Source organism: Salvia miltiorrhiza, chromosome 2, assembly GCF_028751815.1.
Source record: "Salvia miltiorrhiza cultivar Shanhuang (shh) chromosome 2, IMPLAD_Smil_shh, whole genome shotgun sequence".
Lineage (NCBI taxonomy): Eukaryota > Viridiplantae > Streptophyta > Magnoliopsida > Lamiales > Lamiaceae > Salvia > Salvia miltiorrhiza.
In genome coordinates, this window is record NC_080388.1 from 60,839,261 (window position 1) to 60,911,349 (window position 72,089).

Genomic DNA, 72,089 nt, shown 5'->3' on the forward strand with positions numbered 1-72,089 from the left:
AAAAAAAAAAAAAATTGAGTAATTTTAATAAAGATTTTAAAATTCGTGTGCAAAATAAAATTTTGTTGAAAATTCAACAATTTATATGCAATTAACTCAAAAACATATGTGTGTACATTTGTGGGTGTGTGTATTTGTACACCCTTTTACAATAGTACTCCCTCCGTCCCAATAAGCTTGTCCCCTTTCTTTTGGGCACGAAGATTAATGAGAGTTGTATTAGTGGTTAAGTTGTATGACCCACATGTTTAATTATATTATTAATTGATTTAAGTATGGTTAACAAAGCAATAACTAATTCTTCAAAATTATGTTGCCGGCTCTCAACTCCGGCAAGCCGGCGCCGGCGCCGACGCCGACGCCTCCTTCCCTTACACACCATCATTCCAACAACCAACAGATAAATTTAACACACATCATTTCCCCCAAATTGAAGAAGTGTTTATAGAAATTCAAGAAATTAAAGAAACACACCATTTCTGTAAACCCCAACCCCCAAATTGCTAATCCTCATTTCTACAGGTGGCGGCGGCAGTGGCTCCGGCCGTTCAGCCGAAGAAGATGAAGCAGGAAAGGCGGCGACACGGCGGCGCGGGAAAGGGAGAACATGGCGCGCTGGCCGTGGAGGTGGGAGAAGGGTGAAGGCGGCGAATGGGTGGAGGCGAGAGAGCGAAGGAGCTCGAAAGGGTGGAGGTGGGAGAGCGCCGGATGTGGCGCTCAGATTCAGGTGGGAGGGCGGCAGGTGCATTGAGGCTCCTCTACGGTGCCGATTAGGGTTCCGTCGACCTCTCATGGGCTTTTCACCACAACGGTTTTACAGATCTCCCCTCCCTTGGCTTAGATCTGGGCACAGTGGCGCGATGGAGAAGATGAAGCATGAGGGGTGACGACGGCGCGACGGCACGGCGTGGGCCATGTCCGTGTGTGTCAGAGAGAGATAGAGAAGATAGAACAGAAGGCGTCGGCCGTGGTGTTGAGGCGGCGGCCGTAAGGATGGAGGAGAGGTGGCGGCCGTGAGTTTCCGGCAAAGAGAGAGAGTCCAGAGAGTGGGTAGGAGAGAGGGGTTTAGAGAGAGAGAGCTATGAAAGAGATGTGAGTGTGTTAATTAGGAGAGAGATAGAATGATAAACATTTTTTAATTATTACCATAAAAGGAAATGGGACAAGATTATTGGGACAACCCAAAAAGAAAAGTGGGACAAGATTATTGGGACGGAGGGAGTACATTATATATTGTTCCCACAAAAAGGTGATTATTAGAAAGAGCGCCAATCACCTTGTGTGGATTCAGGAAGAGCTAAATGTGACATTTTTTTATTTATTATCGGGCTTATTTTAAGAATGGCCCACAGCCTAAATTCTTAACGAGGTTTAGAGAAACTTGAGTTTGATTAAGAACATATAATTCATATATTTTTCTTTTTGACATTTTTTAATAAATCAAAGGAATAAAATTTGAAGCAAATTTAAAAAGTATGTGACCACATAGCAACAACGTAATACTTAAGTCTACCCAAAGTGCACCTTCTAAGTTCCAATAGCAGCTGAGCATTTTCATTGCCATGTCAACAAGATAATTTTTTATTTTACTATTTGTAAAAATGAGTAATTATTTTTTCAACAACCATCTCTTGGTCCATTCCAGGTTCTTGAACAAAACACACTTGAGATCAATATTTAGAAATAGTGCATAATTTTTTTGTTCCAAAATTTTTAGAGATCACAAAATTTGATGGTTAAATGAAGTGTGATTCTGCATGTCTTCCAATGCTACGTCAGATGAAGTATATTGTATTTCATTTTCATACAAATCTATGTAAGGAAATGAGGAATGGGTTTTTTTTTGGTTGTGAAATGATTAAATGAACACTAAGGAGTATTTTCCCCTCATCTTATAGACTCGTTCAATAAAACAAAACAAAGAAAATCATTCTGAACAAGTTTCATGGGCTCCAAACACTTCCATTATATATAAGAGGATAAGAAATTATATACTACATATATTTGATTTATGGCTAGGGACAATGTACTTACGAGCAAATGATTTACACATAAATAAATCATTATCAAAAAACATAACATTATATTGAAAAAATCGGAATATAAATAACTGTCCTTTTTAATAGTAAAAGATGACCTTGCAAACTAGGGACAATTCAAACATAGTTGCTTTTGAGTAATACTGAAAGACCACCTTGTAAACCGAGAGAAGTTGCAGATTAGCAACAAAGAAAAATGAAAGAAAAAACTGCCTCAAATGGTCGAAAGAATCCAAGAAAGAAATCCTCCCCCCCCCCCCCCCCCCCCCCCAAAAAAAAAAAGAAAGGTGAAAAGGTTAAAGAATGAGGAATTGATATTACCATAGATTTCAATCTTGCTAATCATTTCTTATTTTGGACATTACATGTGAAATTAATCAAGAATGATTTGAAAACACTCCAAACCAGTCATCAATCTTACTAATCATGTGGAATTAGTCAAGAATGATCTGAAAACACTACAACCTCGTCACTCTTCGATTGTCACACAAAGACTCCAAACCAGACATCAATTTTATGAATCATTTCTCATTTTGGATAATATTTTTACATGCGTTACACCGAAGACAACATACTTCACAAAAACATCATTCACAAGTGAAATACATTTATCGAACATCGTCAAAGACATGACAACATCATTAACGAAAACACACTTCGATCATCACATTTTGATCGTCATGAACAAAGACAACATACTTCACAAATGAAATACCTTTATCAACTATATAAAATATTTGTCATTTGTCGAGCATAAAACATAATAACTTATCATTTGTTTGTCGACCATAAAACATAGTAATAACTTATCCTCCGTCAACCCTACAACATCCGTGTAAGGTACAACATCTGTATAACTTTTTTTAACTACCCTTCGAACATACCACATTCACATTCTTCACCGGTTCGTTCTTTATCAAAGATACAACATCTTGGTGAAATACTTATCATTGGACGAACATACAACATTCTTCACAGGTAACCCTTGTCGACCATCATCGTCACATTAATGAAGACAACATTCTTCATACGTGAAATACCCTTGTCGACCATCGTAGATAATATCTCAAAAGTATATCATAACATCATTAGGTTCACACAGTCTCAAATTTCCCATCTAAAAAAAGACAGCATATTCGTATCGGCTCTTGAAGATGGTGGCCATTACAGCAAAACCAGTCCTACACGTTTCAGAAGGCAATAACAATTAAACGCAATATTAAACGTATAATCGTCCACGGGTTCACACCCTCAGACGCATTTCGTCCAAAGGGAACAGACTAGTGTTTCAATTTAACAATATAGCCCTTTGACAGTTTCGTGAAATCAATATCTGAATAGCATCATTCAATTCATCAAGACAGCTCAAATCTATTCTAGGGCAGCTTAAATGAAAAAGGTTTGTAATTACGACTAAAATTATGAAATTCGACAGAATTAAGCGAATGGTAAAAAAAAATTACCGAATTCAAGCGAAGATTTAGCCGCAGTTCGTCTTCCACGAATCAGATCAATTGCAGAAGCAGCTATTTTTATTCCCATCTTCATCGAAGGCGATGATTTGTTCAGAAAAGCAATGAAAGATTTATGAAGGTATCACTTTAGCGCATGGAACAGTGAAATAGAGGATTCCGGTTAACCTAGTTTCTTGTATGGGCAGAAGCCCAATTTAAAATGGGCTTAGGTAATGATTGAGTAAAAAAGCCCAATCCAGTGATCCCATTCTTCCTCAGCCGTCTTCCAAAACCCCCAAATTTGAAAACTGTGAGTTGACAATGGACCCTGAAGTAGTAATCGCCTCATCTCCGACCGACGCCGGCATCAGCTGCTGGGACCTCCGTACCGGAGCGGAGCACCTCCGCTACAGGTCTTGTGCCTCTCCGCTGCACGGCCTCACCTCCGTTGCCGGTCGCTTCCTCGCCTCTGCTCAAGTCCGAGACGCCAAGTCTTCTACTTCCGGCTCCATTCTCTACTGGTCGTGGAACAAGGTATTACTCGCTTTCAATATCTTATACTTTTGCAAGTAAGCAACTGCAGATTGTCTATAAACCGAACATCACTAGGAGTGAATCAGTTCCTCTTTTACGGAGTTCAAATGCAAATTTGAGGTTTTCTGCTTGGGGTTTATTCAAATAATGTTAGAGTTTGTGTTTTGAGAGGAATGAGCGACGTCGTTTTTGCAAATTGTTGCAGCCTCAGGTTGAAGTAAAGAGCTTCCCAGCAGAACCCATAAGGCCAATTGCGTGTAACAGCCAAGGAACTTATATTGCGGGAGGAGGCATTTCTGGCGATATCTACTTTTGGGAGGTGGATTGTGCGAAATAGTATTTTCTTAACTAGCTCCTTTGGTAATTTGCTCGAATGGCTCTAATGAATGAGAGTTTGTTTCGTAATTCTATATATATATTTGTAGGTTGCGAGTGGAAAATTGCTTAAGAAGTGGCATGCGCATTACAGGGCAGTTAGTTGTTTGGCTTTTAACGATGACCAATCCCTTTTGATATCAGGGGCCGAGGATGGATGTGTTCGTGTTTGGTCATTGTTCCTGTAGGTTTCTCTTTTGTATGTATGATTGTTGGTGCATGATTTGGTTGAGTCTCCACTTAGATGTTTGTTTCTACCTTGCTTCAGGATATTTGATGCAGCAAGGAGAGAAGAAACAAGGAATCTTTTCGAGTACAGTTTCCACGAGCATTCTTTGAGAGTCACCGATGTGAAAACTGGCTATGGTGGGTGTAATGCAATCGTCGTGTCTGCTTCTGAGGATCGTACATGCAAGGTTCTTAACACAATTTGATGACATAGCCTAACATTTATTACTTTGGTGTAAAAGATAATCTGAGGAGGAAAATTCTTGTCTTGGAAGAAGATATTTAGGAGTAAATTATAGTTCCTTTTTCACTTATAAGCTAACAATCTCGTCTCATTGAAATTTCACTCTTCTGAGTTAAAGTAAATTCCCCATACACAACTGGAATTGTTCATTTGTTATGCGAGTAAAGTCCAAAGAAATCTTCTTAACAGTCACCTGGTCTCGTTGCTTGATGTTTGATGTTTGCATATGATGGTGACCTAAATTTTATTGATTTTCAATCTGTCCTGCTTTTCGTAGGTGTGGAGCTTATCAAGAGGGAAACTATTAAGAAATATTGTCTTCCCTGCAGTAATAGATGCGATCTCCCTCGACCCTGGGGAGCATGTCTTTTATGCGGGTGGTAGAGATGGTAAGATATACATTGCTGCCCTAAATGCTCCGGTGACCCACAACAGCAACTATGGACCACACATACTTGGTTCACTATCTGAGCACAGGTTCGTTGGGTTCTTTTTGAAATCTCATCCTAGAAGGTTTTTACTCATTTATTTTTATTTTTATATCCTTTGAAAAGTATAGTTTACCTAGCCCTTTTATCAAGACTAGCCCTTTTATCAAGATACTACGTTGGCTTCACTCCAATTTTTCTTTATTGCTTTCACGTGAAGTAATGGTGGTTTGCAACAAATGGATGTTAGTTCAATGATAATAGCCTTGCACTTTTTGTATAAGTGTGAATCAAAATTAGTGAAACACTGAAACTATATTTTTCTGCTAATAAGGGTGCGGAGTTCAAGTTCTTGTTTATTTGTTACCATCACCTTTGGTGATATTTATAATAATGAGTTTTTCTCCATTCATAATAGTTAAACTTGTACGTTTCTGAAAGGATTAGTACGTTAGCAATGGCCTTTTGGATTTATCACGAACAAATGTTGGAACTTGATATTGTGCTAAAGTTTTGCATTGCTATTCTGCTTGATTTTGTTTTGTTGACCTTGTTTATGTATTTGATTTGATTTTCTAATTGTCTTGTACGGACACTTTTTATCTGCGAAACAGCAAAGCTGTAACCTGCTTGGCTTCTAGTGCTGATGGATTTCTATTAGTTTCTGGATCTGAGGATGGTATGATTAGGGTGTGGGATACAAGAACTCGAAACATCATTCGCGTCTTTAGGCACGCAAAAGGCATGTCGCAATATCAGACTCATTCTTTTATATTTAGCAAACGATCTTTGTTTTCTGTTTGTCAATTTTCTATTTTTTCCATTGCCATTTGTGGGAACAGTATATAATGTACTAAATTATCGTCTCTCGCCATTCTCACTCAGGCCCGGTTAACAATGTTATGGTCACCAGACAACCACAATTGCTTAATCCTCGAGAATCTGCCCCGGCTACTTCATTAAGAAAGAACGCAGTATCATTACCATGTCCTCTGGAAAAATTTGCCAATTCACCTGATGAGAACACCCATGTTAAAGTACTCATTGGAGGTCAAGCTGCTTCTCACGGAATCACAGACTCGTCCTACATCAGCGTTCAAGCAATGGAGGCTCAAATTAGAGAACTGCAGGTTCTTATTTTATTTACAAGTGTCTCAACATTTCCCCTACAGTTCATATCGTCGCGTGATTACTTGACTTGTGATCAGTTACTGCTTTAAAGTCTGAATTCTGTTTTAATCATGTTTCATTTCTAAATTTTGAAACGTGATATTATATATAGGTTGGTAAGTGCAATGGCAGAATTTTCCGGCAATTCTTAGTTTTTCTCTTGCTGCCTAATTTCGTTACTGTTGAAGCTTACATAACATGAAGCTTCTAATTTTCTTGTTGAACCCCTCCACAGCAAAAGGGATCGACTGCAGCTGCGGAAGTGGATGTGGAACGACTGAAAAATGACCAGCTACGATCTGTGCAAATGATCCAACATTGGAAGACGATGTACGATGACCTACATCAATTCTGTGTTGACGAACTTCTGGAAGATGTTCGTGCTGAAAGACCTCATCATCAGAACCTGTGAGACGATGATTCTGGTAAGCCGCTCTTGCCCAAAGTGTTAGAATCTTGCTACTGCTCGCTTCTTTGGTCTCATCTTTGAAGATTTTTAATATCTTAGCACAATTACAAAAAAAATGGTAATCCCCTACATGCTTGTTAGATTACAAGGTTTTCCAATGCTTTGAGAAATGGAAATTTTGTTTCACCTGTAGCTTATAGCTAAGATTTTACTTTACAGTTTTAATCTATATATATATGAAACACCAGTTTTTAACGGTAACTTTTTACCGCCAGATTTTCTCTCTCCTTCTATCAATCATTTTATCACACTTTCTCTCTCCTAACTCCCTCATCTCACACGTTTCTCTCACCATCTTTATTATATGATTTTTACCAAATTTTATCTCACTTCTCTTTTTTCTTTTGATTATTTTCTAGAAATCATCAAATTTGATTCGTGAAAAATATTCAATATGGATGTTAAATTAAAGATCGTGACAATATCTTTAATTTGATATAAAAATTATATTTAAAAAAATTGACATAAAAAAGTTATAATAGTTTGAAATCATAAAATTAATTTATTCCTCTCTCCTCTCTCCTATTTCCTCTCTCCACTCTCCACTCTTTTTTTTTTTAATATTGAAGTCACGTTAGTATTTTTTTAAATCATATTAGCTCATTTCAAAGCTCTTCAATTTAAAAGTATTGTTTTTAGAGTAGAATTTAAATTAATTTAATATAAATTTATAGCTGAATAATAAATTATATCATCTTAAAAATTATATTTCAGAAATGGTTTAAATTTATTAAATCTTTAATTATGTTTTATTGTTTTTATATTTATTTGTATTAACATATCTACTACTACTATTTTTAATTAAATATTATATTAGATTTCATTTACTATATATTAAACATCAAAATGACTCATTGAAAAATTATTAATTGGAGAATCAGTATTGATACTATTTAAAAATAAAAAAATAAATTGAACTGCTTAATTTTATAATAGCACGTCTATTTAAATTTAAAAAGATCATGTATATTATTTAAAAATGAATGACAATTATATCATGTTCAACCCCTGTTTTTCCACTAATCGATTGATAAAAAAAAATAAAAAAAATTGTTTGTAAAGCAACACAAATTAAAATTTAAATGCATATAAAGATAAATATTGTCATATTTATTCAAATTACTTGGCACATATAAACTTACGACTCATCAATAACACCATTATTGAAATAATAATCTATATATAATACTCCCTCCGTCCCAACGAAAGCGGTGCTCTTCTTTTCGCCACGGAATTTAAGGAGAATAAGAATGTAGTGTAAAACTGTGTAAAGGTGTATGGGGCCACATTGTTTGTAGTGTAAAATTATTACAAAAAAAAAAATGCACCACTTTCGTTGGGACGATTTAAAAAGGAATACGCACCGCTTTCATTGGGACGGAGGGAGTATAAAAGAGGAGTTTGTTTACCTCCAATTTTTCTCTCTCCTCATAAACTTTCCCTTCAAATTTTATATCTTTTTTTTAAATCTTTTTAAAAAATCATTAATTTCTATTATAAAAATAATGCAAATGGATGTTAAATTAAAGATTGTAAAAAGATCTTTAATTTGATATAAAAATTATAAAAAATAAAATTGAGATTATTAAGTTATGATTGATTAAAATATTAAAATTAATTTTTGTTCGCTCTCATTTATCTATAATGTTGAATATCGTACTCTATTTTTATTGTATTTTCGTTTATAGGTGACAAACATAAGCATATTTCATTTTTTTCCTTTTAAAAAAGTTTACATGATTTTTAAATATAATTATTTAAACTACAATAATTTTTAATGCAATTAAGGAGGAGGAAATTTGTATTAATTTTGATATGAATTTGTAAATAAAATATTAGTTATATATTTTAAAATTAGAATTTAAAATATTATATATATTAATTTAATTATGTGTACAAATTATTTATTTATTTATATAACAATTTAATAATATACGATTTGGACTTTTACGAGCCAAAATTATTATATTAAATGACGGCTATTAATTTAGTTATATTGATGCTTTAGTGTAATCGTAACCCGTGCATCGCACGGGAGAGCGTACTAGTTAATATGAAGATTTAAGGTCTCCTTGTTGCTGAGATGTGGCATCCTGATCCTGAAAGTTTTGATTTGTTAAAGGTTGTTTTTAATTCATTTATGATTGTTTACCTGACCCCAAAGATATTAGAAGCAAGCAAATTTATTTATACCTTTAGAGGTTATAAATTGGATAAGCTTATACTATATTATCAACAACCTTAGTTTTAACTATTAACTGGCGACATCTCATTATTATACTCGACAAAAAAAGGAGAATAACAAGTCAGTTTAATAATGTTGGGACTTTTAAGGAAAAAGTTTCGACATTCAATTATTTATTAGGGTTTGATACTAGATCTTTCAAAATTTTAATGTCTTGTAGTTTGATTTTTGGTATCTGGAAATACATGTGAACTGTTATCGGAGGCGGAATTTCTAACCCCAATATCCACATTTTTGTAAAAGACATTGTTTTAAGTAAAAAAAAAAAAAAGTTAAAGAAAATAAAAACTAATGACAGGGCCTCTCTCTCTCTCTCTCCCCAACACGAAACAAGAAAACAAATTAATGGAAATTTAATTTAATAGTTCTGTATATATAATCATTGACAGTTGGACACGAGTAGGAGATCAAGTTCCTCAACGTATAACGTTATCATGTTTGAAGAATATTTTCACCAATAATCAATAGATAAATATTATCAATATGTAGAAGATCAAGTTGCGTAACACCAAGATTCCAACATTTCATGCTACAACAAACCAACGGTCCTGTATTTAATTTCCGTTGAAATGTGGGAATACTGCCATTTTCCCCTACAAAAATCTTTTATACAACTTTTAAATAAAAATAAAAACAATTGAAGTTAAATGACTGATATAGCCTTCAGCAAGTAGGATGATAAAATGTTACCTTCATTTAATTTCCTTTTCGGTCGTTTTGATATCGACTAGACATACTTAAATCTTGTTCAAGGATTAAATAAAATGTGTAGATGCACTATTTGCGATCTACGATTTTACGAGTATTTTCCATCTTTCCATCAAATTAAAGTCCATATTTACAATGATGATATCATATGAAAATAATAAATTTAAAATAAGATCTGTGATAAAATATATAATAAGAATAATAAAGGTAACATGTAAAAATTGGCCGTTGAACTAAGATGGTTTTTGACTAAGCTTATTGTATAGAGCTTATAAGCTCTTGGAGCTTATAAGATGTGATTTATTAAGAACTTATAAGTTGTCAAAGTTCTTAGATAATTGAGCTCATAAGATAGAAAGAGAGAATTTTTAGTTACAGAGATAAAATCTTTGTTAGAGAAATAAATCAAAGAGATATGAAATTAGAATGGTATGAAAATAAAAAATTATAGTTGAGTTATTTTTATAAAATGAGTGTTACTTATATGAACTTGGGATAGAGAAATTTATTTTATTGGGAGATTATAAATTGTTAGAGTTTATTTTTATAGCTTATAAGTTGTTCAAGGGTTTATTTTGTCAAACACTTGAAGAAACTTATAAGCTCTTTAACATTTTATAAGCTAGTATTTTAAATAGCTTATAAGCTCAAATTCTCAAAACAGAAAAAGAAGCTCAGCTAAAGGCCCTCTAAATATTTAAAGGATTATTTTTTGTTTTCCTGTTTCTTCAGTTAGGGGGAGTAAATATTTAAAGGTTAGTTGACCGTAGTGTAAAAAACTAGAAGGCATGTAGCATTCACATGAAACGAAAGAGAGTTGTTGCTCTCATCATAATCTAATCCACCTCGAATAGTGTGCCACCCCCAACAATATTTATTCAACCTATATACACACACCCTATTTTTCAATTCTTTGGGAGGATAGGGACCCTTCACAATTTATGGTCCATTGTTGAAACTAGGATCTATTTTTTAAATATATTTTTTTTTTAAAGTTCAACTCCAAATATATATATATTCTCACATATTTGTCTCCATCTTGCAAATTGTACATATTCAAAGAATGTATTTAAGAATTCACCGGTGCATTTGCAATTCACATTTTCCTAGTGGTATTTTCTTCGTGAATAATTTCAAATTTCAACGATGCCGTAATCGGCATTGGTATGGTACAGTAATGCTATGATTATGTGATAAATTTAGCTCATTAAGTTACTACTACATTATTCAATTTCAATAAATTGGATTTGTGAAAATTTTAGCTCAATTGTGATTTTCAACGTCAAAATATATAGGTCGATGAATTGTCGTCGTTTTGTATTTTGAAATGGATACTTAATTTTAGCCTGATTACGTGACTTTATGATAGTTTTTAAATTTTTTATTTAATTAAACTAATACCGGCACAAAGTCATGTTATGAGGCTAAAATTGTTTATCCACCTTAAACATGAAACAACGTTATTTAATTTTGTCAACGTTGAAGGCTGCTCGTCATCTTCAGTTATCAATTGTATTTTCCGACACTAAATTACTTCCAGACCAAAACTTTCACATATATGATTTGTTGAACTTGCATATAATAATATATTAGACTAAAATTGTCATATAAACTTATATTATAAGAAATAGAAGAGCCGTGTCTCCTTGAAACATATTGTAAATATGATTTTATATTATAAATGGAATTGAGTGGGAAAAAAAACGTGAAATTTGTTAATTATAAGTTAATAATAAAATCGGTAAAGCTATTTGGACAAATTTTGTCCAGCCAAAAAGCTTATTTTGGTTGACTTCTTTTTCAATTAAATTTATAACTAAAAGCAATACATATAAAGTGACTATTTTGCCCTATATTTATTAACTCCATTAAAAAGCTTCCTTCACTTATTTCCTTATTGCACCGATTCATCCAAAAATTAAAAAGTTGGAATAAAGCATTTATATGTTTCATTGCTCCAACGTAATCAACTCCGAGTCTCCCAATGTTATATTGTATATCATTGGACCGTTTGTATTTTATTAGATAGTGTGTTTTATAAGGCATTTTTTCAATTAAATTATCTATCTATCTATATAAGCATTTTTATTCGACAATAACAATTTCTTTTTATAAAATAGTTAAGAAGAGAAATCTAGATACTTAATAAAATAATACTAGTATACTAATAATTTAGTATGCATAAAATTAATTTCAGGAAAGCCTAATAACAGTACAATTCAGAAATAAATTGTTGCATTTAGGATGTAATTTATTGTTAAACTATTAACGAAAAGCATATACTAAATTCAACATATCTTAATTAAGTATTATACTTTCTACGAGTTACTTTCATCATTCTTGATTTGGGGCACACCCCTATTATTTAATTGAGTTAGGCACACCCCTAAATGTAACAATTTATTTCTGAATTGTACTGTTATTAGGCTTTCCGGAAATTTTATGCATACTAAATTATTAGTATACTAGTATTATTTTATTAAGTATCTAGATTTCTCTTCTTAACTATTTTATAAAAAGAAACTGAAATTGTAAAAATGTCTTGTAAAACACACTATCTAATAAAATACAAACGGTCCAATGATATACAGTATACAATCTATATATAATCCTTGAGTCTTGACGAACTTTGTTTTCTTTTAGATATTAATGCATGTTCTTAATTTTTTGGGTTTTTGATGCAGGGGTTTACGTTGGTGACGGCTGTTTTGATGCACGTTGGTTTACGTTGGTGACGGCTGTACAAAAGATAAACTTTTTGATTCTTGAGATTTTAATTTCTTGGGTGATGAAACATGCTTTATTCCAACTTTCTAATTCTTAGATGAATCACTGCAAGTTTGCAACGAGGAAATGAGTGGAGAAGGTTTTTAATGGAGTTAATAAATGCAGGGTATAATTGTCACTTTATATACATTACTTTTTAGTTACAAATTTAATTGAAAAATGGGTCCACCAAAATAGGCATTTTGTTGGACAAATTTGTCCGATTAGCATCACTCTAATAAAATAAGCAAGAGAGGTAGATGGGCAACCGGCCCCCACCGGCTGGTGAGTGGCTCATTTACACAGTTTTCTGACTTGTAACATGTGCAGTGGGGTTTTCAGGCTTCCTTTAAATAAAGTAAATTTTAAGCCAAAGTTTCCACTCAAATCACTATATACCACTGCAACAGTTGGTAGATTAGATCTCTGCCCCAATTTCTCCTATTTCGCCACCCATCTTTTTTTAATTCTCAATATATCATATGATCTACGTATACAGTGACACAATTCATATTACTGCTCAAGAAAATAATAAAATTGATACACTCATAATATATTTTTCTCCTTCGTCTCATCAAACATTAATTGTTATGAACATCAAGGGGTCAGTTCATCAACTGATTATCACAATTAACAGGAGACAACAAGTATCAAATAGATCTCTAATATATTATATACACATATATTGAAAAAGAAAAAATGTCCATTATTTTTAAAAAATAATATTGGCTAGCATTTTTACTTGTAAAATAATCTATAATATCGTTCAAATTTATATTATCTAAAATCTCTTTTTCGATACATAGCATTATCAAATCATTCAATCTCTCTTGGGACATTGATGATCTCAAATATGTTTTCAACAATTTTAAGTTTTGTTGAATTTTTTTTGGAGAATTCCAAAATGATTTCCTACCTTCCGAATTTGCAAATTGCAATGCTATCTCCTTGGACAGTAAATGATTTAATGATATTTGACAATAATTTTTGTTGGATCCAAAACTAATAAACCAAATATTTTTTTAGCATACATTTAATGAGATATATTAAAAATTTTGGGTCATCAAATTTTGGGGCCCTGAGAGCCGTCGCCCGCCTTGAGGGCTTGTATATGCCATTTATAAATAAGTGTTTTCAATAGTCAAAACTCTTTTATCAAGAAATTGGACAATATTACTCATTTTTTTTTTTGAGGGGAGAAACACAAACTTGTATTAAGAAATGTCAGCAGCAGCTATATCACAAAGCCACACCGGGTAATTACAAGACCAACATTTAGAAACTTGTGATCTACCAGCAAACTTAGCAAGGGAATGTGCAGCTGCGTTTGCTTCACGAAAAACATGGTGAACATCAATCAGCAAATTCTGTCGAGCCACCTTCAAAATATCTTGAATATCTTCCGGTAAACATCGAGCTGACGCCTCTTCATCCATCATCGCTCTCGCCGCAAGCACCGAATCCGTGAATATCTCCACTGGCGCTATCTCCATTTCAGCGCATAAAATAATGCCATGAACAACGGCCATCACCTCCGCCATCATAGAGCTTGTCGTCGCCGAGGTTTTCTTCGCAGCTGCAACCAGAATTCTGCCTTCAAAATCACGCACTATAATTCCTGCTCCAAACTCCTTTTTTTCCAGATTAAACCGAGCATCAACATCCACTCTAAACCAACCTCTCCTCGGTTTCACCCATTCTCTCTTCCCAAGCTTCATTCCCAGCCAGCTATCAACACCTGCTATCGGCTTCGAAGCCTCAAAAGCTTCCAGCGCAGCCCGGCACTCTTCTACAGTAGGCATGAGGATATGCTCATCTGTCTTATGGCGCAAGCTACACACATAACCCCAGATTTTCCATAACACCATACACCATAAATTATATTCATCTTTCTCCACAACCTCCACCACAATTTCAGCAATATCAATCATCTTCATGCCTTTCGCCTTTTTCAAAACATCCCAGAAATGCGTCCCCTTCCATATACCTGATATTCTTGGACAATAGAGAAGCATATGGTCAGTAGTACCCCAATGACTGTAACACAGCTCGCAATTTCCTTCTGTTGGAACGTGATGTTGCCGTAAATTTGCCATCGCCGGAATGATATTATGAAGCGCCCTCCACACAAAAATCTTGACCTTTGGTGGAATCGTGGTGTTCCACACCAACCTTCCCCATTTCTTACGATCCTCCGTGCTACTATTTTCCGACTTCATGTAATAACCCATAGCCATCAAATATGCCGACTTCACAGTAAAATTACCATCTTGAGTATGTTTCCAATACCTCCTATCTTCCTCATGAATCGCCCCGATCGGAGTTTCCAGAATTCTTTCCACTTCATGGGGCCAAAACGCCTCAACAATCTTCTGCTCGTCCCAATCCCGCTGATCATTCAACAGCTCCACCACCCTCGCTCTTTCCCCCATCGATCCACGCCCCTCTAGCTTCCCATGCAGCCCCATAACCCAATTATCCTCAAAAATGCAGATGTTATGTCCATTGCCCATCTTCCATCCCATACCATCTTTTATGATCTCTCGGCTCCAAGCCATGGATCTCCACACATAAGAAGCACGAGCAGGGACTGATGCATTCAAAAGATCCCCATCTTGAAAATATTTTGCACGAAAAACCCTTGTAACCAGCGAATCCGGCCTCGTCAGCATACGCCACACTTGCTTCGCCACCAACGCCTTGTTAAAAACTTTAAAGTCCCGAAAGCCCATCCCTCCTTTGTCTTTGGGTAAACACAACTTATCCCATCTCTTCCAATGCAAATGCCTTTCATTCTCCTTATCACCCCACCAAAACGCCGCACAAATCCTATGCATGTCGTCACAAATCGAGTCCGGTAATCGAAAGCATTGCATTGCATAAATCGGCACTGCTTGCACCACCGACTTAATGAGAACTTCTTTTCCCCCTGCAGAAAAATCTCGTTGGCTCCACGTTTGTACTTTCTTCTCCATTCTATCTCTCAAATACCCAAATTGAAGTCTTTTTTGCCTTAGAGAGAAAGCTGGCAAGCCCAGGTATCTTTGAATCCCATCTCCTGCCTTTACTCCTAGCACCCTGCCAATCGCCACTTCACTCTCTTTTTTTGTGTTCGGACTGTAAGTGATGGATGATTTGTCCATATTAATAAGTTGTCCTGAGGCTCGCTGGTAATAACTCACAATGCGTTTCACCACCTCCGCTTGTTCTTTTTCCGCCTGAAAGAAAATAAGGCTGTCGTCGGCAAAGAAAAGATGATTAATGCTAAGCTCATTAGGGATGATTGGGACTCCACATAACATTTTTCGCTTCTCAAAACAGTTGAACAACGACGAGAACCCTTGGGCACATATAACGAAGAGGAACGGGGACAACGGGTCACCCTGCCGCAAACCCCGTGTAGGAGTAATCTTTCCATACACCGCTCTATTAAGAAGGAAAGAAAAAGAAACCGACCGAACACAGCTCATAATCAAAGAGCATAATCTGTCCGGAAATTTCATCTTTCTCAAAACCGACTCCAGATAATCCCATTCCACTCTATCATATGCTTTGCTCATATCCAGTTTAAGCGCCGCATATCCCTTTTTCCCACTCTTCCGACTCCGAATCCAATGCTGGCATTCAAAGCTGATTAACACATTATCCGTGATCAGTCTGCCTTTGAGAAAAGCACTCTGAGTCTCATCGATCAGTCTTCCCAGCACCAATCGCAAGCGGTTCACCAACACCTTAGACACAATTTTATACAACGTGTTACACAAGCTCAAGGGTCGAAACTCTGCCACCGTGCTTGGTTTCTCTACCTTCGGAATAAGAGTAATAAGCGTCTCATTCCATTCTTTCAAATCAACCTTCCCGTTCAGCGCATCCAACACCTCCCTCGTGACATAATTTCCGACTGTTGGCCAAAATTTTTGGAAAAACCGAGCATTGAAACCATCCGGACCAGGGGCTTTGGTTGGATGCATTTCAAAAACAGCTCTTTTAACTTCTTCAGCTTCATAAGGGCGATCCAAAGAATTCTGGTCCTCCTCCGAAAGTCTTTCCTCAATGTTACTAACAACAGCCTCAATGTCCTCTCGGTTAGGCCTATTTGTAGTGAACAACTTTTGAAAATAATTCTTAATAATCTGCGCTTTCTCCTGCTCATCCTCCACTACATCGCCAGCTTCATTCTTAAGGGCTTTGATACTGTTCTTTTTCCGCCTCTTAGACGCTTGTTTATGAAAAGCACCCGTGTTGCGATCGCCATTTGCCAACCAATTTACCCTCGCCCGTTGTTTCCAGTGATAGGCTTCAGCCTCCACTGCTTGTTCAATTTTCCTACTCAACTCCACCACCTCCTGCCCGCTCGTCTTTTCTCCAACACCCTTCATAAGCCGCTCTCTTTCCTTTCTCATCTCCATAATTCGTTTTCCAAGTTTATCAAACTTGGTCTTCGACCAAACTTGGAAGAACTCCGCACAGTGTCGTAGTCTTCTCGTAACGTCACCCACAGAAAGGAGGGACGACCACTGACATAAGAAATCCGGCACAAATTCCTTATCCATGAACCATTTGTCCTCAAAATGAAATCTTCCTTTTCCGTACTTAATTAACTGTCGTCCCTCAGGTTCCATCTGGCACAAAACAGGTCGATGGTCCGACCCAAAGAAGTCCAAAGCAGTAGTTGTGCAGTTAGGGAACTCAGAATTCCACCGCTCATTCCCAACAAACCTGTCCAGCCGCTCAAAAATTGGATCCGCAGCTCGATTGTTCATCCACGTGAAAGACTTATCTGGTCTCGCAATTTCTTGAAGCCTGCTGTAATATAAAGCATCCCGAAAATTATTCATCTGACAAGGAGCTCTACTTTTCCCTCCTTGTTTATCCGCCTCCGAAAGAATTTCATTGAAATCCCCTCCAACTAACCACGCCATCTCTTCAGTAGGCACATGATTACTCAGCCTCCGAAGCAAATCCCAAGAAAAACGTCTTTGACAAACTTCTGGGTTCCCGTAGAATCCCGTAAACCTCCAATTAAAATCCTCATGGGATACATAGCAGTCAATGTGACCCTGAGAGTAAGAGATAATGTTAACCGAGTAATTCTCCTTCCATAAAAGAAATAAACCTCCTTTCCGCCCTCTCGCGTCCACCACCAGCATCCCATCATAACCCAAAGTATTTTTCCACCATGTGCATTGGCTAGATACAAGTTTCGTTTCACACACAAAAACGATCCCCGGGGAATAACCGGCCACAAGCTGCCGGAACTCATGGAATGCGCGTGGATTTCCCAGACCACGCGCATTCCAAACTAGACAACTCATTGCTCCCGGCGGGGCTGCACTCCAGCAGCCACCGCCGATGTAAAATCTGCAATCTCGTTCACCACCTTGTTAACAGTCACTCGCCTCTTACTCTGCCTGCCTTCCTCATCCTCTCCCCCCACCCCCCCCTCATCTCTTCTCTTCCCTAGCACACCTCCCTTATCCTGCCTCTTCGTTGGAGATCCAATAATGTTGTCCAACAAGTTAGCTCGGGCCATTCTCTTCCACCCCTTCCCAGTCGGGTTTGTTTTCATTTTTTTAGGCGATGTCTTACGCAATTTCAGACTTTTACTGCCAATCTCAGAAAGAGAACTCTCCTTCTCTCGTGTCCCATTGTCCATCTCTCCCACATCATTCTTCTCCGTCTCCCTGCCCAATCCTCCCGTCTCTTTCCTCTCAACCCTTTCTGTTTTCTCCCTCAAACCCGAATCAACCTCATCTCTCTCCCCAGCCTCCCTCACCAACATTCTTGTATCATCTCCTATATCACTTTCACCCTCTTTTTCCTTCTCCCTTCCAGCCCCACCCTCCCCCTCCCTCTCATCAATCACCATATCTCCCCCTCCCTTCTCTAAAAGAGTATCCTGCCTACCTCTCTCTTTCGATCCACCAGCAGCATCAACCCTTTTGTTACCGTTTTCAACAACTTGCAATGCCAAACCCTCCTGTCTTTCCATCGAATTTGGAGACCCCCTAGGCGGTGGTCTAGGCCCCCTCGGATTTGGTTGAGCTGCTCTCGCTTTAGGATTATGAGTAACGCGGCGATAATCAACACCCCTTCCAGCCTTCAACCATGCACCAAAACCCGGGTTTGCCTTTTCTTTCTCGCTGCCATTACAGTCTTTCATGAGATGTCCAATTTTGCCACAAGCATAGCAAAACAAATCAGGCAGTTTTTCATACAGGACCAGCACCATAGTTTCACCCTCCACCCCTTCCGTCCTGATAGGAATTCCCTGAACAAGGGGTTCATCCAGCGCCCTTGTAATTCTAATCCTGGCGTACCTCCCCAGACAGAGCCCTCTAGATCCTTCATCAATCTCCAAAACCCTTCCTATTTTTTCCCCCATACGGCGTAAGATTTGCGGCTCCATGCACACGATAGGAAGATTATGAAGTTGAATCCACATCGAGATCTCATCAAATTCAGTATTCGCCGCCGTCCGCATTGACTCAACTTTCTTCACCAACATTAAATCATTAAACCAATGCCAAGGGCCCTCCGTGATGATACGATCTCTGTCCGTATCTAAGTCAAGAGCAATCACAAACAAGTTTATCCCAACAATCTCCACCTCACACGAACCTCGCAACTGAAAAATCTCTGGCAGTTTGTCTTTCAACGTGTCTCTATTCAGTTGCCGACGTCCGAATATCTTTCCCAGAACCAACTTATCTGCCCTTTTAACCCCTCTATCTGCTTCCGTAGTAGATATTGTTATGGAACTGGTCTTTCCTTCAGAAGCAATTTTTAAGGCTGCCACACGTTGCAATATTTCCTCGGGATCCATAGTGAATCTGAACAGGAAGAAAAAACGAACACAGACCACTGCACTCGCCTGCGAGCACAGAAAACTTCACTCGCCTGTGAAAGCGCAAGGAAAACTACCTTTTCTGACGAAAAGAAAACTTCTCTCTCGGAACCCTAGGCGGCTAGGGTTTCAGAGGAAAACTTGCACCTCCTAATTCTTAATTGCTGTTTTGGCATTGACAATATTACTCATTTTAAATTTTACACTTAATATCAATTGCTTTAAAGATCGAAATACTCTCCCGTCCCCAAATAAGTGTCCTATTTGCAAATGAATTTTGTTATCAAAATTCTATAATAAAAAAATGTCAAGATTTTTTTGTTTTACCCTTGTCATAAATATACAAGCTCTTTACTTTTTTTCTATTCAATAATTAGGGATAAAGAAAAAGTAAAATTGTTCACTTCCTTGAGATGTGTTTTGATGACTAAGGAGATTTATTTAGGGACAGAGCAAGTAGTAGAAATTGCATTGAGGACAAGGGTTAAATGATAAGTTTAACATAATTTTATTATGATAGTCTGAAATGAAACACTTATTTCAGGAATAAGATTCATCTCCAGTAGAACCCTTTATGAAGGATAGATCAACTTATGTCTTAGTATCTACCAAATAAATAATAGATTTTGTTAGGGGAATTAAATAATAATATTTTTTATCTATAGCAAGAATCTCTCCCCATCAAGTTGTTATATATACCTTCCCTCAGTCCCTCAATTAGTCTCTTCCAAACATAACATCACTATTTTCTTCATCTTTTTCCTCATTAAACCCACACTCCTTTTTTTGAGTTTCCCCATCATACCCCTCTCCTTTCCTCTTTCTCCCAAGACCCTCGGAGGATTCCCCTCTTCACAAGCCCATTTTCGTCAAATCAACAACATAAAACCATTGGCGGCGGCGGCCATGGACATCGGCTTCATGAAATCCGACCAAATTGAAATGATGCTGATGCAGATGGACAAGCTCCCAGATTTCAGCGCCGCCTTCGACGACGACGACAGCGACGACAATCCGAATATAACCGGGAACAACAACAACAACGTCGATGCTTTCGAGAATTTCAACGTTCAATCGCCGCCGGCGTGTGACGGCTTCCACGGCCAACAAGATCCGCCGGCGGCGAGCTCAATGGCGGCGATGAGGGAGATGATATTCCGGATTGCGGCGATGCAGCCGGTCCACATCGACCCGGAGTCGGTGAAGCGGCCGAAGAGGAAGAACGTGAGAATATCGACGGACCCGCAGAGCGTGGCGGCGCGCCACCGCCGGGAGAGGATAAGCGAGCGGATCAGGATCCTGCAGCGGCTCGTCCCCGGCGGGACCAAGATGGACACGGCGTCGATGCTCGACGAGGCCATCCACTACGTCAAGTTCTTGAAGAGCCAGGTGCAGTCGCTCGAGCGGGTCGCCGCCGCTCGCCCGGAACCGCCCGGGGTCGGCTTCCCGGTGCCCATGTCGAGCGGGAGCTATTTTCCGCCGCCGCCGCCCGCCGCCAAGGGATACCACAATGTTCGGTATTGATAGGAGAAACTAATAAATGGTTGATTATTAATTTGATGATGATGATGATCAAATTTGATTTAAGTGGTTAATTGGATAGTTATGGAGTTTGTGTAAAGAAAAAAAAAAAGAGTGGCTGTCTCATTACGATTGCTTAATCATGTCATGCATGCTTCTTCTCAATAGAATAATGCTACAATCTTCACATAATCTCTCTCTCTCTCTCTCTCACACACACACACAGTTGATGGTTCTTTACATGCTAAACCTAATAACTTAGATCATTATATATATGTCGTAATATTTCTTGTAAAAACTGCATGACAAAGGTCTCTGTATAAGACGATATCTAAACTTGTCACCAAATTAATTCCAAGTAATGAAGTGTGTAATTGGATATATATAGATGGTGTGGTGAATCGAAATATTCTAAAGTTACAAAGATAGATATACATATTAATGTATTAGCTACAACTATATAACACATTCTAAAGTTACAGATATAGTTATTAAATTGTTAGCTACATCCATATAGACACTCCACATGTCTATACATACACACTTCATGTAACGTATAAATGCAGCAATTTCTCAATTTGTTGTAACTTAGTAAGACAAAAAAAAAAAAAATCAAAGCAAAGAAAATAATAACCGCTGGGCTGATGAATCGCAATAAAAGGATTGAAATTGGGACCAATTTGGGTGGGGGATTTAGATGGCATAAGCAAAAATGGTGCTCCTTAAATTAGCAACGAGTAGGTCCATTTGAAAATATAAATGTATCAATTCTAAGGGGCAATTGGGTCAGTCTATTGGGGCAGAAAACATCATTTCATGAAGCACTATACAATTATGAAATATTTGAGGATTTTTGATGTTGAGGACCCTCCAACATTAATTAGGTAGCACCCTCGTGACTCGTAAATTTCGGATTTTTCTGTGGCAGATGATATATTTTTTTAATCGAAAAATTATATATTCTTATTTTTTATTTTTTGTATTATTGATCTGTTAAAATTCAATGGGATTTCAAATATTTTACATGTATTACAGATGTTAAAATTGAAATTGGGACACGCATAAAAGAGGAAGGTGATGATTAAGGTGTTTATAAGAAATTGTTGTTTTGAAAATAAATTGACCTGAAAATTTGATCCCCATATATTTAGGGATAGCACTTCAACTCAATTTTTGTGGGTTGGTTTAGATTGATTGAGAAAAAAATGAATATAATACTAGAGTGGCCCAAAGATACTATATATATTTCGCTCATTCACGATAAGTGTGGTCTTTTTATTATTTTCGTAAGCTAATAATAAGTGTGATTTTTCTATTTTAGGACATATACTCTTATACATTATCTCATTCACACATAATATTTACAAAAAGACTCATTTTACAAATCATTTATTTATTACCTAACAAATCAATTCGATGAGACATTTTCTTCACTTTATATACATCTGTCAATATTTTCTTAAAACTCATGTTCTACCATTCACACCATATATACTTATCATGGATATATAGAGGGAGTACTAAATTAGTCCATGCACAGGGTTCGTATAGTTCATTTTTGGGATTTTCATATTGTAAGAATTAATATGTGGCCTCATGCCATATACTCGTTGGGAGTATAAATTATGAGAATAAGATATTATATTAATATCTTGATTATAGGGTTTAAATAAATATTACTTGTTGGATAAGTTTGGTCAATTAGGATTTCTGATAACCACCACGTTGATAGAACGTGTATAAATATATCCGCATCAGAAATTGGTTCTCTTACCACCAATAAAAAGAAAACACATAATTATATTCTCTATCGCCTCACCTACGGTTCTGTGAAAATCATGGAGTTTAAGATTGCTATGGCTTATCAAGGTTAGAAATCCTATTAGATATAGATGTGAAAATCATGGAGTTCAAGATCCGTGCTTAAATTTTTTCACACGTGTAGTTTATTTTTAAGCTAAGATGAAATCCTAACGGGCTTAGTATTAGGGTTTAGTTATTTGCTGTTATAAATAATTGTTCTTTGATTGTATTTTGTATACGACCATATTGAGATGAACTACAAAAATAGTCTAACTTTTGAGCGCGGATTGCAGATCTGACCCGACTCCAATGCGAATATTATGTTTATTTTGTAAATTATGTGGGAATATATTGTCCATTTAAGCATCAAAACACGTAATTTATAAAATAATTCAGATTATCCACTTTGGATATTCGAGCTTTCCACGTGAAATTTTCACTCCAAAAATACGAACTTGCATCATATTTGCAACTCGTGTTCCAAGATCGAGCTATTTTTATAATTCGATGCAAAAGGTAGGCCATAAATATAATTAACTTTAATAATAATGGCAACACAATTACATTTAATTATAGCTACATGCCCAGGAGCAGAAAATGATGAATTATTTTTTTGTATCTAATATATTTAAACCAAAAATGATAATTGAATTTAATTCTGGATGTTCTTTTCCTGAGTAAAGAATATTGAATATTAATTTTTTATGCTTAGCATTTGCACAATTATCTACTAATACTTAGTACTTAGCATTTACGATTTTTTGGGTTCTGTTGGATTAATGCGTTTTATTTTTTTATCGTTCTAATAGACGAGTACTTTTTTTTTACTCGTACAAAATTTTTCCCAATGAACTTTTTCCAATGAAATTTTAACGAGCCTTGGCCCTTGCAAGCGTCTTATTTCTTTTCAAGGGTTAATTAATCATAATTTGATAATAACTTCTACATAGTTTTCTAATTGTCAGTATTTTTGGGGGTCAAATTCGACTTTGAAAAATCTCACAAAATTTAGATGATCTATTTATTTTTATTTTAAAAGGATTAGATAGATAAAATAGCATATCATACAACTAAGAAATTAAAACCCAATGATATACCAAATAAAATCGGTTGAGATCTAGTTGTACATATATGATTTTGGCTAACCAAAATCATAATGTGATCATTATTTTATTCTATTTTAATTTTTTAGCTTATTTTGGTCTGCATAGCTCTGATGTTTGCTTTTAGTATGTCCTTATTTAATGACATTGGATGGATTGATTATATTATATATAATTCATCATATATTAGACGCGAGCACGAGAAGTTCACGTGAATAATCTATAATGATATTGCTTTGCCATGTGAATCCCACCTACGTGGTCATTAATTTATTCCGCGTCGGATTGGATTAATATTTATTAACAATTTTATTATTTGAGTTTATTAATTAGACTAACAATTTTCCTACTTGATGATCAAGATATATGTTTGAGAGAGACATGAATATCAACTTTTCCTTAAATAGTATTTTTGAATTGGCATGTCAACAAATGATGACATTAATTGGGACATGGGGATTAAATGTTTGTCGAAAGAGTTATTTCATTTAATTTTGTTTTAAGCAGTCTAATCTATTTGATGATTAATTTGAAGGACTATGATGTTCAAAAAAATTCTTTTGATGAATTAACAGTTAAAATGGACGTTCAATTATTTAATTTCACGCACTAAAAGAATTCACTATTTAATTAATTTCATCTATATATACAAGATAGCTCAATCAAATTTACAAATTATATAAAAATCAGAGTTTAACTAAAATTATTAAATTATCTTATAATTTAATTAAAATAAGTAAAAATATTATAGGTATATGAAATTTAATTAAAAATAAATATTTTTATTATAGTTAAATTAATTAGATACCATGAGACATAATTTGCTCAAGAGCAAATGTGAATATTGTTGGGTCTTGGGAAACATAATGGAAATTAAAAAACAAGTACAGTACATTGTAGGCACCGACATACGCTGCTTATGCCTAATCTTCAAAGTAGAAACATTTTTATTTTTTTTTTATTTTTTTTTTATTTTTTTGAGAAACATCATATGATTATTAACTTAGAAACACGACAAATTGGGAATTGCCGCAGATCACGGAATTTTTACCCGCAATTATAATTTTGTCAACATTCTCAACCTTTTACAACAAAATTTATCCCACAAAAACTTGGGTGAGGTCAACCTCATACCATGAGACGGGTCGGGTCGGGTCAGAGCGCGGGTTTGACGGGTCGGGTGGGTTTTGGGCGCGGGTCTGAAATACCAGAAATAAAGTACCCGTTCTCATTAATAAAAGTAATAATTATTGTGAACAAATGTAATAATTTAGAAACATTACATTTCATCATATCAATAGTTACTTTTCCTCAAGACAATGATTATTTGAATTATTATTTGATTATTTCATCATATCAATAGTTACTTTTCCTCAAGATAATGATTACTTAAATTATTATTTAATTTTTTTTCTATATTCTATTTATTTTCTCCGTTATTCAAAGTATATTGTTATTATAATGAAAAGTAATTATTGACATGAAGAAATGTAATATTTTTAAATTATTACATTTGTTCACAATAATTGTTACTTTTATTAATGATAATGTGTACTTTATCCCAGACCGCATCCAAACCCGACCCGACCCGCGCCCCCGACCCGACCCGACCCGTCTCATGCTATGAGGTCAACCTCACCCAAGACCTACTCTATCCTTTGTGTAATGTTAAAACAAGTCATTTACCATTCAAAAAATTGCAAATACTATAGTCGCAAATATTCAAAATGGTGATCGAATTGAAACTGCAACGTTTAATTACAAATTTGGCATAAAATTGTGTTATTTAAGTCCCATTAGCACAATGGCACATCTCAATCTACAAATATATGTTAAACAGTTATTGCCACAGTGAATGATGCATGACTCATTGTGCTTCTATATGTAATAAATAAGCATTAACACCTCTATATATATAGATAGGGTTACCTCTCTATTCATAGACAAATAACAAATTTAATGCAAATAAGTAACAACAATAAAAACTTAAACCAAGTATCACCAAATAAGGGGAGGGGCTTTTATAACTGCAAGTGCAACCGACAGTGCAACTGCACCTACTGTGACATCTAAACAGTTCGTGCAGTTACATCCAAAAAACTAAACAAAAGAAAAGTTTTAAAGAAAAAAAAAAGAGAATTAAGAAGGTGTTTGGGTAAGCTTACAAGCTCTAAAACTAAGCTCCAAGAGCTTATAAACTCTTAAAAAAATAAATTTCTCTACCTTCACTTATTTTTTTAAAATCTTATGTGTAACAATTATTTTATAAATATTATTCAACTATAAATTGTTATTTTCATCATATACCCTCTCAAGTTGATCTCTCTTTGATTTTTTCCCTTTGACAATTTTTTTTTTCACTCTAACTAAAAATTCTATTTCTAGTTTATAAATTCAATTATCCAAACACTTTGACAACTTATAAGCTCTTAAAGAACTAATAAGCTCCCGAAACATCTTATAAGCTCTTTAAAATAAGCTTAGCTAATTAAACACCCTCTAAATCCAATCAGCTAGTCCACGTTACCCCTCGCCCTATCAGCAAGTGGTCGCATGCCATATGGAGTGTTTTGGGCAATTAAGAGGGTGTTTTGCTAAGCTTATTTCAAAGAGATTATAAGTGTCAATATTTTATAAGATGTAATTTCTCAAAAGCTTATAAATTGTGAAATTGTTTGGAAAATTGAGCTTATAAGTCAAAGAAAAAAATTTGTATTACAAAGAAAATCTTTGTCGGAGAGAGAAAATTCAAAGAAAAAGAACTTGAAATTAAAGGATATATATATAATGGAAATAACAAATTATGGTTGAATAATATTTGTAAAATGATTAATGTTTCACATGGATTATGAGAAAATAAGTTGAATAGAAGAATTTATTTTTTGATAAACTTATACTCTTTTAAAAGTTAATTTTATAATTAATAAATTATTAATTAATTTATTTTGCCAAACACTTTTAAGTTGCTTTGTCTCTAATTACCTTTATTTCGTAAACCTTGAGTCCTTGACTGTCAATAAAATCTGAAATTTGATGCGCTTCAAAAAGTAACCTGGATGAATTAAATAATGTAATGTGTCCAAAACTTGCCTATACTCCCAATATCAATCTTTTTAGAAGTTTAATACGCTCATCTACTTGAAACATGATTCCCAACTATAAAAATCTAGTATTTCAATTTACCATATATAATTGGACACAGTTTAATTAAAGCTCAGTCAAAGTCGGTCGAAAACTAGTCAATTCTCAAAACCAAAAATTCAATGCGACCAAACAAATTTAAGAAAAACAAGAAACGAAAAGAAAAAAGAAAAAAATAAATAAAACGAATATATTAGTTATAACTTATAACTTTCTTCGTCCTATTTTACATATTTCAGGAGATTTATTTTGAAGATTAGTTTTAATAGATAAAATAGTGATGTAAATTTATTTTAATAAATTAAAATTTTGAGATATTCTAAAGTTTTTAATAATTTATATTATTTGAATTAATTTTACTTCATTCATGCTTCATTTAAAGGGTAAAATTGAAGAAATTTTAATTTTTAAAATAAAAAAATTTAATCATATATTTTATTAATCACGTAAAGTAAACGCTTTAAAAGATAAATATTAAATATATTGATATAAAACAAATACTTGAAAAACAAACCACTACAAAAAAAAGTGGCTATTACTACATAGCTATGATGACACTAAATATTAGATGTCGTAATAAAGTCTTTATTGTGACATTAATTATTTTATTATTGATTGCTGGATATTTTATTAATGACTATTGCAACATTAAATCTTATATGTCCTAATACCAATCTTATTATGACATCATAGGATGTTGATAAACATTTGTTATAAGTTATTATCACACAGCATATTACGTCATTATATGTATATAATTACGACATTATAATATGTTGTTAAAATTAATTTTGTAAGAGAATAGAATAACTTAATGTTTTATTTTTACAAGTAATATGGATGCATCTGAGTTTTCATATTTTACTCTCACGTAGATGCTATCTTTTCTACTTTCACGGATAATAATAATAATAGATATTATTTCTAAGTTTTTATATTTATTTTTAGGTATATCCTATTGTTTTCAATTTTTATATACTCCCTCCGTCCACCAATCAACTACCCATTTGCCTCTAAAATTTTGTCCACCAATTAACTACCTACTCTGCTTTTTGGACACATATACCCTCCCTTACTTTTTAAATTACTACACTTTACCAATTGGACCCACCACACTCTACCATTACTTGTCTACTTAATCTAATTTTGATGTTAATTAAATGGAGTAAGATATTTTAAATTTCCAGTTTATTTATTTTCCAATTTATTTATTTTCGAAATTTTCAGTATATATATATATATTTTTAATTTTCAGTTTATTTATTTTCTATTTTTTTTTCAGTTTTCAGTTTATTTATTTATTTATTTTCTGAAATTTTAATTCCAGTTTATTTATTTTCTGAATTTCCAGTTTATTTATTTTTCAATTTTCAGTTTATTTATTTTCTGAATTTTCAGTTTACTTTATTTTCTGAATTTGCAGTTTATTTTATTTATTTTCGAACTTTAAGTTGATTTATTTTCTAAAAAAAATAATTTTCCAGATTTTAATTTATTTATTTATTTATTTTCGAATTTTAAGTTTATTTATTTATTTAATTCCAGTTTATTTATTTTCTAAATAAAATAATTTTCCAGATTTTAATGTATTTATTTATTTTCGAATTTTCAGTTTATTTATTTATTTATTTCCAGTTTATTTACTTTTGAATTTTTAGTTTATTTATTTTTCAGTTTTTAGTTTATTTATTTATTTATTTTCTATTTATTTTAATTCCAGTTTTTTTTTCCAGTTTATTTATTTTTTGAATTTTCAGTTTATTTATTTATTTTCGAATTTTCAGTTTATTTATTTTTCAATTTTCAGTTTATTTATTTATTTATTTTCTGAAAATTTTAATTCCAGTTTATTTATTCATTTATCTATTTCCAGTTTATTTATTTTCTGAATTTTCAGTTTATTTATTTATTTTCGAATTTTTAGTTTATTTATTTATTTAATTCCATTTTATTTATTTTCTGAATTTTCAGTTTGTTTATTTATTTATTTTCAAATTTTCAGCCTATTTATTTATTTCCAGTTTATTTATTTTCTAAATTTTCACTTTATTTATTTATTTTCTAACTTTAAGTTTATTTATTTTCTAAAAAAATAATTTTCCAGATTTTTATTTATTTATTTATTTATTTTCTAATTTTCAGTTTATTTATTTATTTAATTTCAGTTTATTTATTTTCTAAAAAAATAATTTTCCAGATTTTAATTTATTTATTTATTTTCGAATTTTCAGTTTATTTATTTATTTAATTCCAGTTTATTTATTTTCTGAATTTTCAGTTTATTTATTTATTTGTTTTCGAATTTTCAGTCAAGGCATAATGTATGTTAAATAGCTAATGAAATATTAGTAAAAGTAATCAAAATATATTAACACTACCCTTTTAGTCTTTTACACCACTTTTATACCACCTTTTTCAGCTTTCTTAGTTTCCGTGCCGACCATCAAATGGGTAGTTGATTGGTGGACGGAGGGAGTATGTATGAGGTGTTTTCAATTTTTATATATGATTTCCTCTCTCATCGACACTCTCTTATAATTTTACATTAATGATTTTACATATATCTCTTTATATATAGTTTTATTTTTATTTTCTTTCCCTTTTGCGTCCAGTTTCCACCCTATACAGTAGCACATATCATGTTAATTTTTTTTTTGACTTGGAATATCACGTTAATTTTAGGATAGTAAGAAAGTAAAATCAAATAAGCGGTCTCAAAAAAAAAATCAAATAAGGATTCCCTATGAAAAATTAATTGGCGGCAATAAAATATGGATAGTGAGAAAGTAAAATCAAATAAGAAAGTAAATTCCTCTCTATCATGTTTGGACGGTTATATTGAAAAAAAAAAAGAGAACTCCTCATTCTTTAAGTCATCGTTCCTCAATCTGAATTTTAGGGGTTTACGATTTGAAGTCGTTTGCAATCTGAAACCACTTGAAAGGTATGATACTTACTCTTCTGACGTTGTTCTGCTCTATGAAAACTCGGATATTTTGATTTCAATCAATTAGTTTCCAATTTTCTATCTTCTTCCTTTTAGCCATTAATTTCGTCGTATATATGAAGGAACTGGTTTGCGGGATTTTACTCTTCTATATTCACACGATTTTGATAGAAAATCTTATATTCTCAATCCAATATTTTAGATTTTTTAATTTGTTCATCTTCTTCCTTTCAGCGATTAATTTCAGCGTAAATTCGTAGTCTCTGGTGAGGTAAGGCTTTGACAAACTTTTACTCTTCTTATTCCTACCATTTTGATTGAAAATATGATATTTCCAATTCAAAGCTGTTAATTTTATTAATTGCTGCAGCTATAACTTCACCGTCAATCTAAAGGCACAAAGGAGGTGAGAGTTAGACTATCTTTTGCTGGAACTCGTTTTTAAATTCTCACAATATAATCAAATTCATTATAATTTTCAATTGATATGGCATATTTGATTTTCTGTATTGAGAAGCCAAGGTCTGCTTGTAACTTTGTATCCATATGTAGTGATAGACACCAGCTGTTTGTTGAAATGTCATATGACTTGTGAGTTATGAGATACCATTCACTTGAAGCCTTACAAATTATGATTATGTTGTGAATAGGTTGCCATTAGCTCTTATATATTTTGATTATGTTGTCAATTAGAGAACCTTCAGTGTTGGGATTGGGAATGAGGGTTGACAGCTTCAACTTTCATTAGTGAGGATTGGCAGCCATAACTTTCACTTCACTGCTCATGGTAAGAGATTTTACTTTTTTGAAGACCATGTATTTTCTTTTTATGTTTGTAGTATCTCATCGAAGAAGTTGCTTTTCGTCCAGAGAGACTAAAGAAGATCTCCCCACAGGTCTAACATTTATTTTCTCTGTTATCATGGAATTCCTTGTAGCCCTAGACCATGATCCCATCTTCTTAATCATGGAGTTATAATATCTCATAAATATCTTCTGCTGTTTAACTTTCTTGACAGGCTGAGAGGAACCTATTTCTTCTTCTCTCAATAGATTCCTAATTTTCAACGACACAAGTAAATCCATTTATTTATTGATTTTCTTTTTGAAATTAGATACCAGTCTTCCAACTTGATTCTAGTTCTAAGAAGAACTAGACACACTCTTTGCAAATGACCAACTTTCACTCTTATTGTTTCACTCTTATGGGGTTGTCTTCATTATCATCCACAAATTTTTCCATTGCCAATCATACGTTGTTAATTTCATCATCATCATCATCTCATCTGTTATTGGTCATTCTGTTGCCAGCTTCAGGAGTTGAAGGTAGGGTCCTTCTTCATTACTTATCTCATATAAAAGTTCTTCAAGGTATTGTCCGATCTATTCTCTCTCTCTCTCTCTCTCTCTCTCTCTCTCATACACTGATTTTCAGACATCTTTCTAATATCTCTACAGGCCTAGAAGATGTACCGGATAAGAGATGTTCATCATGCAACGGGGGATGCATTAGACTTTCTCTTCCCTGTAAGCCACTATATTTCACATGTTCAATATGATAGCTACAATACCTTTATCATATTGATGCAGCATCGGATGCATTATATATATTGATGCGTTGTAGTATTCTAATTTTGTAGCCCCTTTATGTGATAGACTACCCTTTTGTTAAGTTCTGATGGCTCTCTAATTTTGTAGTGAGGTAATGAATTGATGTTGTGGATTGGTGTGCGTCAACTTTACATAATTAGCATTGATAATTCTGAAGTTTATTCATGTTTCAAGGTAAATTGATAATTATCTTCAATTGTCACCTTGTCAAACTTCATACATGTTTCAAAGTCTGGATGCTTTCACCTATCATGTTTGAATTGGTTGTTGAATGCAGGGAAGTGAGTACTAATAGAGGATGCACAAGAAGATGTATAAAGTAAACTACTCACAAATATGAAAGAATGTTCAATTGTCCATCACTTCAGGAGCATTATATTTGTACCTTATTTGTAGTTTCTCATTTTCAATACTTTTATACGGTTGATGTTACTACTAAAGCAATAGCTTGTAAGTTTTGTAAAAAATTCATTGTTTGTTTACTATTTTTACTGATATGGAAGTATTTTAATAAGAATTCATTTTTCTTGTATTTTATTTTTGTATTTCCATTTATCTGTACCACTTCAATAGAAATTCACAATAGACTTGCATAATAAATAATAAAAAATAATTATTTTGAAATTGTTTCCGAATGTATCAGAATGCCAATAAAAGTATTCAATCAATTTTTTATTTGCTTATAAATTAAAATAATGACAATTAATAGTGTCACAAAAGCCCATTATACCATTCACGTGCTATGCTTATTACAACACATTGGAGTGTATTTATATATTTTCATGCTATAGCTACATTGGCATGGACGACACAAGTAATCAATGTGGAGATAGGTTAGATGTTGCAAGAAGTGATCTATTGGGACAACTTTAGGTGTCCTTAAAAGCAATTTTTCTTGTAGTGAACGGAGATGGTGAAGAATGGAGGATTGAAATTGAGTAATTTTGGCAAAGTGGTCAGTAGGTAAGAGAAGATTCATGCTTCACTAAAATGCCATTTAATTATTCATTTCATTCAAATTAATCTCAATCAAAATCTAATTAGGAACCTTCAAAAAAATAATTTATGTATGTATGTGTGTGTGTATATATATATATATATATATATATATATATATATAATACAGTTATTTTTTTTTAAATGAGAAAGGGCATGCAAAAAGATGAAAAGTACTCATTCATTTTCAGGGGAAAACCCATGTGATAAATCCAGAAATTGCCAGCATCTTCTTTATTATAGTGTGTGTGTGAGAATAACTTTTTATATATTATGTTAGTATTTATATGCATTTCTAAATTGCTATTGGATAAGTCCCTATCCTATATATGTTGCATGGACCTTTTTTCTAGATACAGTGCATCCTTTCATATAACATATACTTCTTTAAATTTTCTCATTTTTCTTTTCAGTTCAATGTTACAGGGGCAATTTTTTAAAAAAAATAATAATAATGAAAATTGTCCTCTTCATGGAATTCTATGTTTATTCTGTATTTCGCTTGAATACGACATTCTATAAAGATATAATAGTATATATACTTAATTATCCACCGTCTTTATATTAAGAGTGTGAATCAAACCCGAACTACATCTTTAATGAGAATTAAGAATTTATAATCACTTTTAATGCATATAATCCAGTGGTTACAATCACTCGTGGAATTTTACTTTTTGCAAATTTCAAACAAATGAATAAAGTGGTTGAAGTTGACTTCTTACTAAATTTTTCATTTCTTCCTTCACAATATATATTCCTAATTTCCCTTTTTATTCATTTACAAAACATCTTCCTACTTATTTCTTGACATTATTTCATTAATTCCCACCCTTAAAATTCTCATATATTTAAACATATGGCTACTTAGCCTACTTATGGACCTACATAAACCTACTACAACATTTTTTTCTAAATTGTGGAGCCTCTTCTTCACTCATCAAATATACAACTAAATTTTCTTAAAACTCATGCATGCCCAATACTTTGAGAACAATATTTCATGGATAGAGGAAATAATATTTTTCTTATTCAATTTTCATTTATTTTATTGAAAATAATGAAGTTAAATTTTATTGACTACAACTAGATTGTAAATTTTAAAATATCGAACAACAACTACAAAAAATCGAAAAAAAGTATTGTGAATTCGATGATTTCGTACAGATTCGCCGGAATTTCATAATTGTTATTTAAATGAAGAATATGTGTAAATGCATGTTATTACTTACAAATTTCTACTTTTTTTATGAATTATTGGATTTTCTGCACATAATTGTTTGAGTTCTTGGATCCACGATTGTATGCATGATTGAAGTTCTTGGATATACAGTTGTATACATAATTGAAGTTTGTACACAGTTGTATATATTGTTGTGTACACGACTATCCTAAGAATTTCAACCATGTATACAACCGTTTACTAAAAAACATGTGCATAAAATTCATAATTCACTAAAACAACAAAATTCTGCGCCTACTAACATGCATTTTCACAATCCGATTCAATAAAACATTCACTATTTTTTTCTCTTCCAAACACCGATATTCTTTTTTTTTTGATGAAATTACATTATAAATAATACAAACCACACACACACCCCACCTAGTGATTATTGTGGCCGAAAGTATTCGAACCTGTGACCTCTTGGACAACAGACAACCACCCCAACCACTAGGCCATCCCAAGGGGACTCCAAACACCGATATTCGATTTTAGGATGGGGTGTGCATGGTTTAAATTAAAGGCTTAATAGTGTTTTATGTCTCGAACTTTCAGTCTTTTCTATAAAATGTCCCGAACTTTCATTTTCCAATAAAAACCCCCCAACTTTCAATTTTTTCCATAAAATGTCCCGCTACACAAAATTCGGTGACAGAAATATGACTTATCTTGCCGAATGAAATATTTTGGAGATTGTCATTATTGGAGAAACCATATTAGGAACCACTATTGTTGAAAAATACTGAAAATTCGGGGTTTTTTGTCATCTTTCCGCAATCGAATTCTGTATAACGGGATATTTTATGGAAAAAACTGAAAGTTCAGTGTTTTTTAAGAGAAAATGAACGTTCAGAACATTTTATGGAAAACGTTGAAAGTTCGGGAGATAAAACACTATTAACCCTAAATTAAATTGCAAGTTTTAGTTAAATCACATTTCTGTGAAATAAGAATGATTTGCAAACTTTTTTCATTTATTAAATGAATAAAAATTGAATAATAAAACTATTTAGTTACTTTGTTCATTTGCTTCTTTTGATAGGTGGAACCCATTAAAGTTAATTTTGTCCTTCTCATAAAAAAAATTCTTTTTTCTTAAAACAATTGCTAGGAACTCTTATAGCTGTATCCAAAATGGCTACATATAGTTATCACCTATTGAGACGATTTAATTTCCCCGGTATTCTTTTAATTTGATATCTAAGGAATTAAGCATTTGTTTTCAAATATTAAGAAGACCAGCCTCTACAAGAACTTTATTACGTAAGTTCATTTTTCCAAGTAAAATAAATACATCATCTTATTCAGTGCCAGAAAGAAAATAACAACCATCTTTGTACTTTGTTAGAAAATATTTAAATTGCAGTGTATTTGCTAGCTTCTATATCTCACGGTCAAATACAGATTGTAATAACCTAAACATCACATTAGTTTTTCTCGTATACATATACTATGCATCAACAAAATTCAATATTCACATCAAATATTTCACATTTTTTCTCTAAACGACAAATGAAGAAACCCTGCTATTAAGCGGCACATGAACGTTGAGAGATCTCGAGTTTGAATCACACCAATAATTCCGACTTGTTATAAAGATGTGGAGGGATCACAAAAATACGCCGTCACAGCCTTCAATCTGCCATTCAAGTAGTTCCTTTCCACCTAAAAATTATTGATTATCAACATCAAATAACATAACAATCAAGGAAACCAACAATCGATGCATCAGTGAAACCAACAATAGTTCTTTGTAATTTTGAAGGTGTTTTATAGTGTTTGTGTTCGGGTTGCAACCCTGATCATCTTACACGAGACTCCCCCATTTTCTTAGATTAAATGATAAGAATGTAGAGAAGCATGAACGTACCTCCAAAGACCACGGAGGCACAGCTGATAAAGATAACTCTGCAAGTTGGTTTATATCGACATTTTTTGGGAGAAACATGACAATCCTGGGAGCAATTCGCTTTCCAGCATCGAAGAGAGATTTCCTAATATAACAACACAAGTATAATATCAACATCAAAATTGAGAAATCACACGATTTCCAAGAAACGAGCAATACCCATCACGAGGCTTAAGCATAGAGCTGATGTCGAATTTCGTTGCTTTGAAATAATCAGGACCTCCCCAAGGTGGAGAACAAAATACCGTATCTGCCTGCAAAGTTACACTTTTTAAACAGCAAGCACCACCACGATCGATAGTTAAACGAAAAATGAAGACCATCCAATATAAATATAAATAAAAGAACATTCCAAGGACATAAGAACTATTGGTTCTACAATTCATAATTTCATATTCATTGAAAAGAAATTCTCACCTTTAATTTAGGGGCCAAAGAAAAGGAGTCGCCCTTAATGAAATCTATTCTGTCATCGACTCCATACAATGCTGCATTATGTCTTGCATAGTCAATTTTAATAGGGTCGATGTCTATTGCAATAACATGTCTACTCCTGCAAGTTACCAACAAGCAAATGCATCGCTCAGATAAGTTTAAACTTGGAGAAGAAACTATGCATACGAATAATTTTCTTCCTACGCAATGTATAGCCTTATATGCGTATTTAAAAAAAACAGTGAGAAATTATAATATAAACTGAAAGAATCGTTAAGGAGGATGAGCACATTACAATGTATCAAGGAGTATTGAATAGCACTCCCATCGACTCCAGTGTGAAAAGAAAAATATGATATAATAAATACTGTTCAGACAGAGAGCTAAGACATGCTAACCGTTGCGCAAATTGAATAGCATTCCCACCGACTCCAGTGAAAAAATCGACTATAGCACCACGACCACAGCGCTCTGCATGATGTTTGGCTAAGGTCTCTGGTGTGACAGAAAACCATCCTTCTTCATCCATCTTAATGCCATTATCAAATCTGGAGAATAACAGGTACCTCTGCCACCAGTATTTGCTAATACTAGAGGGAAGCTCGTCCGGAACTCCTACATGATCTAAAGACATTAATTGAGGAGAAATAACTCGTGTCAAAACCTGATATCAGCTGATAAGTGATAACACTCATCAGAGGCAAGCAGTAGCATTACTTTTTAGCATAATAATATTGCCTTAAGAAGAGATAAAAGGAAAAACCAAATCCACAGGATGAGCATACCTTCACTTGAGATGGATAATTTCCTCTTTGATTTTGTTTTTCTTGCTTTCTTTTTCTTATTCGTAGTGTTTGTGCTGGAGACGTTATCAGCTGAAACCCAATCACCGGATATCTCATCCAACTGTTGACCTAATGAATGAGCACCGTTTGCCGATTCTTTAGCCAAACCGTGGACCAATTGTACATCACAAGAAGCTTGAACCTCTTCAGACATCTTGATATCCATTTCATCGTTAACCAGTTCCGACAGCCCAGGCACTGCACTAGTAGACTCCTCAGCAACATTACTATATACAAGGCGTTCCATCCCAGGAGGAGGGTCCCATGTTGATTCCTGCATCGCAGCATTGTAGAAGTAGGTCCTCATGTGAAAATCATCCCAATATGCTACCCATTCTCCAGAGCCAGAAATCATTTCGGAATCAGCTTGTTCAGAAAGCTGTGCATACGGAGCAACATCCAAATCCTTTATCACCTCCGAATTCATATCATTTGATCGGCCATCAGCGCTATTGTCCATCATCAAAGAGGCCTCCTGATGGAGAGAGTTCGGTTCTCCATTTATTTCCTTCCAATCACAATAAGCAACCTCATTTCTTAAGCAGTTTCCTTCTGCCACCATCTCATTTGTGAAAGGGATAGACTTGGATTCATACAACAAATCGTTACCAAGTCCAGAAATGCAACCAACACAGGCATCAAATTCGAGTTTCGATGTCTCACCATTAAATTCACGTTCGTTGCTGAAGGTGCTGGCACAAGCATCGGAAATCAGTGAACCCCCCTGTTCAAGAGATAGGTCAGGCAAACAGCCTATGTCTGCTAGAATTTCGTTCTTTAGTTTATCACTTTGGTCTAGCATTTCAGAAGTATTAAGCACACTAGCAGGGGACCTACTCTCCTCCTCACTCCCTTTTGTTGGATCCGGCATGTATTCATCAATCTCAATAGGATTCCGCTGATTGCTCTTTCTTGAGCCCTTCACTTTTCCACTAGTCATGCCATATCTTGTCTACAGAACAACATCAACACTCGTCACACTAGGCAAAGGAAATAATAGCTAAGGTTGACAAGGAAAGATGATTACACATCAAGATCATAGTAAATACTATGATAGGGAAACTTCAAAAAATCAGTTAAAATCTTCAGAAAATCAGAAACACTTAATTCTGAAGTGCAAATTCTCGATAAGCCAAAAACATATTATAAACAAAGAAACTCCGGGGAAATGAAGAAAATATACTAATACTTGGCAGAAATAGGCATATAACAACATCTTGTACTTATGTAACTTATCAACTGAGAACTGAAACATCATTATAGGCCAGCAACTAATACACTCTCTCGGAATCCTAAGCAAACAGCATTAAAGAGAGATAATGAACTGCAGGTCGACAAATTCAGCTAACTAGTTGATAATATCCAATTCCATCACCTAACTAACATGCTACAGAGAGATAATGAACAGCAGGTAGATAAATTCAGCTAACTAGCCGATAAATTCCAACTCCATCACCTACTAACATGCTAAGGAGAGATAATGAACTGCAGGTGCCTACCTCTTTATTAGTCCGGAAAGAGAGAGGAAGGCCCAAATCATTCATTTGTTTGGCTAGTTCTACGTCTACATCTTCGGGCAACGAGCAGAATCCTGAACTTCTTCAAACATCAAACGATCAAGCTCCAACCCAATATCAGATTTACTACAAAACTTCAAGAAAGCTAAGTAAAAAACACAAGAACTTGCCATTAGTTCTGACGTAATCATTCCTCTCACACTCATCGGTGACAAGTTTCTGCAATTTCACATAAACCAAACAGATTCAACACACCAAATCAAAACACCACCAACGTAACCAAGATCATATTTTTATTTTTATTTTTATTTTTTCGATTTCAACCAATATTAAAAGCACACAGAACTCACAATGGATTCTAGAGCATAAGATGATTCCGCCACTTCACTTGAACCATCGTCCCTGTTGAGTAAAAGAATTCCAATTTTTGCAATTATCCATTAATTACACACAAAAACACACACAAGAGAGAGGGATGTTGCTGACCACAAGTGAACTTCGGTGAGTTTAAAAAGCGAGCCAAGAACTTTCGCCGCCGGCGATTCATCTACAGAGAAATCCATACTGCTTCAATTCTTGAAATGGGTTTTTTAGCTAATAATCAACGACGGCTAATTAAACATTTATCTGTAAAGGGTTTTGGTGCTTACCCTTTTTCTAAAAAAAAATGTAAATTGAAAAAGCAGCGCGAATCAGTTCTCTATGAATTGTAAAGAAAAAGGACAGAGAAAATCAAAAGTTTATGAATTTATGTCCAAATTCAGATAACCACTTGCAAAGTGCGAGACGTGGAATGGTTGTGGAGAAAAACCTCTCGCCTTTGCACTTGCAGTTTTTCAGAAATCATGTATAGGTATTACTCCCTCCGTCCACTAATTCAAGATCTATTTTTCTTTTTGGTCCGTCCACCAACTCAAGGCCTATTTATTTTTAGTAAAATTATATTCATATTTTAATTGGTGAGTCCCAATAAATAATAGTACATTTTTTCTCTACTTAACTAATAAACAATATACTTTGTGGGTCTCTTTCTCCACTCAACCAATAAACAATACATTTTGTGGGTCTCATTCTCCACCCAACTAATAAAAGTATACTTTTTTTCTTAAAACTCGTGTTTTGCCTCCAAGGTCTTGAATTAGTGGACGGAGGAAGTATGATTTTTTTTTGAGGGGATGTATGGATTATGAATTATGCAAACAAAACTCAGTAAATAATTCTTTAAAAAAAAAACCTCAGTAAATAAATTTTTTTTTGGGTAAATTGCATGAAAATATCCGACCTTATACCAAAATCTGATTTTTTTTGACAAATTTTTTAATTGTAGCAAAAAATATAACGACCTTGCAATCGATTGCAATGTTGGTCTGGAGACATTTTTCTGCTAAATTCAATTAGGGTTTACTGCTTACGTGTGGGTTTTATCCGATATGGCAAAAATTAGTATTCGCGGCCTGGTGTGTGTGCAATGACTGAACGACGTCGTTTTCGATTGGGAACAAAACGATGTCGTTTCTAGAAATTGGATAAACTTTTGGAAGAATTCTGTCGAATGAGAAGAGAGAACGATGAGAAGAAGAGATGGTGAGATAAGCTCGATCGAATCCCTAATCCTTATATGTATTACAACCGATTTATTTCTTACTAAAACAGCATCGTTTTATGCTAATGGAAACGACGCCGTTTCATTAGCCATCTTAGCTTATCGGAGATCCACCTCAGCATCGATTTGGGGGGAAAATATCTTCGGGCTAACATTGCAACCGATTGCAAGATCGTTATATTTTTTGCTACAATTAAAAAGTTTGTCAAAAAACTAAATTTTGATATAAGGTTGAGTATTTTTATGCAATTTTTTTGGCAAGTCTACTAATTATATTCGAAATCTCGTCTAACGGCCACTAAACCAAAAAAAAAAAACATATGTTTATACTATGATTTTACATGTGATATTAACCTCGTTAGTCATTTACGTTTTTTTTTTATAATTACATAAGTAAATAAAGAAATTAAAAAAAAAACATATGTTTATACTATGATTTTACATGTGATATTAACCTCGCGACGGAGGACTCGAACCCAGGACTTCGGGTCTTAGATATTAACCTCCTACCACTAGACCAACACACACCCCCGTTAGTCATTTACGTTAATTAAACATGTACCGTGCAATGGGGTATGATTGGAAATGTCTACTCATGAGGTTTACAAAATTAATCTCAATTCATCGGTTGTGTGGAGGTCAATTGAGTAATGGTAGGGATGGCAGTGGATCTTGGACCCGGTCCAGATCCGTGGATCCAGATCCGTAAAAATGGATCTGGATCTCAATTTTTTGGACCCAACGGATCTGGATCTGGATCTGGATCTCAGTTTTGAAAACGGATCTGGATCTGGATCTTGAAATTTTAGATCCGGATCCGGCCCAGATCCGACCCGTGGATCCGTTTTTTTTATATATATTTTTTATATTTTATATTTAGTTTACTAATAATATTAACTAAATTAAAAACAATAAATAAATTATATTCAAAAGAATAAAAACTAAAAGTAATTAGATAAAAGTATTTTGTGTTATATTTTTCATTATGGAAATTAGATGTTGTTGATTTTGTGAAATTTTTTTAATTTAATTTGAAAATAGTAGATCCATGGATCTGGACCCGTGGACCCGCAGATCTGACGGATTTGGATCTGGATCCAAAATTTTCAGATCCACGGATCTGGATCTAGTATATGAAAACGGATCTGGATCTGGTATTGGCCAGATCCGGTCCAGATCCGGCCCGTTGCCATCCCTAAGTAATGGGGTGTATAAATTTTGGTGATCCGATGTTGCTGTTGAAATTGAATGTAGAATCTAAAACTTTGGACGGAGTTATGCTTCATGGTGTTAATTTGTTCCATCAACGATCGTATGTTGTGTAATTGAGTTTACAACTTAAACAATCTCAATTCACAATTCTATTTTAATCAAAAGTTTGTTAGAGCAATTAATTGTTCAATTCTTATTTTTTTTTTAAAGCTAAACAAATAATTTAAAACACAACATGGTGATAGACGTGAATTTTAGGCATTAATCATATTATCACTAGTTCAATTCACCACATATATTCTCAATGATTAATGCTACAATTTATGATTGTTGATCTAACGAATTTAAATTCTTGCATACCCTCTTAGAGTGTTAAACTTATCATTTGCTCTTAACATCTGATATCAAGCACTTAAATTTAATTAACTGAAGGTAATATTGAAAAGCTTACAAAAAAAAGTTTTTCTTATATATTCATAACCACATTGCATGATGTCCAAATTCGAGTGGGATTAAACCACAAAACTTGTACACCTTAACCTAAAGACTAAAGTGTGCGATGATGTCGACAATATAAATTCAGTCAAATGTGCATTTGTGTCATTGACGTGATGGTAGTGATACTACGAAAGTAAATATCCAAAATGTTTAATATTGTTTTATGTCTTTAACTATCAGCGTTTTTCATAAAATATTATGAAATTTTATTTTTTCCAAATTTTCAGTATTTTTCATAAAATATTTCAAACTTTTATTTTTTCTTAAAAATCATGAACTATTAGTGTTTTCTATAAAATGTCCCGAACTTTTGTCATATTCCATAAAATATCATGCTATACAAAATTTAGTGTTCAAAAGATGACTCATTTCGCCAGAGAAGTCTCACATTATCAATTAATGGTATAAGATTCATAACTTGATGACAATTAATTTGAGAAGAGTCATCTTTCTATTGCCGAGTTTTGTGTAGCCGGACATTTTATAAAAAAATGTTGAAAATTTGGGGTTGTTTAGGAAAAAATGAAATTCAGAATATATAGTATGAAAAAATGCTAAAAGTTCAAAACATTTTATGAAAAATGGTGAAAGTTCAAAGTTTTAAAAAAAACAAAAGTTTGAGACCTTTTATGGAAAACACTAAAAGTTATGGATATAAAATACTCCCTCTGTCTCACAAGAATATGAACATTTGAAAGTAGCACGAGTTTTAAAAAATGTTAGATAAAAGTATATTGTGAGTAAAAAAGAGGTTCCACTTTATTAAAAGTAGAGGTACAAAGTAAAGGGTTGTGATGAGTAGTGTACAAAAATAGAAATGTTCATATTTTTATGAGACGGCTTACAATAACAAAATGTTCATGTTTTTATAAAACGGAGGAAGTATTATTAACGCTATCCAAAAATGACATGAAAATGATTGTAGAGACACGAAGGCTTTTATATTAAGCCCACGTTTGGTTGGGTGTTTTTAGAGGTTGGAAAGAGAATCAAGTAAATGAATCCATTACTTGTTGTTTGGTTTGGGTAATGAGTTAACCATTACCCTTATTTGAGGGTAATCCAATCACCCAATTTGTTACCTCTCAAAATAGAGGGGAAACAAAAGAAAGGGAATCACTTACTAATGATTCATTTCTATTGTTAAACCAAACACTTAATAAAAATAATGGTTATTCTTACTATTCCACTCCTTTATTTAATTTCATTCCCTTTCCATTCCTCTATTTGAACCAAAAGAGCACTAAACATGATTGGTGTGTTTCTATGAAAGCTTTTACTAAATATCCAATTTTGATACGAAAACGATTTTTCTATTCTACGATGATGGCTTGATACATTGATGTCTCGATGTTTTTGTTGTTTTCTGCAATTACTTCTGCCATTTAATTAGTTCCTTTTATCAATGATTTATAACTACAAAATTGGTTTTGATAACATACCATGTTTAGTCATTTAAGTTGGTATTCGAAATATGAAAACTTCGCTCCTATACTAATTTTCGAGATTCGGTGAAAAGTCATATTTCTTTCCTTTTTCTTGGTATTCGAAATATGAAAACTTCGCTCCTATACTAATTTTCGAGATTCGGTGAAAAGTCATATTTCTTTCCTTTTTCTTTCGAAGTTTTCGAATTCAAATTAATTTTGAAACTCGAAAATGATCCTGCCATAAATATAACTAATTCAAATTGAATTATATTATACTATCTCCGTCTCATATATATATAGGCTAATTGAAATTTTTACAAGAACTAAAAAAATCATTGAAAATAAAAATAAATAAGCAAACTTCATAATATGCGCATATTTATTATTTAATGATGTATTAAAGTTGAAGTAAATTAAAAAATTAAAAAATTAAATAGAGATATAATAATAAATGGGTAAAAAGAAATATTATTTTTTATAGAAATAAATCTATATAAATAGAACATCTGAAAAAGAAAAATAATCCTATGTATATGTAAATATATATATGTATGAGACGGATGAAGTATTTTATTGTAGCTTATTACTCCCTCCGTCCACTAATTCATGACCTAAGGAGCAAAACACGGGTTTTAAGAAAAAATGTATTTTTATTAGTTGAGTGGAGAAAGGGACCTACAATTAATGTATTGTTTATTAGTTGAGTGGAGAAAAAGTGTATTGTTTTGGGACCCACCAATTAAATATAAATAAAAACTTACTAAAAATGGATAGGCCTTGAGTTGGTGGACGTCCCAAAAAGAAAAGAAGGTCTTGAATTAGTGGACGGAGGGAGTAGAAAGAAAGAAAAAAAGGCTGTATGTGTGAGCATTAGGTGTGTTTGGTTGTCACTTGTCAAACCACATCGAAAATATAAAAATGTTGGATTCGCTTCATCTAAAGTAGATATCCAGTTGACAAACAATAACAAGGCATGGATGAAGTGATTGGGTATAGGCCCATCGTTTAAATGGGTCGATCGCAGGAAAGTTCCCGGGCCTCATTCCGCAGAGATTTCACTAGGCCCTCTAATGGGCTTACACTCTCATGCCATCTTTTTTATTTTGGAGCATTCTATTTAAATTAAAGATTGTTTTTTTTCTTCTTTAAATTCTTGTCTTTTCTGTTTACGAATCCCTAGTCTTTTCTGCACAAATCGATGCCTTCAACCCAACCGCTTCGTGAGGGTTTGGACCCAAAATTCCTTCAATTGTCCCAATAAATCATCGCTCTCCGACTACCGGTGCCACCTGGTTGTATACGGGTCTCGATAGGTTGCTGGATCAAATGGAGAGGAACGGATTTCGGGGAATCGACCTGCATTGGGGATACTAAAATTAAAATAAAATATAAAAATAGTGTTTTAATTGCAACGACTGAAAACAGATACGAAAATTGAAAAAGAGTTTAAATGTTGTTTTAAGTCAATAATTAAACCTTTAATAACTATAATTACTCATCACCGATTTTGGAAATTCAAAACGACCAATAGAATTGCAAGTTCAAACATAGTTAAAAATGATCATAAAAAGTGTACTCGAACTCAAGATCTCAGGCCTTGGGCATTAGTTGCATTCCGCTAGGTCAACACATGCATACAAAGCATACTTAAAAAAAGTGTTATTAGCCTGTAAATACACGAACTTTTTATATTTTTTGAAATTTAACATGACTATTATTTTTAGCCCACAAATACACGAACTTAACATTTTTTCTGATTTTTGACATCTACAAGAAAAAATTCTAAAATACTATTAACGTGAAGGCTGGTATACCATGTCATTCACTATCTAATCCAAATAATGAATCAAATTACTCTATTCAAGTGCATATTTTGTAGTTCACGTCATGTATTCTGGCCTCCATCTCCACAATAAATAGAATTTTTTCATGTCGATGTCAAAAATCAGAAAAAATGTTAAGTTCGTGTATTTGTGGGTTAAAAATAAAAGTCATGTTAAATTTCAGAAAATATAAAAAGTTCGTGTATTTACAGGCTAATAACCCTAAAAAAAAAGTATTTACAAAATTTAATTGGGGTTAATGGCATGTAAATTAGTAAACTATGACCAAATTCTGGTTTAAATACCGAAATTCAATGTGTATCATGAAAATTCCTATACTATTAATTTGATCTGATTTAGGTACTCCGCAAATTTTTCGGCGAAAAATTGATGACATGGACAATTGAAAATCTTACGTGGATAAGCCGGAACAATAGTTAAACACAGTCGTTTTACTTAGTTAAAAAACGATATCGTTTTGTTAATAGTCTGGTCCAGCCCTAGTGAGCTACTGCAACTCGAGCAGCCCTACATCGGAGACGAGCTCCGTCAGCCAGAAGGCGGTACCTTCGTCCCTGAGCCGGTACGAGTCGCAGAAATGGCGCGACTGGAACACGTCCGGGCGGTATCTGAAGAACCACAAGCCGCCGCTGGTGTTGAGCCATTGTAGCGGGGCCCACATCCTTGAATTCCTCCGCTACCTCGACCAGTTCGGCAAGACCAAGGTCCACACCGCCGGCTGCCCCTTCTTCGGCCATCCTCACCCCCTCCCCCCCTGCCTTCTCCGCCAGGCCTGGGGAAGCCTCGATGCACTCATCGGCCTCCTACGCGCCGCCTTCGAGGAGAACGACGGCAGGCCGTAGACCAATCCCTTTGGCGCACGCGGTATCGCCTACGAGAAGAAAAAGTGGAAGAAGCCCCCAAAGCAGCAGATGCAGGCGCCGGATTCGAGGTCAGGGACTCACAGCTCTCCTCTCCTTACTCAAAGAATCGAATTGAGCCCTAGATTCGATACCTCCATTAAAGCTGTCGCCTTGTGATTTTTGGCAAGGTCGGTGCTCGGGCAGTCGACTCTCTCAAATCTCCAACCCCAGTCGGCGCCCTTTTCTCCCTCAAAATCGCAGCAGCCGCCATCCTCTTCTCAATTCAGCGACGTCAAAGCCCAAGGCCGATGTCGTTCTCCTTATATTGTGGTGTGTATCGAATTAAAGAAGCAGCTCTACTGGTGGTGGCATTGTGGTGTTCTGTGTGTCGTGAGTGTGTCGTTGTGTGTGCGTGTTCTGTTGAGTCAGAGATGGGGGTCAGAGGGAGATCCGGCAGGGGCCGACGGTCGGTGTCGGCTACTGCCGTCGGATGAGAAGGGAGAGAGGGGGTGTTGTGTGTTAGTGTGTGTAATGTTGAAGAAGAAAGGGGATCTTGTCACAACACTAATTTGCCAGCGCAACATTAATTTACCTGCATTTGGTGTGCTGGGATCCAGTCGGATGCCACATGGATGCCAATATGGTTCCAGCGCAACATTAAATAGATCTGTGTGCAAAATATCAAAAATACCCTTGCCGAAAATTGGCCGGAGTACTTAAATCAGATCAAATTAATAGTGTAGAAATTTTCATGATACACATTGAATTGCGGTATTTAAACCAGAATTTGGTCATAGTTTAGTAATTTACATGCCATTAACCCATTTAGTTGTATGTTTCATGAACCAAGAATTTTTTTCATAAATTAGAAAAAGGGATAATATTAGTTTGTCCTTTAGTAGGAATATGGAGAAATTTAAAAGGTACTCCCTCCGTCCCAAACGAAATATCCTATTTCTTTTCGGCACGGAGATTAAGAAATGTGTATAAAGTAGATAAAGTGAGTTAGTGAAAATTATTTAAATATTCAGTATAAAGAGAGAGTGTAGTGCCAAAAAAGGAAACAAGACATTTCATTTGGGACAACCCAAAAAGGAAAACAGGACATTTCGTTTGGGACGGAGGGAGTACTAGTTAGTGAGAGTTTTTGTAGAGGGAACGAGGTTAAAACAGTAAAAAAGTGATGATAAGATTGTTGCATATGTAGGAGCAAAGACTAAGAAAATGATGGCAACTAGGAGTGACTGCTAAGTCCTTTTTGACCTCCTCCTAGAACTTCTTCCATGGGGATACAAAAGAGCCGCAAAAACCGAAGGCCGAAAAAACAGAAAATCACAAACAATGAAAATATATAAATAAATTGTATTCTATTCTATGTCAACACGAACACAAACATGAACACGACCATGAGTGCTACATAACTGGACAAGCACAACACTTTGGGAGTTGGGAACAGCAAAATGTGTATCTCTACTCATCTCTGTACCTAATCAGACTGCCCTCTTTTTTTTTCTTTTTTTTTTTCCTTCTTTTTATTAACTTGAGGCATTTTCCACCTACATTCCCATGAGAAACAAGGAACATTCTAAAGGCGAAGAAGCGCTACTCCTCCTATAACTCTCTATACCTCATCTACAACAACAGAACTACGCCGCCCTCTATGCACTATTTACACAGGCGTATCTCATTCCAGATTGCGCTTACCATGGCCCCGTCTGCGTCCTTCTCAAGCACTGTCTCTTGCCCCCATTCTGCTGTTTCATCATCTCCAGAGCCTGCCAACATCAAACAGAAGATAATGAGTGCGTGTGAGAGTGAAATGCTGAGATGTGGAATGCTCGTTTTCGATGGCCAGAGGGGGTTCATTATTTCATGGCTCTGACCTAATCCCATCACCAGTGCTAAAAAGAGAGAATGGAAAACACTTGTGTTCATGAGAAAAGTAAAAACACTCAAGAAAATATCAAATAATCTTTACGGGAAGAGAAAACTTCGTCAAGCGGAAATTCAACTTTCAGAAAATGGGAAAATAGGATCTGTAGCGAGTGGAAACAAACCATCCTACCATTGCACAAAACGAAGACTTTGATAAGGAAATGAAAGTGAAGATAAAAGGGCAGTCATATATATACAAATGTTGCATTCAAAATTGTGGCATGAACGAGAAGCAACAGACCTGATTCTTCTGCATTTCCATTATCTCCGCCTGCATAGCACACAACCAAAATGCATTAATTTTCCAAATATATGTACATCAGCGCACAGAATTATACAATGATGGACCTGTTTCTTCTGCAATTGTTCATTTTCCTCCTTTAGTTTGGCAACTTCTGCTTCCAACTCCATAGTGTAAGCCTGGAAGAACCCCAAAGGAGAGCTGGTTAGTAAGGTCTCACATCTCATTGTAACACATAAAAAAAAAAGTAAAAAAAAAAAAAGAATAAAAAGCAGAAACCGACACTAAAATCATCATCATTGTAGCTGAAAACTCAATTTTTTGATTAATTGCAGGTGCGTGTTCCTTAGAGCATACACTAAATTACCTTGTATAAAATGAGATCTCTAAGCGTCTCAAGAAGAGTAACTTGTCATAACTTTCATGTCTCGTCACACTAGACCGCTATCACAATACAACTCTGCTGCATAAGACATCCAATTTCCTTATTCAAATGTTTTGGGGGATGTCCATGGATGATAAAAGCAGAACTTTGAGGATCATAACTTAGAAAGTGACAAGAACATGAAATTTATCGTTGTTTGTTTATGCAGCACTTTGTTATTAAACCCCTACTTCAAGTTCTTTCTCGAGCAGTGCACTCCCTTTATGTTTGTTTAATAATCAGTACAATCACACCATCTACAATTCATGGCATTACATAAGACACGGCAAACAAAAATATATAAATCTTTCGACATGGCACCATATAGAAATTCATGAAAGGTAAAATTCATAGGACCTGATAGGCAATTGAGGAGAAAGTACAAACCTGTTCAAGTTGCCAATTATTTATACAAACTAGTCGAGAAATCATATAATGTGTGGAAAAGTTTGATAGATGTTTTTTCAATCAAAACCAATTCAAAAAAGTGTGAGGAAGATGAGATTGAGAATATCAAAATCAAATCTAGGAGATGAAAAGATACAAGAGATAGGAGCCTCTGAAATCTAGTCTGTTTAGAACTATACGAGTCCATCAAGCCGAAACCCTAATAAAATTAAATCTTAACATTTCCAATACAATAACATCCTAAAAGATGATAATACACTACTGAAGAGGAAATTTGCCCCAAAAGATAACATTTATGAAAGGAAACAACAAAGTAACAGCAGCCGCAAAAGAGGCAACCAGATGGAATATATCATAAACACAGCGCGTTCACAAGTCCTCATACAATTCAGTTATGGGTGGAAAAGGCACAAAGTTGTTGCTAAGAGAAACCTAGAATACACGAGGGATGAAAATTTTGATCCGAGAGCTCGATTGTTGACAGAATACGAGTGCAAAAATAGGTTAGGGACAACAACTCTAGAAGCTACTTCAGTTGAAATAGCAAGTGATCTACCAAGTAAAAACCTATTTATTTTCAATTCTTTTATAGTATGTTCGATCTTCATGTTAAGGCCTGTTAGTCCTAGAAGTTATCAATGGAGCAACACAAAAGCCAGTAACTGCAATTTACCTTCAGAATCATACATCTGTCACATTTATGTTATACTATATATTAAGGTTTTTTACCTGCTTACGAGCTCGTGACCTTGCAGCTGACTCTCTGTTTTTGATCATCCTCCTCTGCCTCCTTTCAACCACCTTCTCCAGAGCAGCACTTTTCCGACCCCTCAAACCCCCGTTAAACACATAAGGAACAGGTGATACTGAAGATGTATCCCCATTACTCTTAGAGAGCCCGTCTGATGAAACAGCTGGAGATCCATTAGACACCAAACCAACCATCCCAAGTCCTCCACCTTGTAAAGCTGAATTATGGACTGGCGAGTTATTCATTCCCGGATCAGAAATCCCAACCATTCCGCCCCTAATCCGTGGGCTACTCAACTGACCGTTACTTGGAATTCCCATAGCTGATCCATAAGCCAACGTGGACTGTTTAGGAAGGATCTGCTGATGCTGGTGTTGGTGTTGATGTTGACGTTGCTGCTGCTGCTGCTGCTGCTGCTGCAGCTGATGATTCTCCATCTGCTGTGGAGCAGACCTTACACCATTTACATTCAATGGTAAATTAGCAGCCGATTGTGCAGCCATCTGATTACTAGTTTCAGTAACCCCAGCACCAATCAACCCCAAATTCCTACTAGCCTGCTGCTGCTGCTGTTGTTGTTGATGCTGCTGCTGATACCCGAATCCCAAACCCGAGCTGCTATTCACAGGGTGCCACAGATCACCAAAGATCCCGGCATTGTTGGCTGCAGCAGCTAACTGGGCCTCCTCCCTCACGACCCCGGCCCTCACCAAGAACTCCTCGAGTGTAATTTCCCCCAAAGTCTGCTGCCTCTGAGGCATGCCAAAACTAGCAACACTGACAGCCCCATCCTTCGCTGCAACAGCCTCCTTCGACATATCCCTCCACACCTCATCAACTGTCTTTTGGCTTAGTGTCCGAGGAAGGATCAATGATCCCTGCCTCTGCAAGCCACCCCCTTCTTGGCCACCACTCCCACCACCAATGCCGCCGCCGCCGCCGCCACCACCACCACCGCTGGCGGGGGCGAAGTTCTGATTGTCCTCTGCACTCCATATACTCTTCAAAAGCTCATCCATGTTCATTGACCCAAAATCCTTCCCACTTCCCCCAATTGTATTCTGGAACTCATCAAAAGTAAGAGAATAGACAGAGGACTGCCGTGTCAAGGGGCTATTATTCGGCGGCCTCCCACCACCTCCGGCCGTTGGCTCGTTCCCAAAATTCTTGAAATTTAAATTACTCCCCATTTCTAACACTTCCTCTCCTAGCACTCCCACCAATTCAATCCAAATCAATCCAAACAAATAACCCTTTATTCTATCAATCCACAGAGTAAACCCCAAAATCAAAACAACAGCGGATCACACCTTTCTATATCCTTCACTCCTTCTACAAATTCACCTAGAAACGAAGGTGAAACCATCTATAATCAGCAGATTTACAGCTACCAAAGAAGGAAAAAGACAATCTTGACTCTTGAGCAACAAAATTTCAGATTATACCACCATGCTTCAATTTCAGTTCACCATCAAAACTTCTTACCACATTCTATCTCACAGCAGTAACTAAACTGTAAATTCAAAATGTAAAAACCAAAGTAAAGATGCTCACAAAAAGATTCATCCCAAAAACAGCAAAAGGGAAAACAGAAACCAAATCTAGTAAGCAAATGCAAATTGAGCCCACAACAAAATATCTTTAAAGCTATCAGAGTAAAAGCATGATTCCCCAAAAACTGGGATACCCGTAACTTCAAACCACACACACACACACACGCACACGCACACGCACACGCACACACAAAAAATAAAAACAAGACACACACAATAAACACGAAAGCAGCTCAAGAAAACACTAACCGCAAATCTCTACGAGATTGACCCAAAATAGAAACTGAACAAAGCAGTCCCAGTTAACAGATAACTGATGTCGAGTGAGGAACGGGACAAGCCGAGAAAAAAATAACAAACGCAAACACAAAAGTTTTCTTGCCCAAAAAAAGACATAAATATAGCGAAAAATCAAACAATTAAAAAATACTAGTACTATATTAATATTTTTTTTACCCAAAATGTTGTTGTGGGCTGCCGCCATCTGTCCTGCGATGACTTTTCAACAGAGAGTGGGATGTATATTTATGGGCCTAAAATAAAATAAATGGTGGGTCCCACCCACTAAATCGTGGACCAATCATAGTGTTGGAGTAGGAGGGGTTTGGTGTGATATCAGACCAACCGTGAAAGGCTAAGTGGTGAGATCTGGGCCGCACACGTACGTGATGAATGGACGGTTGGGATGTTTGAGATTTGTCGTTTAGTGAGCATTTGATGGAGGCCAGTGACGTGGCCGGCCCGGCCCGAACCTGACATGATTGGTTTTGGTGCTCCACTAATTTTTGGTGCGGTCAGGCGTTTCTATACTCTTCTCTTTTTGAGTTGGTTTTTAATTAATTTATTCCCTAATTTTGTTGCTAATTGTCATTTGCATGTGCACTTGTGATTTCTAATTGATTTGTGTGCGAAATAGCGATACGATGTCTGTTTTGTGTTTCATCCATTCACACTATTTAATAGGTATGAATTGAGTCCCTCAAAAAAAAAAAAAAAATTAGTATGAATAGAGAAATATATATGTAATTTTTTTGAAGTGATATATATATATATATATATATATATGTCATTTTTAATTTAAGAGTTTTATTGATTTCAAATATTACTTAGCAAATTAGATAGGTAATATTTAAAATTTAAATTTAAGTCTTGTATATTTATATATTTTATATATTGAGATATTGTTTATTGTATAAGATATTAATATTATATTTGTTTGAATGTATTAAAATAATATATACATATTCCCTCCGTCTCACGAATTTTGAGTCTATTTTCTTTGCCGGTCATCCCACGAATCTTGAGTCGTTTCTATATATAGTAAGAATTAGGGGGGGAAAGTAAGGGGTTCTAATTAAACTTATCTTAATTAATTGTGTACTTTTTTACTTTATTATTTTTCTACTTTATTACCTACACAGTTACCTAATCATTTTTCTACTTTATTACCTACACATTTAAAACACTAATCTTCAACTCCTTAATTTCCGTGGCGAAAATAAGTGACTCAAGATTTATGGGACGGAGGGGGTGTTTGATTTGCTTTTTTGATTAGATACATGAAAATCTATATGACGTTGTAATTTCTAAAATATCCTTTTTATACTAGGAGCACAAGAACAATAACAATAACAATAACAATAATAACAACAACAATAACAAAAAAGTTTAGTCTCTGTCTGATGATAATTTGATACATGTTATACTTATCTTTTGTTTCACGTATTTTGCATAGGAAGTATGATACAAAATCATAAATATGTGGTTAATAGATACCGTAGTGTTGATACAAAACAAGTTATTGTATTAGTATTATAGATAGTTATTAGCAAATCGAGCCCTTCACGTAAGGTCATGTGGTATGATTTTTTTTGGTTTTTGTTTTAGAATTACAAGAGCTCATCTGGTATGAATTAATGTGGTCGTATAATACCCATGTTATCATGGCAACTCATTTTCTTCACAATTAATTCTAGAAAAAGAGAGTATAAATCTTTTCTCATATGAAACCAATTCCATTCATAATCTACTTCTTTTTAATTATCTCACCTTGTCTTCCATCAATATTTGTCTTCCATCAGTTTTTGGACCAATTCTTTTATTTTGTTCCAATTGATTGGCATGAAATTTTGGAGTGAGGTATTACTTTATACCTCAAGAAAAAATATACTGTGAAGAAACCTCCATCTCAAGCACTATAGTTAAGAACACGAATTAAGTTAGATTTATCAAACTTGTTCCATATTAATAAATATCCTATCTGGGATCTGGCTACCTTTAGAGCCTCAAATTAGTAAAGCTCCTCAGTTTTTTAAATGAGTCAAAGAGACATGTTGTTTAGTATAAATGAATTTAATTTAATTTATTTAATAAATTAGAGAAGTTCTAATTGAAAGAAAAACTCGTAATTAAGGTGAAGATCGTATAGCATTGATAACACTCATGTTTCCTGTTTCTATGGTTTTAATGTTCATATGATGTCAATTTTATAAAAAAATTGAGTGTTAAATGGTTATTTTGTACTTAAATTGTTTTATCTTGTGAAATATGATACTTGTTAGTACTTTGATGAATTTTACAGAAATATGTAGTCTGAATTTGGATCGATGGTCTTAATGAAAGTTGTAGTTCGTTTCGATACGAGTTCGTATGCGTAAAGAGATCGTAAATCAGAGTTCGGACGAGAGAGATATAGCCGAAACAAGAAAGTTGCGCGCAACAGTGAATAGTGTCCGACGGGAATTTTCTGAATTTTCCAATTTTATCAGTAATTCCGAATTCCACACTGTATTTATCTCTTAGTGCCTATATATAGGTCATTTTCCTGACCTATTAGACACATCTCTTTACCTCTTTTCACCCCTCTTCTTCCTCTTTTCATATTTTTCAGTTTTAGATTAGAATTTCCGCTTCTTCCTCTTTTCGTATTTTTCAGCTTTAGATTAGAATTTTATAGCTTTCATAGATTAGATTTATTTTCCTACAAGATTGAAGAATTCAACATTCAAGCTGTTGTTTAGATTTCTTTCCAGGTTTTATCAAATTTATTTATTTTTATTTCTTCTTATTTATTATGCTTTTGATTTATTTTCTGATGTCTAGCTAGGTTTTTAATCTGATTCTAGGGTTTGTAAATAGTTAACTGAATTCATGTGATTAATTTGTTAATACTTTTTTGTCTTCCAGTTTATGATTCATAAGTCATGGTGCTTGAATTCTTTTGGATTATTTGGCCAATAGTTTGCATGTTTAGCTATTCGGTTTGAGACCTAGTGGAGATAACTGTTTAGCGGATTCAAAAATGTGTGATATGATTTTAACCTTGAGACATGGTGGAGATAGGTGGATCATAGGGAGATATTCTTAGGTGTTTTTGGGAGTTAGTAGATTTTCTTGACACCTGGCGAAGATAGATAATTTACTAATCTACGATCGTTGCTGCTCTAGCGAGAGTAATTGATTAATTGTGTGATCTCTGAACATAGCTGGATTAAACAGATAATTAGGATTAATAGGTTGATTATGTGAATTTGATTAACGAATTTACAACCCTGTGATCAGTCGTTTATCATCTGAATTTTATATTTGATTTTTTATTCGCTTTGTTTTTATCTTCAATAGTTCTTTATTATTTTGGTTATCTGTCTACTGTGATAGTTTAATTTGGAAGTACTTATAATTATTTCGGTTATCAGTTCATATGGAGACTATACTCTGCTTGCTACTATAATTGCGCTGTGTGAGTTGCAGTTTTCATTGTTAATAAAATAGTGATGAGCATTCTCCATTAAAGTATAAGATCAACAATTAATTTAATTACATTAATATATAAAATAAAAATGTTAATTGCAATTAACGCATTTAATTATATGTATATGCGTGCATTTTAAAAACTAACAGTTTTTTAATCTGCAAAATCCCATTTTCTTGCAAAATCCCATTTTCTTTTTCAAGTAATCCACAATTAATGTAGGTTAATGTATTTAACGAATACGGTAGAAATAGAGTGATTAAATACAAATAATACCTTAGAGCATGTTTATTAATTTATATTTATTTCCATAATTGGAACGAGAACAATGATTACCTATTAAAAGAAATGGCTTGGTGGCTTGTTGCATGGCATTTTATGGTCTAAAAAAATAATTTTTGACTTAAATCATTTATGTTAGTGAAACCATAGTATATCTATCAACTGTGAAAAGTTGTCTTTCTTTTTCTACATCTTAGAAATTTACGAATATATCTTATGATGAGACTAGTTATTTATGGTCAAATTATATCACATTTGTATGCAATAGTTTGAGAATTATATATAAATAAAAGATAATCATACTCCTTCCATCTCATTTCATTTTAAAACGCTTACTTCTTTTAGGCATGAAAATTAATAAATTTACTTTTTAAGAAAAAAATAATGTGATCCAAACTAATTAAATACTATATATATATATATATATATATATATATATATATATATACTCAAAATTAAAATAAGCCTATTCTAATGGGAGGTCCAAAAAATGAAAACGAGTCTATTAGAGTTTGTCGGAGGGAGTATATACTAAGCAAATTTAGTGCCACGGGTTCGGCTCTGTGTTGTGATGTTGGTACTGCTGGTACCCATGGTTTTTTAATAAATTCCTTTTTCTTATAAAAAATAATCTATAATAGATCATTTTTTTGCTTTAAAATAAATGTGATTGAAGATTCGACCTCTTCCATAGTCATATACATTTTTAGTATCATGTGCTTAATTATGATGCGATATATGAGAAATAAGAGACATTTCTATCAATAAGGATATAGATATATACTAGCCAACCAAAATAAAGGTATATCTATTAGTGTTGGCTTCTTTGCCAACACTCAACAATAATTGAGGGGATAAGAGATATATAACGCTTTTGAATCACTCTCAGAGAGCTAAATATAGAAGGTGATAGTGTCTATTTCTTGAGGCAATTAAATAGTTGCAATTGAACATTCAACATCAACAATAATTGTTATACAATTTTTGTTTTAGTTAAAATATCTTAAACCAACCGCCAAATAAACGGCTATATATATAGTTAATTCAGTTGGAATAATATTTACTTCATCTGAAATTTGTAACAAGGATGTGTCCAAAAAGGGTGTGAAACAGTATATACTTTCACAAATGTTTCATATATTTATTCGGGGCGGCGGGGGGTATATTTTTCTGATCAACATGGAAAAAAAAGGTTCGGCAACCAGTTTTCCTTCCTTCTTACTCAAATTCATGATAACTAGAACACTCACTCGTGCGATGCACGACAATCATAAAAATTAATCGATATTTTTTAGTAAAAAAATATAAATATAAAACATAATTTAACCAATAACCTTCCTTCTCCTTAATTGCATTAAAAGTTATTAAAAAAAATATATGTAAATAAAAAATACTACAAAAATTTATTTTTAGCAAAAAAGTAGAAAATAAATAAAACAAATATTGGAATAGAAATCAAAGAAAAAATAATGTATGGGAAATTTTAAGAATATAGGAGAGTGGAGTTTGAAAAAAAAAGATTTATTATTTTGATAATCTGTACTTAGAATTAAAGATTTTGTTATGATTTTTAATTTAAAATCCATATTGAATGTATTTTTCATCAATCAAATTTAATAATTTTAAGAAAAGATTCAATATAAAAACAAAAATCAGAGAAGAAAGATAAAAAGATAAGAAAAGAAAGATAAATTAAATGGAAAAGGTTACACTTAAAACTCTTTTTAATATTATATGTAAATAAAATATATTGAGGATACTTCTTAAATTAAAAAATTATTGTCTTACATTCTTAATTAAGAAACATGTGTAATTATTTTATTTTAATAATATTTTATAATATAACACTGAACAAAGAATACTTAATAGTGGATAAGTTAGTGGGTATGTGATATAAAACTGAATAATTATTGTTTACATATTGTCCTTATTTTAGAATTACAATTACAAATCTGACACTAATTTTGCGGCAAAAAAATTGTTGTAAAACTGATCTTTCATATATATATATATATAGATATTATCATGTAATATTAATATTTTTTTACGTTTTTCATCCTAAAAGACATGAGATAAAAAAAATATTAAAATTTTCACTTCTTTTCTTATCTCTCATTTTTAATAAGGGTGCCTTTACTTTTATTGTAAAATTTTCATTGAAAAATAATGAATAGAAAAAGATGAGAAAATATTTTTTCTCCTTTTAAAAATTCGGTAAGGATACATCTAATTATTAAAATTTTATGATATATAATAATTATAAAATATATACAATTTAAATTTTCTTAAATTAATTATATGTAATTTACATTTTATTTTACCCAAAAGTTAAGCATTTTCAATTATATAAGTTAATTGAGCAACAATATAACGATTCAAATATTATTAGGCCAATATATAAGTCATAATTGAAAATAAAATTATCAAAATAACCTTGTGTAGGCCTTTCGTGCACGAGATACGTGAATTTCGCCTATGGAATTTGCGAATCCGATTTATTTTTATAAATTGTTTTAAAAGATACGCCACGTGGCGAATCGGGTGCGAATCCAACGAAAATCCGAGAGAATCGCACCCTAAAAGAATCCGATTCGCCGTACATGCTAATTTTTGAAGAATCCGTGCATCATAGGTGTTAAATTAAAGACAATGGCAAGATCTTTAATTTGATGTAAAAATTATAAAAAAAAATAGATTTAAAACGAATAAGTTATTATCGTTTAAAATCACAAAGTTAATTTTTTTTCTCTCTTCTCCTCTTTCTTTTAATGTTATCGTTCTTTTTTTTCATTCATTTTTCTATATTTATTTTATTTTATTTTATTTTTATATTTTTATTAGATATCATTTTTTATATTTTCTATTTATATATTTTTATTTAGGTTAAGTAACAAATACACACACCCTTAACGTTTATAACAAAAAGCAAATAGCTAGGTTCTTAATTAACATTATATTTCGTGCAACTAGATCTCTAACATTTACAAATTGAGGCGGATAAATCCTTAACGTTCTCCGTCTAACAGCTGTGAATGTTATGGACATATATGTTTCAATTTGTAAACGTTAGAGACTTATTTGATTTTCAATGTAAAAGTTAGGGGTGTGTTTTTGTTACTTAATCATTCTTTTTTCCCTTTTCCTAAATTCTTAGATTATGTAGTTTTATTGGCTGTGCATTGCACAAGCAGACGCGTACTAGTTTGATAATGCAACAAGAGTGTGATATGCTATAAAATCGTGGGAGGGCGGATTCGAATGTATAGTTTGCAGGCCACTTAAGAGGGTGTTTGGCTAAGCTTATTTTAAAGAGCTTATAAGCTCTTGGATCTTATAAGATGTTTCAAGAGCTTATAAGATGTAGTTTCTTGAGATCTTATAAGTTATCAAAGTGTTTGGATGATTGAGCTTATAAGCTAGAAAGAGAAATTTTAGTTAGAGAGGGAAATTTTTTGTTAGAGCGCGAAAATCGAGACGATGAAGCGCAGTCTGTTGGTAAGACGCTTCCCCTCCAACCAATAGGTCGGGGGTTCGAGTCACCCTAGGAGCTAGAGTGTGAGTGGGTTTTTTCCTTTCTTTGGTTGTAACAAATTTTAAAAAAAAAGAGCGCGAAAATCGAAAAGAGATGGTATAATGAAAATAAAAAATTATAGTTGAGTTATTTTTGTAAAATGACCCTTGCTTATAAGAAAATAAGAAAATAAGTTGGGGTAGATGAACTTATTTTTTATGAGCTTTAAACTCTTAAAGCTTATTTTGCCAAAACTTTAAGAGCATCCACAACAGATCACTCAAAATTTTACTCCTAAAAATACTCCTAATGTCTTTCCTAAATTATGTTTAACCTCTATTTTACAATTGCACAAAACAGCTCTCCTATTTTTCATTATCTATTTTATAAATTTAGGATTAGATTTAAGGGGGTGTAAATTTAGGATTAAATTTGAGGGGGTGTAAATTTTTTGTGGGCTCAACTTAATATAGGTGATCTGTTGGATGATTATTTTATCTCACTTTGTATTATTCTAGCTCAAATTTAAAATTAGAATTACTTTTGAGAAATCTGTTGTGGATGCTCTAAAAAAGCTTATAAGCTCCTAAACAACTTATAAATTATTTTAAAGATAAGTTATTTTAAAGAGATTATAAGCTCATCAAACACCCTCTAAGTTATGTTTTAGAAGTGTGATTCCGTGCAACAAGTTTGTTCATTTAACTATAGCTGACTGTAATTGTTAGTATTTGTTTTTGGTTATATAACAGAAGATATTCAAACATAAATGGTGTAACCACTAGAGAGCGTCAAACCCAATTTGTTTAACAATATTCTCTCAGTAAGTCTGACATAAAGTAAATAAAAGACATATATAACTTCCAAAATTATATTTTGGCAACAATTGATTTTGGAGGTTGTTCTTAGTAATGTGCCATTTGGCACGCTTAATCACGACCCAAACTTATATATATATATATATATATATGTGTGTGTGTGTGTGTTTGTTAACTATCCATAAAGTTGACAAGTTTAAATAGAAAAAAATGGTTTTGATTTGGACATATGTTTGAGGACAAAAATATATGAACTTAGAAATCAGCATCAACAACAATTATTTCATATTTCTACTTAAAAAAAATACATAGAAAGTGCTAAATATCTACACTTTTCATTTTCTCTTTCTAATATATTTGTGCAGAAAAATGAAATTAAATCCAAGCCTGCCTATCAGCAGCAAACAACACTGCAAAATTTTAAAAGCCATTTCTATCCATGTCTAAGATTCTGTGTGCGATGTTTGCGCTACGAAAATGACATCTGGTTGAGTGTGTGTGTGTTTTGTCATTAATTATATTACTATTTTACTTGAGTAAATCAATGCGTAGAATGCAACCTATTCACGTGGTGAAGGTAATTAATTACTGTATTTCATTTCATAATTTTTGAAACTTTATAAATACAATCTTAATATGACTAGCAATTAGATAACTTCATCAACCAATCCATGTTGTAAGAAAGATAAATGAAATTGTGTGTGTTGGTCAAGCGGTAAGGGACTAATGTCTAAGACCAATTAAATGTCTTGAGTTCGAGTTTCATGTGATCCTTTAAATTTCTTTATTTAATATTGTAATTTTATTAAAAAAAAGATAAATGAAATTAATACATCACTTTAAAGATCCAAAGTTTTGGATAATATATTTTAAAAAATGAAATAAATATTAGTATTTATTAATGGTATTAAAATATTTAGTCAAATGAGAACTTTCAAAACACAACTTTTTTCTGAAAAATGTGATATGAACTGAAACATATGAAACCAAACTTTTCCCCAATTTATAAAAGTGACCATAGCATGAATATAGAAGTGCTTTAGCTAGAAAAAAAGTTGAGATAAGGTACAGTATTTCGTGTGGCCTATTAATTGGTATTTTATGATAAAAAAAATTCGTAATGGAGTTTGTCATACCCGATTTTAGTAATATAATTGATCTCTCATATGTAATTTGTAGGTTGTGGAAATGAAATTTATATCTCAAGCACATTGTCAAATACTACTGTTATCAACTTCAACTTCTTTTCGACACAAAATTTAAAAAATTAGTATTTTAAGTGTGCTTAATAATAAAGTAAATAAATAATTAAATATTTCTTGACTTATATTTATTTTATATAAGGATATTGATCAACTTGGTTGGGATGATCCAAAAATAAATATTGATCAAATTAATTGGGACAGAAAAGTAAAAATAATACTCCCTCCGTCCCCAAAATAAGTTCCTCTTTGGGGACGGCACAGGTTTTAAGGAAAATGATAAAGTGTATTGATAGTGGAAAAAAATATGTTATAATTAGTATTGGTAGTGGTGAAAAGGTGAAAAAATGTTAGTATTGGGAGTGGTGAAAAAGTGAAAAGTAAGAATAAATAAAGTATTATTAGTGGTGGGTAGTTGTCTAAAAATAAAAAGAAAGAAAGATGAACTTATTTGGGGACATCCCAAAATGGAAAAAGAGGAACTTATTTCAGGGACGGAGGGGGTAGGCTTTTCTCATTATAAAATAAAATAAAAAAATCACGATAAAATTTAGCTCAATTATAAAGATCGAAGAAGTTCACCTGACTTTTATAATCTTAAAAGACGCATCTTGGAATATCGAAATCTTACAAAGATTTGTAATAAATTTATATTTTACTTAATACTCCCTCCGTCCCATTCCAATATGCTCATTTCTTTTGGGTACGGAGATTAAGAAAACTTACTACTTTTTAATAGAAAAGTGGTAGTAAAGTAGTGTGATCCACACTAATTAAATACTCCCTCCGTCCACGAAATGAGTACCCATATTTCCTTTTTCGTCCGTCCACGAAATGAGTACCCATTTCCCTTTTTGGCAAGTGTACCCCACACATCTCTTTAATTAATACACTCAAAAAGTGGGACCATTAAACTATTCACACTACACTCCATACATTTCTTAAAACTCGTGCCGTCCACAAATGAGTACTCATTTCGTGGACGGAGGGAGTATAATTTTTTTACCAAAAAAAAAAATGAGTCTATTGAAATAGGAGGGAGAGAGTACTTATTTAGTAACTGCAGTTTACGATCTTAATTGAACGTCAATGGTATTGTTTTAAACTTTTAATTAGACGAAATATCCTGCCTATTTCTATAAATAGTAAAGGACGGATAAAGCTACACATAAATGACAAAAATGCAATCAATCCACACAATTATTCTGTAAAGCACATGCTCCCGAGTATATCTAAATATATATAAAGTGATCAAGTAGATTTCCTTCCTTTAGATAATACTCTCTTCCTCTATGAAATAACTTGTTCGTTTTTCCGAAATGTTTATAAAGCTTTCTACTTATTTTTGGATTATACCCATCATTTGTAATACTCTATTTACCTTTAATTTATAGATTTCCACCACTCTTAATACTAATTACAATACTTTTTTATCACTTTCAATACACTCAATAATTTTTTCTCATGATCAATACATTGAACAATTTTTTCTTAAAATTCGTGTCACTCTCTTCTATAAAGTTGATTCATGGATGAATGTGTATATACGTTCAAATTTGAATTATATATTATATATATTAATAAGTCTCAAAATGATAACATAAACACAAAAAAAGGAATAAAAAACAAAAAACTAATATGCGAAAAAAAACAAAGATATTCTATTTGAAGAACATTTTGTGTAGATATTTACCGATCTACCAAAAATAACAACATAAATACAAAAAAATTTAAAACTAATCTGCGAAAAAATGAAGATATTTTTTTTTTGATGCAACACTTTTTGAAGATATTCATAAATCTACCAAAAAAAACAAACACACTGACAAGAAACGTCCCATTAACATGCAGACAAATTTCCATATGGAGAAAGATATATTATGTTATGTAGCACATGCATATTAAATCATGACATGTGTCAGAGACCTTTTAAGATAAAAAAAATAAAAAAAAATGTGGATGAGGTATTGTTTCCTCTTACAAAATTTGATGATTTAAGGTTTTTTCATGTTTAATTTTTTTTTAACATGTTTTTTTAAATGCATATATTGAACAGTACGATACATATTTCAACACCCACCACCAGGCACAAGCGCAGGGTTATGTAATACAATACATATGAGTATTGTTAAATATAAATATGCATATAGTTATATAGTTATATATATATAGGTTTTTATAGAAATATTGTGCGCGAGATTATAATTTTTACGGGATAATAATACCAATTCTTATTTTTTATTTTGAAAGATATACATCTGTCACGTATTGTGTTTTTGTGACTCCACATGTACAAAATACTCCAACCCTATATATATTGTTCATGGAGAAGTTGACCAACTTAATTTAATTCTACAGCAACAACAATTTAACCAATCTTACTAACTCTACTAGTGCATAAATAGTAGTGAATTATTGTACTGCATAATTGAATTAATTAAATGCCGCATTCATTTATCATTCGGATTTTATAACTGTATAATGCAGACCTGCAGCCATAATTTAGATTCATATTTCAACTCTCTCTAACAGAAAATAACTTAAGAACACATACATATTTTAAACTTTCACATTTACTAGGAGTAGGGACACTCTCAGTCTCTGTGTCACAAAGAATATAACATAGAAATGTATATTTTAGACTTTAACACTTGCAAGGGACTATATGGTCAAATGTATTAAATTATCTACCCACTTTATAAACTCATGGTGCTTCCAAAGTCACAAAAAACGAGAGAAGACCTCTGCGTGTGGTGTGCTGCAGCTGCTGACCTAGCCCGTTAATTTGGGCTTAATTATTAGCGGCGGCGTTACCGCACCGGCTTGGTTACCGACGGTGGTGCTGCCGATGATCACCGGCGAAGATTTGCTATCGGTATTTCGTCTCACTCGCCGCCGCCGATAAATCTGGCCGGAATTGGTGCGTTTTTTTATAGTGTCAATGTCGATATCCACAAGAAATCTAGTAATAAAATCACATGCGACATTAAAAAGTATATCTAAAAGTCACCTCCCACTACAACAACGATTTCATCTAGTCGGAGTAATATAAAAAGAAAATAAAAATTAGTGCTTAGCCTCATGGAAATAACAAAATCTTATCCATATTATCCTATGAAAGGGGCCCATTGAACGATAATAGGGGAATATCGTTTTCACTAGCATCCTCTAGTTATAAACTTAACCGTCCAATTTATTTTTAAAGATTGAATCACGTTTGAGACTATCATAAATAAAATTTTGATTTAAATTCACTAATAGCATGATTTCAAAATTATCAATATATTTTTTTTAACTATGAGCTTGAATTCGAATCTAAATTTATCTGAAAACATAAAATTAAATATATATATATATATATAACAATAAATAAATTAAATTACTTAAATCAACAATTAAACTAGTATAAATTAAATAATTGAATAAATAAAAACAGTGTCCATATAATATTAGTAAAACTAGAAGTAATAACTTTTCAGAGTATAAAAAAAAATTGATGCATCAAGCCATCAACTTTATGCCTTCAATTAAGACCTCTTGGGCGTGAAAAAGGAGAAATAGTGTGGAAAGTTGCGATCTCCATTTATAACGAAAATTACAAAATACATTGGAGTTGTATTCAAAGCTAACACGTTTACTCCTTTCAAAAGGTTGCACCCACACACTTGACTTTTGTTTCATTTGTTGTTTGATTTTCTCTCTCTCTCTCTCTCTCTCTCCATGTTTTTATCATTCAATTATAGAGTATAATATTACTAGTTTGCTATTATAAAAATATGATGGATACATATAATACCGAAATATATTTATTTTAAAAATCAATTTTTTTTTATAATTTAATAATGTATTATGTATTATTCATATCTTTTTTTATCATGTATAACACTTGAAATGTGTGATATCGTAACACTTTTTTTATACTCTCTCTGTTCTTCATAAATATGCAAAGTTGACCATGATTCGGATTTTAATAAAAAATTATTTGAAGTATTAATAGTGGAGAAATGGTCTCGCATTCACGGTATTATTAAGTAGGTTGTGCGTAAATAGTGTAAATTATGAGAGTAAAATTGTGAAAATTATGTGTGAGATAGTGTATATAAATTTGAGGGACATACTAAAAAGGAAATATATGTACAAATATGGGAGATGGAGAGAGTATATCTTATCAAACATGATATTAATATCTAATAAATTACTCACTTTGTCCCAATATTGTTGGCCACATTCTTTTCGGCACGGAGATTAAGAAAGAGATAGTTAGTGAAGATTAAGTGTGGTCCCTACAATTTAATGTATTTTGTGAAATTTAATTAAATTATTAATTAAGTCTTTTTGCTTCTCCATTTTTCGGTCGACAGCGACGTCAGCGATGGCGACAATCGCCCCAATTTTTCTGGCTATGCTTTGTCACCAAAAAACCAAAAATTAAAAAATCAAAAACCAAAAAATCAAAACCAATAGCCCCCTCCAAAACCTAAGATCCCCAAATCCAGACCCTAGATCCCCAAATCAACGTCGGTGTTGTGGAGCGAAGTAGAGGAGGGAGGGGCGAAGCAAATCCAGACCTAGAGAAATTGACCAAAAAACATTCAAACCAAATTCGTCTGGCAAACCAAAAAACCAATTCAAAACTAGAGAAATTGAGCAGAGGAGAGGGCGACGGCGACGACGACGGCCATGGGGGGAAGGATCACAGATCTCCAAAATCAGACACCCAACTGGGCCGCCAACAACCGGAGCCCTAGGCCTCCAAATCGTGCCACCTCTCTAATTGGAGACAGAGGGAGATGCGAGACATAGTGAAGACGCGAGGGAGATGAGAGATGCGAGACAGAGGGAGATAGTCGAAAGAGGCGGCGACCATGGGGGTCGCGGCGGAGGGAGGCAAGTGAAGACGCGAGGGAAGGGGAGCTGAGAGAGAGAGAGAGAGAGAGAGAGAGAGAGAGAGAGAGAGAGAGAGAGAGAGAGCATGGGGGTGGCGAGGGGGAGAGAGTAGATCTGTGCTATTGTCGTCCGGCGAGGTCAGGCGCCGGGCGGCAGGGATCAGAAGTGGTGGGCAGCGGGGGTGGGGGTGGGGGTGGAGGGAGGTTGTGTGTGTTGTGTGTGTGTGTTTATTTAAAGAGGCTTTAGGTTTAAGTATAAATTAATTAATTGAGCTTAATTGAATTAAATGTTTCCATTTTAATAAAGTGGCCAACAATAATGGGACAGACCAAAAAGGAAATGTGGCCAATAATATTGGGACGGAGGGAGTAATAGACATCTCAGTCAAAAATATCACACATTATCTCATACATATTACATTGATCCTAATTTAGTAGGTCATATTTTTAATAAGCTATTTTTTAAATAAAATTTAATATATTATAAATATTTTCACATATTTTATTATTTACACTAAATATCATTGTAACTTATAAATAATTATTTCTTGTTTAACTTAAAAAAATATTTTCATTTTTATCTCTTATTTTTTTGACAAATATGGCATCAAAAAATTACTCAATCTTTTATTTTATTGCAAACTATTTGTTTCTTAACATCCGTGTTTAGATATTGTGACCTACTCCCTCCGTCCCATAAATAATGGCATGTTTTCCTTTTTGGGTTGTCCCATATATAATGACTTGTTTCCTATTTTAGAAATAATAAAGATGTAATTAGCTACACTAATTAGATAAACTACACTAATTAATTCAGCCCCTCCCCTTTCTTCATTTTACGCTCCACACTCACAGATCCACCCTTCTCTCTCTTCTCAATTTCCACTGCACCATCGCCCTTGCTCGCGCCACCACAGTACGGAATCGCGCCGTTCCAGACACGCCGCATCTGAAACCATCGAACCAGATCCATTGGTGGCCTGGGAAGAAGACGAAGTACAGCTCGTCTCGCCGGCGACTCGTCGCTGTTTCTTCACACGACAGTCGAACGGCAAAGGATGCCGGAGCACCCCCAACCGCGACGCCGAGAGGAAACAACAACCACAACACGCCGAGAGGAAACAACAACCACAAAGGGCTGAGCCCTACCTTCTTTCGATTCAGGCAGAATCGCCGCCACACACACACAGATCTGTCGCCTCCACCGCGCATCCATTATTTACCAGCGACAGAGGGCGGAATCGCGGAGGAGAAGATGGAGGGCAAGGGCGGAGCCGCTTTACTGCTGTCGGCATGCTGAGAAAGGAGGAGTGGCGAGAGGCTGGTGTTGCCGGATTTTTGTCGGAGTTTTGAAGAAGAAGGTCGATCCCTGTGAAGGGAAGGGAGAGCATGGGAGGAAGAAAGAGATCTTTGCGTGTGTTTTGTTGATTTTGTTTGCTAGAGGAAATTTAGTATCCTGGAACATGTTGATTTTTGGGTTTGTTGCTTTGCTCTGCATTTTGCTTTGAAGATGGGATTTTTGGGTTTGCTGCTTTGGTTTGCTGATTTTGCCGGAGTACTAAAAAAGAAGGTTGGTTGGACGGCTGAAGTTGCCGGATTTTTGCCGGAGTATTGAGGAAGAAGGTCGGTGCTGGTGTTGCCGTGAGCCATCATCTTCAGACTTCAATTGATGTAGATTAGCTAACAATTAATTTTACTAATAATATTTTTAAATACATGACCCATCACTTTATCTCCTTAATTCAACACTTCTTAATATTCGTGCCCAAAAGAAACGGGCCATTATTTCTGGGACGGAGGGAGTATTAAATTAGGACCGAGGAAGTACTGTGTTAAAAGAAGTCATCAATTAATGTTAGGTGATTGTGTTATGAGGGAAGTAACTGACTCAATTTTATTGTAGTGTTATGATAGTTAGTAGAGATGATAATGAGTTGCATTTGAATTGAATCCTACTTGATCCAGATCCGAATTTTATTACTTAGGTTCGAATCCACCCAATAGACCCCAAAAAAATAAGATTTGGATCCAGATCCATAAGATCTATAGGATATCGGGTCCAAATCGAATCGATCTTTTTTTTTTTATCTATTTTAAAATAAATTCTAAATTAACTAAAAATTAAAACAAACCCATAATTATTGTCTAGAGTTTTAATAACCCTTTAAAAACAAATAACTACACTACAATCCAACAAAAAAACATTACAAGAATTCAAAATAAGCAAGAACACAGTAATCAAGTTCTCCCACAGTCCACGAAAAGTAAGACATTTTTGTCATTTTTGGTGTTCACCAAAAGTAGACATTTTTCTTTTTAAAATATGATCTCACATTTTTTTCTTATCTTTTATCTATAAATACTACGTATTTATTTACAAAAAATCAACCTTAATTCAATCCCAACCACTCATTTTATATAATGGTGGGACCCTTTATCCACTACATAAGAAATCATTATTTATTTTATTAAAATCTATGCCCACCAAAAATGTCATACTTAAGTACTCCCTCTGTTCCTAAAAATTATGGTCCAATAGAGATGACACGAGTTTTAAGAAAAGTGTGATAGACGTGTTTAGAGTGGAGATTAGGTCTCACACCTTTTTATAAATAGTGAGTGAAAAAGTTTGTGGGGTTATTTTCAAATAAGGAAAGACCACCACACCAGATCCGCTGCCTTCATCTTCCTCCTCGCGCCACCGACCTAGGGTTTGCGCTGCCTAGGGTCTTCTTCTCCACCAGAAATTATTCTTCTCCCACAGACCTCGTGCCCTAGCTTCTCCATTAAAGACGTCGCCGCCGCCTTGGCCTTTGAACACCGGCGCCATCGTCGCCTCCCTCCGCCTCCCACACCCAAATCGAAACCCTAGGACCGTGAAGGCGCCGGCGGGCAACCTGGTGGCGAAAAGAAGAGGCCGCACTGTGCGACCTGGCATTCAGAATCGAGGCAGCGGCGGCGTTGCAACAGATCTAAGGCTGGAAATCTGATTCCGGCGACGTCTAATGAGTTTTCCGGCTAGGAGGCATGGTTGGGGCTCAAAACGACGTCGTTTTGATTCACTGTCGGTGACGCCATGTCAGTGCCGGCGACGCCATGTCAGCATTCAAGTTGGGGATTCTTGAAAGTCATGGAAAAATTGTTCAACCCTTTAAGTTCAGGGAATTTTTGATTAAAAAAAAAGTTCATAGAAAAGTTGAAAATGGAGGTATAGTTCATGATTTTTAGCGTAATTAACCCATATAAATAACACCGACACTATTCTATTTTATAAATAAAACTATTTAAATGACACTATCATATTATAAAAATAACACTATATTGTTCTATAAATGACACTATATGAAAATGACACTAACACTATTATAAATGATACTATATACTTGTTATAAAATAACACTATTAACTTGTAAAAATGACATTATCATGTTATATAAATAACACTATCATATTATATAAACAACACTAACACTATATAATTGTACAAATGACACTATGTGCCTTCTAAATGACACATTTTATAAATAACACTATTCAACTATATAAATAACACTTTTTTGTTATTCGAATAACACTATCCAATATAGTTGGTTTGATTAGCATCAATTTAATTTGGAGTTTTCAAGATTACAAAAACTAAAGTTTCAACTCTTTACAAATTCAATCTGTCACATAGAAAAAATACAATTACTAACTCGAAATAGTTTCTACAGATTCTTTTGTTAAATTTAATAATTAAAAATTCCCAAAAATGGTCAGAGTTTAGTTGCATTTTCTTTATTGGCCTCGTCGGCCAAGCAAAAGGGTGGAGGCCTTGATTATTTTTTCTTTAATTTGTTAGTCTTTTTATTCATTTCTCCGTTTGTATTTTATAGGTGTGGAAACAGATAATAATGTTTGAAATGAAGACACACACATCTTTCTCTCTCTAAATTGGGCAATGCAATTCAAAACTCAACAGCAGAATTTACATTCCAGCATCAATGAAATTTGAAATAAATTAACACAAACCATCTTGATTGACTACATCCCTCAAAATCCTTGGGAGCAGTCTAAAACCTCAGCCGAAGCCCTCAACTTGCCAACCTGTGCTCTGCCAGTCGACGAGGAGGGTAGAGGTGGGTGATGTTGCTGACGGCGGGCGGAGGAGAGCAGCTCTTGGGCGGTGATGCGCTCGAGCGACGATACAGGCGAAGCTTCTAGGCTTTGGAAGTTAAAAAAATCGGCGGAAGGAGGATCCGAGCGGCCACGAGAGAATTTGTGCGTGTGTGTGTGTGTGTTTTTTTAATTACAAGCGGGTCTGGAGCGGGTCAAGGAAAGATTAGGGCTTGAGTCAAATATAATGAGAGTGTACTGTACACCCGAGTGTACACAAGTTTTTTTGTTTAATTAAAACTAGTGTGTAGCCATCGAATTTTGATGGGACGTCATTTTACATTAATTGAAAAATAAGGATTTTAAAATTTGAAGTTATTGATCCCTATAAAACATGACGATGAACCCATATAATAAGGTGATGATCAACCACTCAGAACCCGTCTAAAATATATATACTCCTAACCAAGTGATTTATTACCCATTTTCGTCTAAAAACTCATATATTAATACCCGTTAATTACCAGACCCCCTCTAAAAACTCATCTTTACCACCACTCCAAAAAAATTCCTGAACGATATAAGAAAATATTTATGTACGCCTAAGTTCGGTTGATAAATAGCAACTTACCTATAAAATCCATCAATTTTTGCCTCATCAAATATTCGCTATTGATGCATATTCAAAAATTAAATTAAATTTGAGAATATGCGAATTGATTTTTTACTGCAATACTTTTTCTTTGTTCATGCAAGCTTGCAGTGAACTCTTCATGTTGTCACTATATTTGCAGTTATAACAGAAGACCCAAATTAATAAAATGCTGCCATATAGAACTTCACAACAATCTACAGAGAAAAATAAAAAATATTTAGAGGATAAACAATATGAATCAAAAGATGTGGAAAGCAACAAATGTAGGTAGTCTTTTCAAAAGAAAATCAAATAATACAAAAATATAGAAGAAACATCATCCTAAAATTACATCAGAAAGAATGCCTGGCATTTTTTGCCAATTAATAAATTGATAATGAAAAGACAAATCTACTATTTTCATTTAAGCATTCATAATCAAACTCGGCTATATTCAGATTGATAGTTTCCAACTATTTCCCAACATAATACATACCAATTTTTTCAGCTCAGTAATATGATAGATGATTGAGGAGAAAAGAGGTAATACACTAAGCCATATTGGGAAAGGGATGTTCCCGGGCACCAATCGCGGTATGAAGAGCCAGTTTTCTTTTTTCTTTTTTTATTTCCTTTTTTTTATATATAAAACGTTACCTTCAGTCATTGCGCCTACGCCTCCTAAAATGTCTGAGAATAAAGCTGTCTGCATATAAAGGGTAGTTTTTCCTTATCAAACCCTTTATGCATTTCCAGTATGAGAAATCAACCAACTCTCCATCGTTACGAACTATGAATAAACATCTCGAGCTTCCAAAAGTAGGATGATACCCAATCTGTCAAGCAGAGAGACAAGCATAAGAAACATCCAGCAATTTACCTACAAGACCGAACCTTTAGAGATTCATAACTGATGTGCATGTAAATGTGATAAATTGGCCTTAACACATCTGGAATCCTCGGTACCGAAAATCACTACAGAAGTTTATAAGCTAAGCCGAAAAGGAGGGAGACTGCAGTTGTTTTTGGTATCACTTTCTGGTTCAGCCAACAAAACTTTACCTCCAGTAACTTTTGCCAAAAACATGAAAGATGCAGATCATAACTTTAGATTATGAGAATACAAAAAAAGTAAAAGGTTGTTTTTCACATTTATGCTTGCTGAAAGTGTTTCAGTATACACAAGCTCATAGCCTCTTGCATTGAAATATGACGACCTAATGGGACCGATTTTCATACTTCATTTCTCCTCCTGAACTCAGAAAGATATCATGACTCTAACAAAAGGACAACAGGTGAAATGGATCTTGTTAGTGCATTTGGTTGTGAGCTATTAAAACCTAGGTCTCCAGTGAAGATGGCCAAAAGTCAAAGGCAGGAAAGGAAATTACAAGCTTCAATTATATTTCCCGTTATTTTGTTTCTCCAGATGACACTATCTGCAGAACTTAGGCGGAAGAATAACCGCCTAACTGCATCCCAGAAGCCATCACCATCAATAGTCTAATTCTTTTTCCATTTGAAGAGAAAAAGAATAAAAGGATGTCTATGGTTTCAGATGAAGCCATAATGCTGCCTTTGCTCAGGTATGTAAGCCATTAATGTGTAGTGA

At 34.0% G+C, this 72,089-nt stretch overlaps 6 protein-coding genes and 2 long non-coding RNA genes across 19 annotated transcripts in view; 4 read left to right on the forward strand and 4 right to left on the reverse strand.

The window, feature by feature from the left end:
* Nucleotides 1-2,543: 2,543 nt before the first annotated feature.
* On the reverse strand, nt 2,544-3,642 carry LOC131010822 (uncharacterized). Its single transcript, XR_009096664.1, has 2 exons — nt 3,503-3,642; nt 2,544-3,220 (listed from the first exon to the last, which is right to left on the reverse strand). It is a non-coding gene; the product is annotated as an uncharacterized LOC131010822 (long non-coding RNA).
* A 157-nt stretch (nt 3,643-3,799) lies between these two features.
* LOC131010820 (protein ROOT INITIATION DEFECTIVE 3) lies at nt 3,800-7,073 on the forward strand. The gene is made up of 8 exons (XM_057938483.1): nt 3,800-4,027; nt 4,233-4,346; nt 4,453-4,586; nt 4,671-4,818; nt 5,152-5,351; nt 5,917-6,044; nt 6,188-6,432; nt 6,708-7,073. The coding sequence occupies exons 1-8, from the start codon at nt 3,815-3,817 to the stop codon at nt 6,882-6,884; spliced, it is 1,359 nt and encodes a 452-aa protein (XP_057794466.1). The 5' UTR covers nt 3,800-3,814; the 3' UTR covers nt 6,885-7,073.
* Nucleotides 7,074-19,802: 12,729 nt separating this feature from the next.
* Nucleotides 19,803-21,220, forward strand: LOC131010823 (transcription factor HEC1-like). The gene has a single exon (XM_057938484.1). It carries the CDS (start codon nt 20,414-20,416, stop codon nt 21,029-21,031), a length of 618 nt encoding a protein of 205 aa, XP_057794467.1. The 5' UTR covers nt 19,803-20,413; the 3' UTR covers nt 21,032-21,220.
* An 8,657-nt stretch (nt 21,221-29,877) lies between these two features.
* LOC131010824 (uncharacterized) lies at nt 29,878-32,154 on the forward strand. Of its 6 annotated transcripts, none has more exons than XR_009096666.1 (7): nt 29,878-30,019; nt 30,257-30,918; nt 31,042-31,098; nt 31,334-31,393; nt 31,481-31,549; nt 31,721-31,807; nt 31,911-32,154. It is a non-coding gene; the product is annotated as an uncharacterized LOC131010824 (long non-coding RNA). The 6 variants fall into 6 exon arrangements; XR_009096670.1 differs by having other exon boundaries at nt 30,257-30,428; nt 30,540-30,918; nt 31,042-31,393; XR_009096669.1 differs by having other exon boundaries at nt 30,257-30,293; nt 30,393-30,918; nt 31,042-31,393.
* Nucleotides 32,155-35,168: 3,014 nt separating this feature from the next.
* On the reverse strand, nt 35,169-39,403 carry LOC131010825 (uncharacterized). Of its 2 annotated transcripts, none has more exons than XM_057938487.1 (10): nt 39,044-39,403; nt 38,908-38,959; nt 38,728-38,776; nt 38,540-38,631; nt 36,981-37,992; nt 36,594-36,810; nt 36,178-36,313; nt 35,920-36,014; nt 35,722-35,845; nt 35,169-35,516 (listed from the first exon to the last, which is right to left on the reverse strand). In XM_057938487.1, exons 1-10 carry the CDS (start codon nt 39,118-39,120, stop codon nt 35,442-35,444), a joined length of 1,929 nt encoding a protein of 642 aa, XP_057794470.1. In that variant the 5' UTR covers nt 39,121-39,403; the 3' UTR covers nt 35,169-35,441. The 2 variants fall into 2 exon arrangements, with proteins under 2 accessions (XP_057794470.1, XP_057794469.1); XM_057938486.1 differs by having other exon boundaries at nt 36,594-36,819; nt 39,044-39,398.
* Nucleotides 39,404-45,382: 5,979 nt separating this feature from the next.
* On the forward strand, nt 45,383-45,986 carry LOC131009832 (protein G1-like3). Its single transcript, XM_057937238.1, has 2 exons — nt 45,383-45,389; nt 45,622-45,986. Exons 1-2 carry the CDS (start codon nt 45,383-45,385, stop codon nt 45,984-45,986), a joined length of 372 nt encoding a protein of 123 aa, XP_057793221.1.
* Nucleotides 45,987-47,318: 1,332 nt separating this feature from the next.
* Nucleotides 47,319-51,873, reverse strand: LOC131010826 (bZIP transcription factor 23). 6 transcript variants are annotated; one of them, XM_057938488.1, is made up of 5 exons: nt 51,755-51,873; nt 49,724-51,089; nt 48,270-48,341; nt 48,163-48,192; nt 47,319-47,761 (listed from the first exon to the last, which is right to left on the reverse strand). In XM_057938488.1, the coding sequence occupies exons 2-5, from the start codon at nt 50,933-50,935 to the stop codon at nt 47,687-47,689; spliced, it is 1,389 nt and encodes a 462-aa protein (XP_057794471.1). In that variant the 5' UTR covers nt 50,936-51,089; nt 51,755-51,873; the 3' UTR covers nt 47,319-47,686. The 6 variants fall into 6 exon arrangements, 4 of the variants coding, with proteins under 4 accessions (XP_057794471.1, XP_057794473.1, XP_057794472.1 ...); XM_057938490.1 differs by having other exon boundaries at nt 51,548-51,794; XM_057938489.1 differs by lacking the exon at nt 51,755-51,873 and adding an exon at nt 51,548-51,676 and having other exon boundaries at nt 49,724-51,258.
* Nucleotides 51,874-69,667: 17,794 nt separating this feature from the next.
* The window catches only part of LOC131010827 (protein DCL, chloroplastic), a 5,041-nt gene continuing 2,619 nt past the window's right edge, over nt 69,668-72,089 (reverse strand). The window contains exon 3 of the mRNA XM_057938492.1: nt 69,668-71,313. Within this exon, the coding sequence (XP_057794475.1) occupies nt 71,137-71,313 (177 nt within the window). The 3' untranslated portion in view covers nt 69,668-71,136. The remainder of the gene's footprint in view (nt 71,314-72,089) is intronic.

Coding starts and splice junctions, on each gene's coding strand:
- LOC131010820 (XM_057938483.1), top strand. CDS start 3,815: ATGGACCCTGAAGTAGTAATCGCCTCATCTCCGACCGACGCCGGCATC. Junction 4,587..4,670: donor CGTGTTTGGTCATTGTTCCT/GTAGGTTTCTCT, acceptor ACCTTGCTTCAG/GATATTTGATGCAGCAAGGA. Junction 6,433..6,707: donor CTCAAATTAGAGAACTGCAG/GTTCTTATTTTA, acceptor ACCCCTCCACAG/CAAAAGGGATCGACTGCAGC.
- LOC131010823 (XM_057938484.1), top strand. CDS start 20,414: ATGGACATCGGCTTCATGAAATCCGACCAAATTGAAATGATGCTGATG.
- LOC131010825 (XM_057938486.1), bottom strand. CDS start 39,120: ATGGATTTCTCTGTAGATGAATCGCCGGCGGCGAAAGTTCTTGGCTCG. Junction 36,820..36,980: donor ATTATCCATCTCAAGTGAAG/GTATGCTCATCC, acceptor TAATGTCTTTAG/ATCATGTAGGAGTTCCGGAC. Junction 35,517..35,721: donor TGCCTCCGTGGTCTTTGGAG/GTACGTTCATGC, acceptor AATAATTTTTAG/GTGGAAAGGAACTACTTGAA.
- LOC131010826 (XM_057938488.1), bottom strand. CDS start 50,935: ATGGGGAGTAATTTAAATTTCAAGAATTTTGGGAACGAGCCAACGGCC. Junction 48,193..48,269: donor AACAATTGCAGAAGAAACAG/GTCCATCATTGT, acceptor TGTGCTATGCAG/GCGGAGATAATGGAAATGCA. Junction 47,762..48,162: donor TGGAAATGCAGAAGAATCAG/GTCTGTTGCTTC, acceptor TGATGTTGGCAG/GCTCTGGAGATGATGAAACA.